Genomic DNA, 72,089 nt, shown 5'->3' on the forward strand with positions numbered 1-72,089 from the left:
ACTGCAGTTTCAACGTTTTAAAGATGTTATTGTTCTAAACTGTTTCATGAAAATGTTTATGTAAAGAGCATGCTATGATGAATTATTGAATGTTTTGCCTTTCATTGAAATGTTGAATGTTTTGCCTTTCATGGCATATCATTGCAGTTATGATGTTATGATAAGAAGAATGATAGAGAATTTACACATGCTTTCCCCAGAAAACATAGATTGCTATAAGTTGCATGATCATGATTCTAAAAGAACATAGACTGCTGGATTAGTAGGATATCTCTACAATCTAGATTCTTAAGGTGATGATGTAGAAGAATGAAAAAGAACTTAGAGCATTTCAGCTTCCACAATGAAACAATGGTTCTTTTGAACTACAAAGAGGAATGAAAAGACATGTACGCGTTGAAGGAAAAACACGGGATGATGATACAAGACGAATTCAAGGCAAACGCTGCATCAAGGGTTTGAGCATAGTCTCTACGTTCAAATGTTCACACGCGATGGAACACCGAATCGACTTTTAGTACACGATAGATTTTAATAAAAGTATGCTTTGCCTATATATATGTATATATTTGTGTACATGTTATACGTGGGGGTTTGGGTTCAATAGGACATAGAACTTTAAATTAAGCTTTTGGTTTGCCAGTACGAACTTGAGTTTTATTATTATGAATAGTTGTCCACGGCTTTCTAAGTTCGGGATGATGTCTCCCGTGTGACTGGAAGGTGATGATGTTGGACCTAGCCAGTCCACATGATCCAAATATCAGTAGACGTATTTTGGGTTGAAAACCCATGTGTTTCAACTTTCGGTTGAAAAGCCAGATGAGTTTTTACTCTAGATCATTTTGTTCGACCTAGTAGTTACTCCTTTCTACCATCTGGTTATTCGTTTGAGTTTCTCAACAAATTTTTCTGCACCACTTTGTTTTGATATCGTTCAAGAATTGAGCCTTACAATTGTTGAGTTGTCCTAGTACCCTCTTGTGATCAATAAGGATTTAGATGTTTTGTTATGATGCTTTCATGATTAAATCAAGAGGAATATGTTATGAATTGAGGTAAGGAATATACTGAGGATCTTTTATCTTTGAAGCACAGAATGCCTCCCAGAAGAGCCCCAAGAAACAATGTGGGAACCGCAAACGAACCCCCACGAAGGGTTGAGGAACTTTTTCTTAAACAGAGCCCGCCAACATTCAACGGGACCGGCAACCCGACTGATGCCGAAATCTGGATTAGAGCAATGGAAAGGATTTTCGACTTTCTTTACTGTTCTGACCAAGAGAGACTCTCTTGTGTTGCATTCCAACTAACTGGGTCGGCAGATTTTTGGTGGGAAACCAAGAAGAGGGCAATGACCCTCGAACAATTGGAAAACCTGACTTGGGAAGACTTCAAGACGGAGATCTACGATAAATACATTCCCAAGAGCTACAGAAAGAAGAAAGAGACGGAGTTTTTCAATCTGAAACAAAACAAGATGTCCGTGATGGAATACGATCGCGCTTTCTGCGACATGTCTCGCTATGCCCCTCATCTGATCGACACTGATGAAAAGATGGCCGAGAAGTTTCGTTCAGGCCTTAGGCATGAGATCAAGATGGCGCTTGCTGGTCATGTTAATCTCACCCACTCTGAGGCACTTAGCAGAGCCCTGGATGTTGAAGCTGCCATGCCTGAAGACCGCCCAACCCAGACTCAAGCTTCGGGAAACAACGATCGTGGGAAGAGAAAATGGGATGGCAACAACAACAATAATAGGGGTTACTACAACAACCAAGATAACAAGAGGCCATGGCAAGGAAACATGATGCCACGAGGGCAATGGCAAGGACGACCAGTCAATCCAGGATCAGCTGGAAACAATCAGGGCCAGCTCAGGGCACCTTTGTGTCCCAAATGCTCCAAGTCACATCACGGCATATGCTTAGCTGGCAGCAATACCTGCTTTAAGTGTGGCCAGAAGGGCCATTTTGCCAGAGACTGCCAAGGAAAACCTCAAGGAGGAATGAGAGGGCCAAATCAGCCGAGCCAAGTACAACCACTCAGGGCTATTCAAGGCCAACAACTACTCTACCCACCACCACAGCAACAACATCGACCTGCGATACGTCCACCGCAAATTCCACAGGCAAGAGCCTATGCCTTGCACAAGAATAAGCAAGGAAACAACCAAGGGAATTTGGCAGGTATGGGCACATTACTCGACACACCTGTTATACTTCTGTTTGACACGGGTGCCTCGCATTCTTTTATTGCAAGTGCATGCATAAAAACTTTAAAGCTCCAACCTGAAAAGACTAATCAGGACTTGAGAATTTCTTCACCAATAGGAGGGACGACAGTAGTAACACATGCTTGCTTGAACCTAGAACTGACCATAGGATCGTTTAAGGTCATAGCGAACAACTTGCACGTCATATCGATGGAGGACGTTGATATAATCCTGGGGATGGACTGGCTAGCGGAGAACTATGCCACGATATTGTGCCAAGAACGGAGAATCGCTTTCAACTTTCCAGGAAGGGACGCTTTGAGTTTCCACGGAATATGCAGGAGAAACAGAGTGCCGATTATTTCAGCTTTACAGGCAAGGAAGATGATGAACAAGAAAGACTGCCAAGCCTTCCTCGTATACCTGAACGGGGGAATTGAGACCGAAAAGACAATGGAAGATGTAGAGATCGTGCGGGATTTTCAAGATGTTTTCCCAGAAAATTTGCCAGGATTACCACCTGACAGACAAGTAGAATTCACCATCGATCTAGAGCCAGGAGCGGCGCCGGTATCAAAAGCACCGTATAGAATGGGCCCGAAGGAATTGGAAGAGTTGAAAATCCAGTTACAAGAGTTGCTGGACCTAGGCTTCATCAGGCCTAGTGTGTCCCCATGGGGAGCGCCGGTGCTGTTTGTCAAGAAGAAAGATGGAACCTTGAGATTGTGCATCGATTATCGAGAGCTGAACAAGCTAACGCTTAAGAACAAGTATCCATTACCCAGAATTGATGATTTATTCGACCAACTCAAGGGCGCGAGTGTTTTCTCCAAAATCGATTTGAAGTCTGGGTATCATCAGTTAAAGGTTAGACATGAAGATATACCCAAAACGGCTTTCCGAACAAGATATGGTCACTACGAGTTCGTAGTTGTACCGTTCGGACTAACAAATGCACCAGCTGTATTCATGGACCTCATGAACAGAGTATTTCATCCTTATTTGGATAAATTCGTCTTGGTGTTTATTGATGATATCCTCATTTACTCCAAGAATGAAGAAAAACACAGGGAACATCTGAGAACTGTTTTGCAAACTCTTAGGGATGAACGCCTTTATGCCAAATTCAACAAATGTGAGTTTTGGCTCAAAGAAGTTACATTTCTGGGACATATTGTATCTTCAGAAGGTATTAAGGTGGACCCCGCCAAAGTGGAAGCAGTACAAGGATGGAAGTCGCCAACTACCCCAAACGAGATCAGAAGTTTCTTGGGATTGGCTGGCTACTATCGAAGATTCATTGAGGGATTTTCCAAGATAGCGAGGCCGATGACGCAATTGCTCCGAAAGGGAATTAAATACACATGGACTAACGAGTGTGAAGAAAGTTTTCAGCTGCTCAAGGAAAAGCTAACTACAGCGCCAGTGCTAACAATTCCGGAACCAGACAAGGAGTATGTGGTCTACACAGATGCATCAAAGAACGGACTAGGATGCGTTTTGATGCAGGAAGGCAAAGTGATTGCATATGCATCGCGGCAACTTAGGCCACACGAATTGAATTATCCGACCCATGATCTTGAACTAGCGGCGGTAGTGCACGCACTAAAAATTTGGAGACATCATCTATATGGTGTCAGGTGTGAGATTTACACCGATCACAAAAGTCTGAAGTACTTCTTCGAGCAAAAAGATCTCAACATGAGACAGCGAAGGTGGCTCGAATTAGTAAAAGATTATGACTGTGGTATAAATTATCACCCGGGGAAGGCCAATGTAGTAGCCGACGCATTGAGCCGCAAGGTCCCATTGAAACTGGGATACATCCTTACAAAGGAAGAAGAGCTCATACGAGATTTTGATAGGATGAAATTAGAGGTGATAAACCCACCTGCTACAATAGCGGGGGTGGTCGCGATTATACCGAATTTGAGGAAATTGGTGGTAGAAGCTCAAAGGAAGGATGATAAATTGGAGAAATTACGAGCTAAGATAAGAGAAGGAAATCTTAAGAACTACCACGAAGAAGCCGATAATGCTATTTTCTTTGAGAGGAGAATATGCATCCCTCATGACGAGGAACTCAAGAACAAGATCATGAGCGAAGCCCATGACACTCCTTATGTCGCCCACCCGGGAAGTGTTGGATTTGTATACTGAAAGCAAGAACGTTTTATGCTTGTATACAATGTTTCCTAAGTTCACTATCTAATCTCCTATCTGATTGTGTTCATGATTGCATATGTATGTTCTTTATCTCTATATAAGTAGATTATATGGTGTGTTGTAGATCACAGAAGACCATATAATTGGAATAACCTTAAGAGATATAATATAATCACAGCCGAAATAACTCTAGGACAAGTTATTGGTTTAGGCTGCAGTATAGATGGAAGTAGTTTGTCTTGGCTACTTGTCTATACTGGTACGTCATTACGTATTGATAGGACCACAGTTTGAGATGTATTCTTCTATCTGACTTAAGTGAAGAATCAAGATCTCGGTGACTTATAAGATCTTAATACTAATAAGTATTCAGATATATATGTTAATTCGTATATCACTTTGACTTACTATGGGTGAAAGTTATATACTAACTCGAGTACTCTGTATCTTGGGTGATAGCGGTTAATATATGATATTTGATTATCTGTATTAGTACCCGTATCCGGTATAGGATAATGACATCCCCTTAAGGAGCTCAATAAGGTTTATTGCGCTAAACCCTGCAGGTTGATTAAGTTCAGGCGCAATAATAAAGTTTGAGTGGTACTGCTTAAGGATTTATAAAGAGATTAATTAATTTAAGCTGTCAGAGCTCTAATTAATTAATGGATGTCAGATATTTTAAATACGGAGATTTAATAAGTCTAAATACAAGCCCCCGACTCATCACCGGCAATAAAGGGGTAAGTCAGTATCGGTTCTCTAGTGGAATGAACTGATATTTATAAATTAATTATGGTCTGGGCTGACCATAGATAAATTAATTTATTTGAGGCCCATCTTTATTCCTTGTATCTGGTCCCTGGACTGGCCCAATGTCTCCTAGCCCTAGAAGGAGAGAAAGACGCCTCCTACACTAATTCTGTGCCCACACGTATTTAATTTTATTTAAATACAGCTGTGAGCTCTCAGGAAAACATACTGATAAAATATTAGGGTTTTGAGAGCTGTGGGGCGCAGGGGAAGAAAAACGTGTGGGACTTATTTCTCTCTTGGGACTTTCATAGATCGTTGTCCATCCAACGGTGAAAGCTGAGCGGGATACAGTCGAGAAGATCAGAGCTGGAGTCAGATTTTCGCAGGAAACCAAGTTCTGGCAGTCTTCGTAAAACGGCCATAACTTCCTCCACAGAACTCCGATTCAGACGAATCAGGCGGCCATGGAAAGCTCTCTCCAAGACGAAGAAGTCGTATTTCTGGGCGAAATACGATTTGAGGACGTTTGAGGCTTCAAACGAAGGCTTGAAGCTGACTGGTCTGTTCAGATGCGAATCTGCGAATTCTTCTAAATTCTTCAGGTATTTCTGAACTCCAACGTGCAGCTGTTAAATTCATAGGAGCATGTTAGGATTAATCGTTGTATGATAAATTAATAATAATCCAAGAAACGATCATCGGGCAAAGCGGAACGTTAATTCAGTTTAATATTCCTTCAATTGGTATCAGAGCCCAGGATTAATTTCTTGTCTCTATTATTAATTTATGTACGATTAATAATATGCGTTGTTTTTACTGCTGCTGTTCTTCGTGGTCTGTTGATTCGTGGGATACGTCGTTTTGACGTTGTAATCGTTTTTCACCACGAGAAAATCCGTGGTTAGATTAGAATTTCAATTGTTTTTGTTTTTCCGTTGTAATCTGTAAAATTGAAAATCGAGACAAAGACGACGACGAATCAACATCGAATGAACGGAGGTTGGAGAGCCGGAGGCAAGGCGGGTTGTACGCCGGGCTGCCGCTGCGTGTCGGGCTGCGCGTCGGGCTGCCGCTGCGTGCCGGGCTGATGCTGTGCGCGCCGGGCTGCGCGCCGGGCTGCACGCTGCTGCACGCCGGGCTGCGCGCCGGGAGGACGCTGCTGCACGCCGGGGCTGGGCGCCGGGAGGCTGCTGCTGCACGCCGGGAGGCTGCTACTGTGCGCCGGGCTGCCGCGCCGGGCTGCTGCTATGCAGTGCGCTGGGCGCTGTGGCGGCGGCGCCTAGGGAACTCCAAACCCTAGGTGGGGGCGGGTTTCAAGAAACCCTAGGGGGCCCAAACCCTTTTTTCAAAGACGGGCCTGATGAAGCTGTTCGGGCCGAGTTTTACGTTTTTGAGCCTTTTCTTTTCTGTTTTAAATGTAATAGATTAGTTTTGGGGTTCCACGAATGGGTCACGAAGAACTTTATTCTTTTAATTCTGTTCTTTGCATGTCGTGGTGTTAATCCTTTATGCTCTTTGCATGCTGTTTTGTCTTTGCTTGTTAATATGTGTTTATTAACTGCGCTTAGACAAGCATGCTAGGTTTATCGTTTTCTTAAGCATGTTTTAGAATTCTGCGAGCATGTTTTACATGTTGCGTTCTAGAAGAGCATGTTTAGGATTATGTGTTTGAGCATGATCAAACCTTTTGAAAGTAAAAAGACTAAGCTGTATTAATAATTTTATAGATGATTAAAAATTATTTAAATTTCCACAAACGGTCTCAAGACAAAGTGTTTGAGAATATGAGTAAACGACCACCCTAACGTGGCTTACTTCATTTTTGATTTCACAAGTTTGTTAAGTTGAGATTTCTATTAAAAATATTTAAATCCATTTAAGTAGTGGGAGTTATGCGGTAAACGACCACCCTAACGTGGCTTACTCGTATGATTTTCATAAGTACTTTAGAGGATGGATTTTAAATAAGATAACTAAGAAATTAAATTGAATGCGGCATGTTCCTAGTGAGTATGTCAAATTCGAGAATTTAATTTCAAAGTTAGATTGTGGTTATTACTAAATAATTTTTATTCTTAAAATTATGTAGACCTCCACATGCGGTCTCAAGACAAAGTGATTGAGAATATGGGTAAACGACCACCCTAACGTGGCTTACTTCATATTTAATTTCATAAGTTTGTTAAGTTGAGATTTCTATTAAAAATATTTAAATCCATTTAAGTAGTGGGAGTTATGCGGTAAACGACCACCCTAACGTGGCTTACTCGTATGATTTTCATAAGTACTTTAGAGGATGGATTTTAAATAAGATAACTAAGAGGTTAAATTGAAAGCGGTATGGTCCTAGTGAGTATGCCAATTTCAAGAATTTAATACTCAAAGTTAAATTGTGGTCGCTGCTTAGATATCATTTCAAGTACAATGTACAACTCCCCAACGGAGTCCCTTCTTGAATATGATATGGTCTAGTTAAAGTCCAACAATTAATTTCCTTTGTCAAAAGGTCAAGTTGACATGGATGGAAATTAAACGACTAGGTAAATAGTCTGGTTGAGGAATTCATGTGTAAACGACCACCCTAACGTGGCTTACTCATGAGATTTCTTGGGCAGTTGGAGGTTTCATTAATATTGTTTTTATCAAAAGGTTACAATATTATTGTTACGAATTATGTGCTTTATGTTCGTTACTTTCAGATATGTCTATGTCTCTTATTATTTATTTATTCTTGCACAAAGTCTTTTAACCGGTCCACATATATATAAAATGGAAACGCAGTTTTGGTTTTCTATCTTTATCACAAACTAACACAATTTTTGTGTTGCTTACTACTCCACGTTCATATGGTCCGAACAATGAGTCCACTGATGAGAAAAAGGAATTACATAAAAGGTGGCATGAGACGAATAATGTGGCTATATGCTATATTATGAGTATTATGACACAAACCTTGTAGCTTCAACATCAGGGCATGGACGATGCTATTAGCATCATGCTGAATCTCAAGAAAGTGTTTGGAGAGTCGGACTGAGCTGCTCATTTAAATTTGATGAGAGTAATCTTGTTATTTTTATGAGTGAGCACAGCTCAGTGCACGAGCATGTCATGCAATTCTTGACGGACTTGACTTGCTCAGTGGGAGTATCGACGGTGAAGCAAAAGTCGATATTATCCTGAACTCTCTTCCCAAGTCTTTTAATTAAGAACTTCCACCTCAACGCTGTTATGAGCAAGAAAGATAATACTTCTTTTAAGTTGTTGAATGCTCTAGTTACGGCTAAGGAAGTTGTGGGAAAGAGATGTGCAAGCACTTGTTATTGCCAAAGGAAAGCCATCTTCTTCGTCGTTTGACGGGAAGAAGAAGGGTCCAAGGGGCAAGAAAGACAAGGGAAATAGTGGGAGTAGTGGTGTGATAAGATCGAGTATTGGAAATTTCTTCTTTCAATACTCAAGGCAAAGGGTTAAGGTACTTCACTTGCTATAGTAACTGAGACATGTCAGCTCGTTTTCTACTCAGTTGTGAGTAGTGGATAACGAGAGAAACTGATAATGATTGTTGCACCTTGCATGGCTTTAAGGTTGTCAAGGAAGCTGAGAAGTGATGAGATGATTGTCTTCATAGGCAACGTGACTAGAGTCGCAGTTGTTGCAATTGAAGACTTGTCTTTAAGTCCTAAAGACATAGTTTAGTTTTTGAGAGTTCCTTATCATGTTCCAAAATTTTGAATAGATGGATCTTATGTCATTTTTGATAGTGGTGTTTCTATCATAAGAAATGACAAAAGTTGTCTATTCTGGTATTTTTTGAACATCTCTCTTTACACTATAACTTGTCTTCAAAATACCTTTATATTGCATTTACATCATCGAACAAAAGAAAGAGAAAAAGTTAAGGCTAATCTCTCATGAGGATCTTTTACACATATATTGACACCCTAGATTAGGTCACATCTATCTTAACAGGATCCAAAGGCTCGTGTCTAAATAGTACATTGGATTCAATCCAAGTTGTACCTTTTGGAACCTGCGAATCCTGTATAGAGGAAAAGATGGAGACCGGGTCATTTATGGCAAAGGGGATAAAGGGCCAATAATATGTTAGGAATGATCTTTTCTGATTCATTGTCAGTGTTTGGGATTCCAACCCAGTTTACTACACCGTGTAATCCCTATATAAGATGGTGTGGTGGAGAGAAGAAATAGGTCACTCTTGGAAAAAATATGTTCAATGATGAGTTATGTATCTTTGCAATTAGTCCTAAAGAATCAGAAGGTGGTTATTAGCAATGACACACGATTCTTAGAAGTGGACTATGGGAGTAATCACTAATCCAAGTCAGATAGTGTACTTCAAGAAATTGAAGACATTAGACAGGCGATTCCATCACCCAAGCCAAGTGTGCAAGAGTTTTGTACCACAAGACACTGCACGCACTGTTGACACACATGTGCCACCACAGATCCATTGTAGTGGGAGGGTTGTGGGACAACCCGATCGATTTATATTCTTGGGAGAATCTTTGGATTCAGTCCCTGGTAGTGAATATAAGAGAATCGACCCAGATATCTACTTGGAATTAGTGGAAGACGAGAATGTAGATTCTTGGCACACCTCAATGGAGCAATCCATTAAGAATATGGGTGTATACTAGAAAATCTTGCTACCAGGAGGCACTCATGCCTTAGGTTGTAAGTGAGTATGCAAGATAATGACAGGCCCGAATGAGCAAGGTCGTAGCTTCCGAAGCTAGACTGGTGGCGAAAGGTTATGCCCAGTGTAAGGGTATAGGTTATGATGATATTTTCGCAAGTACCATGCTCAGAACATTCGGATCATTTTACCCATAGCAGCTCACTTAAACCATCGAGGTTACGTGAGGGAGGGAGAGAAACATCTCGTGTCAATCGCTCTCGTGTCATCGGTGATGTGGTTTATCTTGCATTTTATGTAAACAATATCCTCCTAATTGGCGACAATATGGAGCTATTGTTAAGACATAAAGTAATGGTTATCCGAACAGTCTCATATGAAAGACTAAGGAGGTACAGTATACATCTTTGTGATCAAAGTAATAAGGGATCACTAGAAAAGGATGTTGGGCTTATCTCGAGTGTCTTACATTGATACTGAGAATACTCGTTGTAGTATGAATACCGCCAAGAAAGGATTGCTAACTTTTAGATATGGCGTTCCTTTATCTAAAGACTATGTCTTAAGATGCCTATTAAGGTTGAGGAAATGAAGGCAGTATTCTACGTTTCCGCAGTAGATAGCTTCATGTATGGATTGCTATGTACGAGATCTTATATTTGCTATGCAGTTAGCATGATTGTAAGATATCAGTATAGTCCTAGTTAAGGACACTGAATTGTGGTAAATTATATTCTCAAGTCCCTGACTAGAGAATAAGGATAGTTTACCAGTTAGACAGTTTAGTTCCTTTTTGGATTATATGATTTCGGATTTCCAGGCTGACCGAAACAAAGAATAATTACCTCGAGCTATGTGTTTTTCCTTGGGAGGTAAAACCTTTTGGTTTGACCACTACCTCCAGGATCTAAGGGTAATTCCTAGTTTGCGTGTGAGCATCACCTTCGTGATACCTCAAGTGCAGTTGCGAACTCTAAGGAATCCAAGAACCACAAGGGGTTAAACACATGGAGAGTAAGTACCAAGTTATACGATTATTCGTAAATCGAGGTTTTTGTGCTCAAAGAATAAATTCTCACATATTGGAGAAACCTACTGATCTTTCACAAAAGGCTTATCGCAAATGGTCATTGAAAGATGGGAATGCGATTGATGCCAGATTGATGCCACCCACTTAGGAAACTTTAAGTATAAGTGGGAGAAGTGTTAGGTGATTGGTAAATAGACGCATTGTATACTAAAAGTTTGCTTTAGTATAAGTGGGAGATTGTTGGATTTGTATACTGAAAGCAAGAACGTTTTATGCTTGTATACAATGTTTCCTAAGTTCACTATCTAATCTCCTATCTGATTGTGTTCATGATTGCATATGTATGTTCTTTATCTCTATATAAGTAGATTATATGGTGTGTTGTAGATCACAGAAGACCATATAATTGGAATAACCTTAAGAGATATAATATAATCACAGCCGAAATAACTCTAGGACAAGTTATTGGTTTAGGCTGCAGTATAGATGGAAGTAGTTTGTCTTGGCTACTTGTCTATACTGGTACGTCATTACGTATTGATAGGACCACAGTTTGAGATGTATTCTTCTATCTGACTTAAGTGAAGAATCAAGATCTCGGTGACTTATAAGATCTTAATACTAATAAGTATTCAGATATATATGTTAATTCGTATATCACTTTGACTTACTATGGGTGAAAGTTATATACTAACTCGAGTACTCTGTATCTTGGGTGATAGCGGTTAATATATGATATTTGATTATCTGTATTAGTACCCGTATCCGGTATAGGATAATGACATCCCCTTAAGGAGCTCAATAAGGTTTATTGCGCTAAACCCTGCAGGTTGATTAAGTTCAGGCGCAATAATAAAGTTTGAGTGGTACTGCTTAAGGATTTATAAAGAGATTAATTAATTTAAGCTGTCAGAGCTCTAATTAATTAATGGATGTCAGATATTTTAAATACGGAGATTTAATAAGTCTAAATACAAGCCCCCGACTCATCACCGGCAATAAAGGGGTAAGTCAGTATCGGTTCTCTAGTGGAATGAACTGATATTTATAAATTAATTATGGTCTGGGCTGACCATAGATAAATTAATTTATTTGAGGCCCATCTTTATTCCTTGTATCTGGTCCCTGGACTGGCCCAATGTCTCCTAGCCCTAGAAGGAGAGAAAGACGCCTCCTACACTAATTCTGTACCCACACGTATTTAATTTTATTTAAATACAGCTGTGAGCTCTCAGGAAAACATACTGATAAAATATTAGGGTTTTGAGAGCTGTGGGGCGCAGGGGAAGAAAAACGTGTGGGACTTATTTCTCTCTTGGGACTTTCATAGATCGTTGTCCATCCAACGGTGAAAGCTGAGCGGGATACAGTCGAGAAGATCAGAGCTGGAGTCAGATTTTCGCAGGAAACCAAGTTCTGGCAGTCTTCGTAAAACGGCCATAACTTCCTCCACAGAACTCCGATTCAGACGAATCAGGCGGCCATGGAAAGCTCTCTCCAAGACGAAGAAGTCGTATTTCTGGGCGAAATACGATTTGAGGACGTTTGAGGCTTCAAACGAAGGCTTGAAGCTGACTGGTCTGTTCAGATGCGAATCTGCGAATTCTTCTAAATTCTTCAGGTATTTCTGAACTCCAACGTGCAGCTGTTAAATTCATAGGAGCATGTTAGGATTAATCGTTGTATGATAAATTAATAATAATCCAAGAAACGATCATCGGGCAAAGCGGAACGTTAATTCAGTTTAATATTCCTTCAGGAAGCACTAAGATGTATCAAGATCTAAAAGAGAATTTCTGGTGGGAAGGAATGAAACGAGACGTGGCTTTATTCTAGTTTGCCAGCAAGTAAAGGCTTTACACCAACGACCTTACGGCGAGCTACAACCTTTGGAAATTCCAGAATGGAAGTGGGACGATATTGCAATGGACTTTGTTACAGGATTGCCAAAAACAAGACGAGGTAACACGGCAATATGGGTCATTATTGACAGACTCACGAAGAGCGCACACTTTCTGCCTATCCCTATCACGTATAGATCAGATAAGTTAGCCCAACTCTACATCAAGGAGATCGTGCGTTTACATGGGGTGCCGAAGACAATCACGTCCGACAGAGACTCTAAGTTTACCTCCAGATTATGGATAAGCTTGCAGAAGGAATTGGGAACAAGGTTGAATTTCAGCACAGCTTTCCACCCGCAGACCGACGGTCAGTCCGAAAGGACAATTCAAACGCTAGAAGATATGTTAAGGACTGTTGTGCTAGATAGAGGAGAAGATTGGGAGCGTGTGTTGCCACTAATCGAATTTGCTTACAACAACAGCTATCAAGCAACTATCGCCATGGCACCTTATGAGGTGTTATACGGGAAGAAATGTAGATCGCCGCTTTACTGGGATGAAGTCGGCGAAAGAAGAATCTTGGGGCCAGATACAGTAGGCGAGATGATCGAGATCGTCCGTCAGATTCGACAGCGTATTAAAGAAGCCCAAGATAGACAGAAGTCTTATGCCGACAAACGACGAACCAACTTGCAGTTTGAGTGTGAGGATAAAGTCTTTCTGAAGGTTTCTCCCTCTAAAGGGATTACAAGATTTGGCGTAAAGGGTACGCTTAGACCCCGTTTTATAGGACCCTATGAGATCCTAGAAAGGGTGGGCCCGGTAGCTTACAGGCTGGCGTTGCCGCCAAGCCTTGAGAATGTGCATAATGTGTTTCATGTGTCGCAGTTGAGAAAATATGTTTATGATCCAAAACACGTGATCCAACGGGACGACGTTATCCTAAGCCCAGATATGAGCTATGAAGAGAGACCCGAATCTATTCTAGATCGGAAGGTTCAAGTACTAAGGAATAAGTCGATACCCTTAGTAAAAGTCCTTTGGAAGCACCATGATCAAGAAGAGGCGACATGGGAACTCGAGTCTAGCATGAAGGAGAAATACCCAGAATTATTTCCTGAGGTACAAATTTCGGGACGAAATTTATTTTAAGGGGGATAGTATGTCATATCCCAGTTTTTAATCACTGATTAAGGACTTAATAATTAGGGTTCGGCATCCATTAATAATAAAACTGATTTGATTAATCTGATGTGATTTAATTGTTATATATGTGTTTTGATGTGCTAAATTCTTATTATTATTATTTGAATCCGTTTGAGATTTAAAGGATTATTGAGTAGTCAATAATTATTATTTCGGATTATAACTGACTTAGCAGAGTCATGTTATTTAATTTATATACGATAGAAATAGTATTTCTATTATTTACTTGAAGTCGTAATTAATTTTCGACTTATAAAACGAATTATAAAATATGTAATTTATAGAGAGTTATAACGAAGCTTCGTTATATGGGAACCCGAAATTAGTATTACAAATACAGAATAAGGATTTTATTCATCACATTCATCTAGTACCTACACATACTTTTCATTTCCACATCCATCTTACTCTTAAATAAATTGATGGTGTTGGAAACACTCATCATATGCCAACCATCCCACTAAACACTCATTATTCCACACACTCATCATTCCACTAAACACTCATTATTCCACACACTCATCATTCCACTAAACACTCTTTACACCTTCTTTTGCCGGCCATCTTCTACACCTTTAACATAACATGCAATTAGCTTTTATTTAATCAAAATCAGCAGCCAACATTCCTCCCATTCCTCCTAACATTCTGATCCAAGCTATACGTTCTTATGCTTGAATTATAATTCACTGATTCCAGCTTTCCAAATCAGTTTCCAAGATTTCCCAAAACAAGAAAGAGGTAATAAACGTCCATTAATTCTTCCAATTCTTTCATAGTTTTCAGATCCAAAATTTCATTGTTAAGCTTGGCTGAATAAATTCGCAGATCCAATTTTGGTGAATTCAGAAAGAAGATTTTCCTCATTTCCTACTCATATCAAGGTTACCTCCTATTTCCTCCATACACTTGCTGTAAAATTCGAACCATCAAGAACATCAACACACGCACTCATAATCATTATATTTCTATCTATTACAAGTACAGATCAGTTTTTGTAAATAGAAATGATGAAAGAACAGATTTTTAAAACCCTAACTTGTTCTATATTTTGAATCTGGACTGAAAAATTTGGGGGTTCTTGTGTCTTTGCCTTCTGTGTATGTCCGGGAATGGAGAGTTGGGGGTGAGAGCAGCCGGCGGCTGCTCGCGGCCGGAGGCGGCGCGGCGGCAGCCGCCGCCTTTTTCCTCTTGCTGTTGAAACGAGAGAGAAGGGAAAGGGGGAGAGATTAGATTATAACAAAAAGGGAGAGAGAGAGAAAAAGGGGAGGACGGAGAGAAAATGAGGGAAGAGGAACTTATCTTTCCGGAGGCGGCCTCGGCGGTGGCGATACGACGGCGGGAGCGGCGACGCTCGGCTTTTCACAACGGCCGGAGAAGGCACATGCAGCGACGAAGAGGCCTCTGCCACCCTGTTCCAAGGCTGGGGACGACCAGGCGGCGCCGTGCTTGGCCACGGCGGAGGCGGCAGTGGCACGCGAAGGAGGCGGAGGCGACTGTACCAGCGAGAGAGAGGGAAGAGGAGACCGAGGGAGTGAAAAGAGAGGGGACGAGGCGACGGCGAGGCGGCGCGCCGGAGGCGGCGCCGACCTCAGCCGAGTGAGAGTGAGAGTGAGAGAGGCGAGAGGGAACCGAGGGGGAGAGTGAAGAGAGAGGCTTGTGTGTGTGTATGTATGAATGTATTAGGGTTAGGTTAGGCTTTTGGGGCTCAAGCCCATCTTCTTTCCTTTGGGCCGAATTTTTTTTAATTGTTGGGCCGATTTTATTAGTTTAATCCTGCTGGGCCCATTTCGTTTTAAAAGCTGATGGGTTTTTATTTTAGTTGTGTAGGCTAATTTTATTTAAATGCTTGGGCTATTGTTTTAAATATAGGCCTACGAATTTTGGCCTTATTTCTTAAAAAGAAAAAAAAATGTTTAAATTTTCACTAAATTATTTAGTAAATTTAAATCTCTTGATTTAAATTTTAATATTGGAAGTTGGGATTATTTATTCTAAATGAAGTCCATTCTATTATTTAAATTATGATGGACTTTTAAAGAAATATTTTGGGATTAAGCCCTCATTTATTAATTATTTTCTAAGCTTACGAGTATGGATTTTTTTTTATGGTTAAAATGTTTTATTTCATCTCAATGGATTTTAAAATGTTTTATTATTTATAAATGAATAATGGAATTTCTTATTTATTTACATGATAAAAAAATGTGGAATTGTGTTATAGAATGATTAAGTATATGATTTACTTTATCAAATGAGCTTGGGATTTAATTGAGATATTAAATTGCTAAGCATGTGTTTATAAATGATTTATTTATTTAAGTGATGAAAATGTGCGAAGTATGAGAAAGCATGATTTATAATGATTAAATTTTCAGGGTGATAATATATAGCTTGTTCTTAATTATTGGAGTACTTGACTAAATGACGGGTGAAGAGGGAGGTTATGGATTATGTACATGTTGATGTTCGAACAAATGGGTTCGAACCTATATGATAGTTACATGATAATTGGTTACATTTTATTGATTGAATGAAACGAGATTAATATGGATGCTAGAACCCTAAAACATTAAAAGATACCTTAGGCACGTAGAATTAGACTTTGTCTTATGACAATTTCTTCACGAACTTATCGACTCTTCATCAATGAAGGTCCGGGCGACAGAAAGTGAAGCAGAAGAAGAAACGACTCCACGCCAGCTTTAAGAACAATTGAGGTGGGCATTACTTTTACTATACGTATATAGAGATCCCCTGCGTGTCGTAGGCCTCTTATACGAATATATGCATGAGATGATTTTAACTGTTAATTTCAGTTTATTATTATGCCCAAATGATAAATGACTCTTATGAAATGAAAATGACATGTTTATGAAATGAAATGAAATGTTTATGAAATGATTGACTGCCAAAAATGTTTATGTTTTACGTATGTATCCTATCTGTGTTGGTTCGCCAACTTTAAAGGAAATCCAATTGGGATCCTATGCTAGACAAAGGTCGCTAGCTAGGGTTAACGTGTACACTCATGGAGATCGCGAGTCGCTTGCGACCGGTCTTGGCGTCCGTGGTAAGGAGGCCTCCTTCCCGGCGCGTGACAGAAATGACAGATATGGATCATATAGACTGAAAATGGGATGCATCCACCTTTATGAAAATGAACGAAATGTTTTAGTAAGCGCAGGTCATTTATGAAAACCCCTGTGTGTTACTGTTATGGCAGTTCAATTTATATATGTATGCATGTTGTATTTTCGGCTTATGTCACTGAGTATTTTTATACTCAGCCCTGCATGTATTTCTAAATGTGCAGGTTGAGCAGGCGATGGAATGGATCGGTGTTGAGCGGATTTCCCTTTTGATGTTATGTAATGAAACCTTGAGTATGCATCTCCATATGCATAACTCACACGTTTTTTCGCTGCAAACACTCTGAATTTGTTATCGTATTGTGGAACTTATTACTCCTTCATTTTGTTTAACTTTCATTTGGGGTTTAGTCGTTATGGCTGGCTCGTTTGTTAATTACCCAAGTGGTTATATATATATATATACCACTAGTTTGTTGTTATTAATGTTGGTTATTTAGTAAATCCCTTTTTAATTTCCATTTCTTATTGTTCACCCAAGTCATAACCCCGGTTAACCCGTCATTGGTATAGTGGGCTGTGACAAAATACAAGCCCCCGACTCATCACCGGCAATAAAGGGGAAAGTCAGTATCGGTTCTCTAGTGGAATGAACTGATATTTATAAATTAATTATGGTCTGGGCTGACCATAGATAATTAATTTATTTGAGGCCCATCTTTATTCCTTGTATTTGGTCCCTGGGCTGGCCCAATGTCTCCTAGCCCAAGTAGGGCAGATTTTCGGCCCTCACACTAAAACTGGCGCCCCCTCTCAGTTTCTGTATTATTAAATACAGCTGTCAGCTCTCAGGAAAACATACTGATAAAATTAGGGTTTTGAGAGCAGAGAGAGGCGCAGGAAAACGTGAGGTGATTTCTGTCTTGGGAATTTTCATAGCTCGTTGTCCATCCAACGTTGGGAATTGAGCGGGATACAGTCGAGAAGATCAGAGCTGGAGTCAGATTCTCGCAGGAAACCAAGTTCTGGCAGTCTCCGTAAAACGGCCATAACTTCCTGCACAGAACTCCGATTCAGACGAATTAGGCGGCCACGGAAAGCTCTTTCGAAGACGAAGAAGTCGTATTTCTGGACAAAATACGATTGGAGGTCGTTTGAGGGGTCAAACGGAGCGTTGAAGTTGGCTGACCTGTTCAGCGACAGATTGACGAATTCTTCTGAATTCTTCAGGTATTTCTGAACTCCAACGTGCAGCTGTTAAATTCATAGGAGCATGTTAGGATTAATCGTTGTATGGTAAATTAATAATATTCCAAGAAACGATCATCGGGCAAAGCGGAACGTTAATTCAGTTTAGTATTCCTTCAAAACGTGCTCAACATCATGCGCGAAGAATGCTGACACCGCAATATGCAAAAAATGCAATGAGGAGGTTGTTGAGACAGCACCCAAGTAATGACCTATACAAACACATAAAAAATTAACATACAAATTCTAGGTTTAGAATAACCTTAAATGTCATACACGGAGATTATGATGCAAATATTACAATGTTCGATGAGGTTGCAGCAGTATATGTAGGATGCTTGGTGGATGAGTATATTTCATCAATCAGTCACTTAAGTTTTTTATTTTATTTTTTTCATCAATAGTCGTTTGTCAAAATAACAAGTATCAATTTTCACAGAAATTTAGTCATGATGATAATTTAAATATCTAATTTTACCAGGATCAAAACGATTCTGCATATAGAGGTCTAGCCGTTCAAATTCAATAAAAATACAGTTTATGACTACTATAAAACATGCAAAAGTCGATGATAGGGGAAAGCTAACTCTTATAGAAAGTGCAATCCAAAAGATAGAATATGACCCGATGAAGGCTATAATGAATTCGATGGTACCATCAATTGAAGAATCAGGAAGAAGGAAGAGAATAAATAGTTAAGAAGGCACCCAAGACAAAGCAAAAAAACAGAAAGAAAAAAATAGGCAAGAAGGCCATGACAAATAAAGTGGGAGGAAAAAAAAAACTAAAAAGACCAAGCAAACTGGAGTGGCGGAATTACAAGTGCAGCCTCATGAAGTGCAAGGAAGGGGAAAACGAAAAATCACAAGAAAAATTCTTGAGGATTATATTGACATTACGAGCGATGATGATGAAGATACTGCACGTTGGAAACATTTATCTCTGGATGCAAAAATAAGAGAGAAATTTTCTCCACCCATCAAAGTCAAAGTAGAGAAGATTTGATGTGAATATAGATCACATTTAATAGTATAGACTAACTAGTAGTTGACGTATTTGCTTTTACTTTTTAATATTTTATTTACCAGCAATATTTAACTTTTTTAAAAATTCCATATATAGGTATTTCAAATTTTATTAACAATCATTTTTTCAATGATATTTTGAGTATTGCATTAAATATGATGGTAACTTTTAGCATAATATTATACTATCAAGCATAACACGTGCAACGCTCCTTTGCTAGTATAAATAAAAGTGGCATCACTCCATTAGACTATCTTTATCAACAACCATATCAACTCAATCTTTTAATAAAAAATTATTTCTATTTCTTCCACATACACAACCTATAAATTAACAATTTTTACACTTTATCAATAACCCATATCAACCCAAAAAATTAATCATAATAAAATATGCACAATCAATAAAAATAGGACACGTGTCATATAAATACATAAAATTGCAGAGGTTGGTGGTTTTGGCAGAGGTCTGTCTGCAACCAAATCCATAACCGGTTATTTACTATTCAATATTTTATCTTTTTCTTTAATATTATTTTCTTGTCTTTTAGTGACAATCTTTCACAACCGAGCGTGAATAAAGATGGTCTTATAGCGAAAAATATATAATAATAAGAAAAATTAGCCATGTAGACAAAGATATGAAAATAATAGTCATTTTTACTTTAATATTCTTATACAAAAAAATTGATCATTATACGAATTTTTTTTTGTTGTAAATTCTTATAATATTGTTATTTAAACTGTTACATGAAAATTTTGTATAAATTATGTAAGCATGTAAAAGTATAATAGTAAAAATATTTACTATTTTTATAATTTTATTTGTATGGATAGAATTTTCCTAGAATTCAATATGAGAATTGCTAGAATTGAATATTATTTCTAAAAATGTGAAACGTTAGAATAGAAATTTTATGAACACCCCAAAGTCCCAAATGTTGTTTGTTATATAGTAGTTATTAGTACAACGATACGAGAACTCAATTTTATACATAATAAAATTACAAGAACCTAGTTAAGTAAAAATTGAAAGCATCGACACCAAATATATGTTCATCATTAAAATTCCTCAATTGGCTGCAACTATATTTTTTCATTTATTTGAATAAAAAATTGTATAAAAATTTAAGTTTATCTGCCGCATATTAATGCCAGATTTTGGCACATTTGGTTTTCCCGCCTAATCACACATCTATTAATCCAGTGTGCAATCCTGATTAATTTTATCTGTTGGATCATGTTTATCATCTGCAGTTGCACTGTGAGTGAATAGGAGTATTAAATAAATTGATGTGAGAGAAATTAAATGTGAATTTCTTGGGCAGTAACATGTAATGATGATATTCTTAAAAAAGATTTTAAAATATTATTCACCCATGCACTGATGCTTAATAGTTTGTTCATTTGTTGTACTGATATTGACGTTATTATATATGCGAATAAAAATTTTCAAACTACTAATAAAAAACGTGAGTTTCAATACAGAAAGTAATTGTATGTTGGATTTTTGGTGTAAAATTGTTTCATAAAAATATAAATTAGAATAATGATATTATTAATTGCTAAAATTAATTAAAGCTGTAGTTGGTTAATATATATTAAGCCTAATTAATAGGTTATACGATTCAGTTTACAAGGTTTGTAGAATAGTTTATATATTGTTTTTAAATTTTATAAATTGATTGAAAATATAGTAATAAAAAAGGTTAAATATTTAGTTAACAAAACACAGTACTATTTAACACATGAATTTTGATTTGTCACGTTTTCCACTCAATTTTAATATTTATATTTCTTGATTTTTTTTTTACTTTTTAAGAAATGTTTGTGTTTTATTATCTTAATAACATAAGTCGTATATTGTGAAATTCTTTTGTTTTTTCAGTTCCTATTTTTTGTATTATGTAATATAAATTTTCAATTTGATTTCATTACTTTGTATTGTTTTTCTTTTTTTTTGTCACTTAAATTCATTTATACAATTCTATAGTACTCCTATTATCTACGAGTATTACAAATACGTATGAATAATTGGACCATGCGACTTATTAATAATTGGACCGTGCATCGCACGAGTAAAATACTATGGCGGGTGTGTTCAGCTCTAGCAATGGAAATTTATTCTGGCGAATGTTGTCAGATCTGGCAATGGGAATCTACTCTGGGACGCGGGTTGGGTCGGGCACTTATCAAAGAACTTAAGGCGTTTTACCAAAGCAACACACCTTATGTTTAATCTCCTAATTAATTTTACAGCCGGTCTCCTGTGCGGCGACGTAGATTTCCATTGCCAGAGCTGGCAACACTCGCCAGAATAGATTTCCATTGCCAGATCTGACAACACTCGCCAAAGTAGTTTTCCATTGCCAGCGCTGACAATATTCGCCAGAGTAGTTTTCCATTGCCAGCCCTGACAATATTCACCAGAGTAGCTTTCCATTGCCAGAGCTGACAATAGTCGCCAGAGTAGATTTCCATTGCCAGAGCTGACAATACTCGTGATAGTAGATTTCCATTGCCAAAGCTGACAACAATCGGGTCAGAAGCACGAGTTTGGAGCGGGTCGACCCGTCGCACTCATGTGCGACCGTCGCAAAGGAGAAATTGCGATAACAAAATATATAATAGACATCAACATTTTACAAATCTTGGGCTTTGATGTCAGCGTGATTCTTCAATTATTGTTAAAACAAAATACTATATATTAGATATACAATTTATTGTTAAAACTGAAACTTTTCTTTTTTTATTATTTAAGTAAATAATTTCTATGAGATACAGAGAAAATTACATTGAACTAACTTTTTTTTCCATAAGCCCAATACTTATTTAATGTTTTTAGTCCGATTAATTACTTGCTCTTGGGCCTTCATATTTTTTTGTGGGCCAAATTAAAATAATAATAAAAAATATATATTTTTTGGTCCATATATAGAATTACTTTATATGCACACGGATTTTTTTTATGTATTTTTAGATTTTTAATACATAAGTTACTTATTTAATATGAACTGCATGATATGAAAGTTATTTATTATTTTTATTCCTATTTTTTGTAGTATATAATATACATGATTAATTTTGTATTATGTGCCAATACTATACTTCACAAATACGTATGAATATTCATGTCGTATTCCTAGAAAATGGCCCAACAAATCTACTCTCTCCACCAAATTTTCGCGGCAAAGAAACAAATCGGTGCACACGCTCTCCACCTGCCTAGAAAATGGCACCGATTCATATACACAATGGTTTGAAAATAAGATAAAAGGACCAAGCAACATATACACAATAGTGAGATATTCTTATTCACCGATAAGGTTAATTACAGATTAATTACTTGAATTGATAAAACAAAGTATTTTGATTGTGTTATAGAAATTCTTATATATAATTGTTTAATCAATATACATGTTTTTTATTTCTGTAAAGATATTTATATAATGAAAAAAGAAATTGTTGTTAAGATATTAAAAAAATAATGAAATTTTAATTGGTTTATTGTTTAAATATATATTTTTTTTTATCAATTAACAATCTCGGAGTTAGTTATTTTTGTGAAAAAACCAATGAAATACTTTTAGTTTGATGGTGTAAGATGTCATTCAATTTATGTGCATATTTTTATTTATGTGCGTCATCCTCTTACAAAAAAATAAAAATAAAGTTCAAAACATATTTAAATTTTATAATTTACGTATACATATTCAAGTGGTTGAACAAACTAATTCGAAAACTTATTCCATCAAACTGATTCGAAAATTTAAAGGCAGCCAAGAAATTTGGGAATTTTAAAAAAATTATTCAAATTAGGATCAAGTTCATGCTGAAAATTTTCGAATGGAATTCACCAACAAATATGCAGAAAGAAGCTGAAGAAGTAGATTAAAAAACACTGCGATTGGGGATGGCGATACCTACCGAAAATTTTCAGACGCCTCTAGGGCTTCTTCAGGCCACCGCAGGTGTTAGGGCTTCTTCAGCAGCCACCAACTTTTCACGCGCGATTTGAAGAAGACGAAGAAAGCCGCCGCGATTTCAAGAAGATGAAGATAGCAACGTTTTTTTCAGGAACAAACTTTGAAGAATCTTGTGTCTGAATTTGTCTTACGTAGAGGAGAAGAAGAACGGCTGAAACGCAGTCGTCTAGGGCTTTTTAATTCCACCTAAATTAAATGAGTCCACGTGGATTTGCCATGGTGTAAGTCCGGCAATCCACGTAAGTTTCCGATTCCCAAAAAAAAAAATTGTAGGACATGGATGATATTTTTGTGATAGGTTGGGTACCGTTTTGATATTATCGTTAGGGTGGGACATTTTTGAGAATTCGCTCAAACGATGGGACAGAAAGTGACCTTTTCCCTTATTTTTTTGTGGCTCATTTTTTTATATATCTTATTTTTGTTGTGGCAGATATGAAGAATAAATATATATGACTTTAATTAGGCTCATATATTCAATACAATACTTCTGAATGTAATGTAAATTATCAATTTTGTATTATGTAATGTAAATTATCATTTTTGTTTAAATACTCTGTATTATATTTTACTATACATTACAATATTTCTCTGTAAATTATCAAAAAAAATTTAGACTCCTATAGTACTTCTACTATACATTATAAATACGTAAATTATCGGACCGTGCGAAGCACGGGTATAACTTAATTAATTTGGGCCTTCATATTTTTTTGTGGGCCAAATTAAAATAATAATAAAAAAAATATAATTTTTGGTCCATATATAGAATTACTTTATATGCACACGGATTTTTTTTTATGTATTTTTAATATTTTTAATACATAAGTTACTTATTTAATATGAACTGTATGATATGAAAGTTATTTATTATTTTAATTCCTATTTTTTGTATTATGTAATATACATGATTAATTTTGTATTATGTACCAATACTATACTTCACAAATACGTATGAATATTCATGTCGTGTGAATCACGGGTACGTTACTCTTATTATATATATTACTTTTATTTAAGTGTTAATAGGCAAAAATGCCATTTTCTTATAAATACGTATGAATATTCATGTCGTGTGAAAAATTGGACCGTGCGGAGCACGGGTATAATACTAGTAAGAGTTTAAGTAGCATCTTTTTTATTGCTGCCGCCAATTTGTAAAAAAGAATGGCTCTGTCTTGCCCACAAACCCTCCTCCACGGCCACCGCCGGAATCCCTCGCCAGTGGCGAGAACACTCTTTATTTCCGACATTTCCGCCGCTGCACCGCCGCGGCAACCTCAACTCCACTCCAAGCTAGTTCTAAAACAGCCCCCACTTTCACCCATCTTTATTAAACCCTCCAAACCCCACCACTCCAAATCCGTCAACACCAACGTGAAATCCCTTTTCACCGGAATCGTGGAAGAAATGGGAACAATCAAGCACCTGGGCTTCGATCAACCCGACAGCTTCACTATGAAAATCCAAGCAAAAACCGTTCTTGAAGGCGTGCACTTGGGTGACAGCATCGCCGTCAACGGCACCTGCCTAACGGTGACGGAGTACGACACCGTTTTGGGAGAATTCTCGGTGGGATTGGCGCCGGAGACGCTGCGGAAGACTTCACTGGGCGAATTGGAGAGTGGGTCTTTGGTCAATTTGGAGAGTGGGTCTTTGGTCAATTTGGAGAGGGCGTTGAGCCCTAGCACCAGAATGGGGGGACATTTCGTGCAGGGGCACGTCGATGGGACCGGAGAAATCGCCGAATTGAGGGCGGAGGGGGACTCGCTGTGGGTGAAGGTGAAAGTTGGGAGGGAGATTTTGAGGTACATTGTGCCTAAGGGGTTTATTGCTGTGGATGGAACGAGTTTGACTGTGGTGGATGTGTTTGATGATGAAGGGTGCTTCAATTTCATGTTGGTGGCTTACACACAGCAGAAAGTTGTGATCGCTTTGAAGAAAGTTGGGCAGAAGGTGAATTTGGAGGTTGATATTTTGGGGAAGTATGTGGAGAGGCTTCTCAGCAGCGGCTTCGTGGATTCGTTCAAATCGTCATGAAGTAAAGCTTCTTTCATTAGTGTTTTGTGTGCTATGCCTTGTTTTTGGAATATTTGCTTATGATCCATTGCTGTGTTTGTTGTGTTTCTTGATGAATGAATATGGTGGTTCTAGTGTCTTGGTAGAAAAACTAGAGAAACGGAACTATTTGTTGCTTGTTCATATGGAAACCTAGATAATCTTAGGTTGCAAGCTCACAATTACTACAAAATTGTGGTTGCACCTGAATGCAGCATATGAATAGCATTGTCGTTTTGCTTGATTTGGTTATCGTTGTTCCATTTTTTTTTTTTTTTGATCAATTAAAAATCTATTAAAATACTGGGGCGGTACCAGGAGTACCAAAAACATCATACAAGTGGTGCGTACTCGTTAGAGCACCACAAGGTAAAAGGAACATTGGACTCGACCACATGGAAGATTTTGTTCCAGCTCCAAAGCCTCCCTTTGACCTCATTAACAAGATTGGACACCTCCCAATTCTTGTTCTCAAACCTACTCTCATTCCTATACTTCCAGATCAGCCAAACAGTCCCGATCCAAAGAGCTTTAAGGAAGTTCTTGTTTCTCTTACCTCTTCCTCCTCCAATGAAAGACATGAAATGATGTTCGACTTTTTGTGGTTTAGCCGTTTTCATTCCGATCCATTGATTGATTTTGTCCCACACGCGGTCAACTTTCGGGCAATGGAGAAAAGAATGTTCAGTTGTTTCCTCCCTCCACACACACGCATTGCACCACTGTTCTTCGGCTGGGATGAGGACATTCCTTTTGAGAAGGTTTTCGCATGTTGGCAGCCTGTTACAAATGCTTCTCCAAGCTGTCACTCTGGCTTTGTTAGGGGCCGGTGCCGTCCACAGTTGTGCGCTAGCTTCAATGTGTCTCCCAAAATGATCACCTTCCGCCTTTGCACACTCCTCATAGGCCGCTTTAGTCGAGAATTTTCCCCCCGCTGCGTCCTTCCAGCTCCAGCCGTCCTTGAGGTCTGGGCAAGGAGAAAGCGCCCCAATGACTGACCGCAAATTTTCCTCCATCTCTTTCTCCCTCTCCCTCAGCTCCCTTCGCCACTTGAGATCCCACACCCACCCTTCCTCCGTCCATTTATTAAAAGGCATGTGATCAGCTCCCTTCCTCCCAATGACTGACCACAGTTATCGTTGTTCCATTTATTAAAAGGCATGCATGTGATTGGCCTTTGCCGTTTGTTGGTCCAAGTAGATTGGTGATAATTCGGAAAACATGATGGAATTGATGAGTGATTTCTCTCTGGCTTAGCTCTGCTTGAGTTTATAGCTTCTAAATCCTAAAAGAAAGATAGAAACTTTTCCTACCACGCAACTGAAACTTTGCTGAGGAGGCCTAAGTTGGCGACTGCTAGAACAACATTAAGAAATTATTCCTTTTGTTGCTATTGCTTGACTAGATGAGTTTTAAACTTATGAGTAGTGCTTAGAAAGTTCGCTAGGTGCCACTCTGGGTGTGTTAAGTGGCTAGTTGTTACGCAAGAATTGTATACGGGATGCTCCAGCCTTCGTTAATCTAGTAGTTCTGTCTTGACTTTGTAGTTTTTATATGAGAAGTCGATCATTTAGTAGAATGCATCTGTGTCGTGAACCAAATTCAGGATCTGGCTTAATCTCTCAAATATACTTAATTTCAAACTCTATGGTCACTGCATACTCAATCTGTGAGAATCTGAGAAACTGAACTGCTTAATCACAAGCACTCTATGATATTCTTCCCCGAACAAACTCTCTTAATAAATACTCCCTCTGTCCCATTAAAAGTGACTCATTTTCTTTTGGTACGGAGATTAAGGATAAGGTGTATATTGAATAAAAGTGGTAGGACCCACACCTTTTCAAGAATTAATTATTACTTTTATAGAATGGAAAACGAACCACTTTTTACGGGATGGAGGGAGTATCTCGTTTTTGAAGGGTGTTGATGAAATCTCTTCATCCCTCGTGTTACGAAGAATAGAAAGGAGAAATAGCTTAAACGTTCTATGTCACAAGGAATGTATTCGATTCTTTGATAATTTCTCTTTTAGATAAATATATATATCTTGATGTTCTTACAAAGTGACCATTCTGCATTTTTTGCGCTATGGAATCTGCACATTTTTTTTCAAATTTCGAGGGCTTCTATACGAGGTAGGATTAGTAGCCATCATGTTTGATACTAAAATCGTCTTAAAACAGCCGGGAAGTGGGAGAGTGAGCTAGAACAGCTGAGAGGCTAGTTGGTTCTTGAACATTTTAGATGTAGTTCAATAACCTAGTTTAGTTGTTTCCCACTGCTTAACTCCTCATAGAATTTCGACAAATGAGGATTGGAACACTGAATGTGATACCAAGATCCTTGAAGCTCTTCTCGTTAACAGCCTTAGGCGTGCACAGTTTCTTCAAGTCGTGCATACCTCAATTGCAGCGTTCTGTTTTCTTGAGAAGCTTCGACTATTTTAGTTTTCTGGGCCGCTGTTTCCTGCTCGAATTCGTCTTTGTTGGTCTTGATTCTCTCTACTTGATTCTAGTTTAATTGCAGAAGTCATTTGTATAATTTCCAGCAATAATCTGTTTTTACATACATGGCATATCTGATTTGCAACAAAATAGGAAAAAGAAATTATGTGGCAGGATTTGTGTTTGATACTATGAAATCAATTACAGGAGCTCATATCGTGGTTCGTGTTCAAGTTCGTGGTTTGTGTTTGTGTTTGTGTTCGTGGTTGAGAGGAAGCTCTTTCCACTAACAGATATAGAGTTAATTTCGTTCAGCTCTGAACTATATTTATTGTACCAGTTCAAAATAATATTTATGTTTTTCCTTTTTTTTTCTTTTACTGGGAAAAACAATTTCATATACTAATGTAGTAAATTAGTGTATGATGTAACCGTGTAGCCACAATGATCAATGAAATATCGGATTTGTTATACTTATCATGTTTAACTTGTTCATGATACGGGAAGTTCATATACTGTATACCCTCTCCACTTACGAAAATAGGTTTTAATTTTCTATTTTCGTACATCCACAAAATGTATTAATATTTTTTCATCATTCGTGAACTCACTACTTTTTAATTTTTGGCTCTTTTTCTCTCACTAACTCTCTCTACTTAAAAAAAAAAAAGTTGTGTGGCTTTTTCGCTCACTAACTCTCTCTGTTTTTTTAAATTTCTAAATAAATAACTAACTCTTATTAAAACTTGTGTCATCCTTCTTTAGGACCTATTTTCGTATTCTCTTTGGAGAAAGTAAAAAAAAAACTCCTACAGTCAACATAAAAAAAAGTGGCATCACTCTATTATAGCGAAAAATATATAATAATAAGAAAAAATAGTCGTGTAGACAAAGATATGAAAATAATAGTCAGTTTTACTTTAATATTATTATACAAAAAAATTGATCATTATACGAAATTTTTTGTGTAAATTCTTATAACATTGTTATTTAAACTGTTACATGAAAATTTTGTATAAATTATGTAAGTAAAAATATTTACTATCTTTATAATTTTATTTATATGGATAGAATTTTCCTAGAATCCAATATGAAAAATGCTAGAATTGATTATTATCTCTAAAAATAAATTTAGAAACAAACGTAAGCTCAATTTAAAAAGGAAAAAGAAGAAGAAGAAGAAGAAGAAGAAGAATTAGAAGAAGAAGCACGTAATAACTAATACACAAGGTGACAACCAGTTGTAGATAGCATGCCCAATAGATGAGCCAGGAAAATATGAGCTCAGATTATTTTAGTATGCATGGAATGATTCACTTTAAAAAACATTCTGTGTTATACTGTTTAAGGCATGAATTATCTTTTTCAGGAAATGATTTTTAAAATGTTTTTAAATGGCTCAACCCACTGAGTACACTAGTACTCAGCCCTGCAATTGTTTTCAAAACCTTTTGCAGATTGAGCAGCTGGTGGTGACGTGCGAGGCTGGGGAAGGGTTGTTGCTATGGATTTTGAAGAAATGCTATGTTTACTTCCGCTGAAATAAATTCACTTAGTGAATATTATCTTATGCCTAACTATGTTAATACTTTTATTCATATTTTTAATATGAATTTCACTCTCCATCACTTTCTTAGCGATTGTTTTCCGCATCTATCATATGCTTAGTATGAGACGTTGTCTTGGTCTCAGACCTTCGAACTTTCGATCCTGATAGGGAGAATAATTATGTTATAATGTCGTACTTGTTTTCATTTAAATACGGCATAATGCCCAACCCTCAGGGCACATTACCTATTTAAATTCAAGTAAAGCTTAGTAGTCCTGTCACATAGCCCATTTCTTTTTCTCCCGGGAAATTAGGGTTGTTATTTGTAACAACCCTAATTTCCCGCACTTTCTACATCACTCTCTTAGCGATTGTTTTCCGCATCTATCATATGCTTAGTATGAGACGTTGTCTTGGTCTCAGACCTTCGAACTTTCGATCCTGATAGGGAGAATTATTATGTTATAATGTCGTACTTGTTTTCATTTAAATACGGCATAATGCCCAACCTTCAGGGCACATTACCTATTTAATTCAAGTAAAGCTTAGTAGTCCTGTCACATAGCCCATTTCTTTTTCTCCCGGGAAATTGGGGTTGTTACACACAAATTCTCCTGTGCACCCGGGTGCACGGTGCATCTGGGTGTACAGTGTCATTTCGATAACATGATAATATAATTTAATGTTAGTGTCATTTCAATATAGTGTTAGTGTCATTTCGCGACAATGTTATTTATATAACATAATAGTGTCATTTATAAAACAAAATAGTGTTAGTGTCTTTCAAAATAGTGTTAATATTAATGTAATTTAATGTAAATATTAGTGTCATTTTGCACCCGGGTGCACGGTGCACCCGGGTGTATAGGAAACCACCTCTAACTAATGAGAAAGAATAGGAAAACACGTAAAAAATGAGAAAGAAAAACACGTAAAAAGGAAACAAACGTAAGGTCAATAAAAGCACACTAATAATTTGTGGCCAAATCAGTTCAACAATTTTAGTTCTATTTTACTCCCTTCGTCCCATGAAGCAAGACCAAGTTTTCTTTTTGGTCTGTTCCACGAAGCAAGACAAGTTTCTAAAAGTAACAAAAGATTTACTCTTTATTCACATTTTCACCTACCACACTTAACACACAAAATATCAATTTCTTAATTCTCATGACGAAAAAAACTTGGTCTTACTTTATGGGACAGAGGGAGTAAAAGCTAGTGCTTAAAAATCAATTAAGTAACTATAATGTCAAAAGATGTGGTCTACCTTCAATGTAAACATATATGTCTTTTTTCTTTAGGAAAGGAAACTTGTATTAAATAGCATAAGAAAAGCAATATATCTAGAACCCAATGAGAAAAATCGGTTTTCCAAATCAATACATTATCAGATCAATATATGTCTTGGCTATACTTTCACTCTAAGCTACTAAGCCTATCTCCATCATTAAATATGAATCACATTTGATAACACCGACAATTAAAAAAGTTTAATCACTTTCACACATGCAGTATTTCTTTTAATATAACATGTCTAAGTTTGTTTGCTTAATATGACATTTAAAAATTATTTATTGTTTATTGAAAAATTAACATAGACGTAATTAATTATAACTGCACACGATATTGTAATTGAGGGTTTGATTTTTATGTAATCAATTTGTAAAATTATTGACGTCAACGACAATTTTTATTATATTAAAATCAAATTAAAATTATTAAAAAAATGTTACCATGGACTAAAAATAAAAAATAAATTATTTGAAAATGGGCGGAGAAAATTAAATTTTTGTCTTTAGGAACAAATTTATATAGATGAAATTATAATTTTATTCATAAAAAGTCTAAATAAAATAGTACAAAATACAACTTAAATATAATAATAAAAAATAAATTATATGGACGACCGTCGAATCGATCCCAATATGTATCTTTGCCCCTGCTCACATAAGGTATGTATCATACCATTCCTCTTATTTATCAATGACAATATTATTGTTTCACCTATTTATTTTAGTTAATAGTTTCACATTATATTATGATCTAAATTATAATAATCATGCCTATGCAGGGTTAACTTATAGTATTATACAGACGTTAACCTATATTTCAAGTTTTTAAGTCATGGCCAATAAATTCTTTTAACATTGTCACATGCATGTTTACACTTCGCATCTCTTCTTTTTTTTTTTTTTTTTTTTTGCTTATTATCAATGGGAATTAATTCCACATAAAATGTGTTCATAAACAAAAAAGCTCATCAGTTCTCTTTTTGTCCTTTTTGGTTATTTTGCATCTGCCCTTTATTGGCAACTTTTATTCATAGTAAAAAAACTCAATCGCAATGTCATGTACAGTTCTAATTTCCTCTAAGTTTATTTTTTAATAAACAATAAATAACTTTTTTAAATGTCATATTCAGCAAACAAACTTTGAAATGTTAATTATATTAAAAGAACAAATTACTGCATGTGTGAAAGTGATTAAACTTTTTTAATTGTCGATAATTTAAAATAAAATGTGATTCATATTTAATGATGGAGATAGGTTTACTGTGAATCATGTTATCCACGATAACTAACTATATATGCTTACGTTGAAGGTAGACCACATCTTTTGACATTATAGTTAATTGATTTTTAAGCACTAATATTTAAATTAGATAACTAAAGTGTTAAAGTGATTTGGCCACAAATTATTAGTTAATATAAATTGTTTCAGAGATATTCCACGAATTATTCTCTATTAGTGCTTTTATTGACCTTACGTGTTTTTCTTTTTACTTTTTTAATTATATAACGGTTGTTTCTTATTCTTTGTTTTTTTATATTGACTTTTTGGTGTTTGTGTTTCCGCTTTTTCTTTCTCTGTGTGTATTATTTAATCTATTAACAATCATATCTATAAGAATGATCTCATCTCGATTTGCACTTCTTTAAACGGCAAATAATTATGTGGCTCGAAAAAAAATATATACCAACTTCACGTGTCATGAATAAGTTAAACATGATTAAATAAAAATGAGGATTCATTGCCCGAAATAATACATTTACCTGAATTGTACAGCGTCGCAATTATCATAAATTTATTTTTGCAATTACAGTATCCTCAATTTTTTAATAAAGTAATGTTGTTTCATTGGTAATAAAATCATGTCGCTTTAGGGTTAAATTAAACTCAGGATGTTGTAGTTGTAAAAAGTTTTAAAAAATGATGCTTTAGTTGCAACTTTATAAAAATGAAATGATCTTCTGTGAGACCGAATGTATAGATGAGATCGATTTTGACCCGATTTTATCAAGGGGCACGGGCGCAGTGGCAGATCCAGGATTTTTAAATTGGGGGTACAAAAATATAATCTCATAAACATAAATATAAAAGATACTTTAATGTTAAAAATATTATATCTTAAAACATTGTTCAAAGATAGTAAGATGCAAAAGAAAATTAAATAACTATATATCTAGTTTATCTTCCGATGAGTCTTCATTTCTTCAAAGCGTTTGATGACCTCATCATCGGAAACTTGTAGAAACATATCTTTCTCAGCAGTGGCAGATCCAGGATTTTTAAATTGGGGGTACAAAAATATAATCTCATAAACATAAATATAAAAGATACTTTAATGTTAAAAATATTATATCTTAAAACATTGTTCAAAGATAGTAAGATGCAAAAGAAAATTAAATAATTATATATCTAGTTTATCTTCCGACGAGTCTTCATTTCTTCAAAGCGTTTGATGACCTCATCATCGGAAACTTGTAGAAACATATCTTTCTCAATGAAAGTGACAAAACAATCATTTAATACTTGATCCCCCATGCTATTTCGCAACTTATTCTTGACATAAGTCATTCCAGAAAACACTCTCTCCACACTTGCAGTGGCAACCGGAAGAATCAACACCAACTTAATTAGCAAAAACACTAGAGGATAAGTCATATGTCTCTTTGTTTCAACAAACTTCATAGAAAGAGAACTAATATCCTCCAAATTTTTAAACTTATCATCTCTCCTCATATCTTCCATGAATATATCAAGTTGACATTCAAGAGTTGACAAATCAATGCTTGAAAATTTAGAGGGATAAAAAGTTGCAAGTTTGAGTACCTTTTCCTTGTCATAAGAAGAGAAGCCATCTTTAGGATTTAATGAAGCCATGCATATGAGCAACTCCATATTGACCTCATCAAATCGGTTGTCAAGTTCTTGAAGTAGTAAATCAATTACCTCTATAAACACATCAACCCGAAAATGATGAAGATATGAAACTTGTTGAGCAAACCGCTTTGATCTTCCTTGAGGGATATAACAAGCCTCCATATCCGGAACAACAATCTCATTATTATTGCAAAATGAGATTACCTTATTCAAGTGAGTCTCCCATCCATTGTCTCTCATTTTCTGTAATGTCACTTTGGTCAAAGTGACAAGTCTCATAGCCCTAATAATATCTTGATCTCTTCTTTGCAAAGCAAGACACAAATCATTAGTGTACCCAAATATAGTAGTCATTAGATGTGCCAAAAACACAAAATTAAATGACTCTAGTGAGTACAAAATGCCTTGAGCTTTTACCTTATCATCCGAGTTAGAGCCATTCTTCCCAATCATCACAAGAACTTTAACAATTGTAGAAAACAAGTTCATGACATTCAAAAGACTTTTGTAATGAGAACTCAAACGAGTTTCTCCGGGCCTCTTCAAACCAAGTTCTTGATTTAATCCCGATCATGTTTCAAGTTCACCAATTTCCAAAGCTTGAGCAACTTTTTGTGCTTGAAATTCTCGAATCATTTCTCTTCTCTTACAAGAAACACCAATCACATTCAACAAGATCGCAAATGTATCAAAAAGCCAAACACACTCATTGTTCTTTTTGGCAATGGCTACAAGAGTTAGTTGAAGTTGATGAGCAAAGCAATGGATATAGTAAGCACTTGGAGTATCTCCCCTAATCAAAGTCTTGAGGCCATTTATCTCACCTTTCATGTTACTAGCCCCATCATATCCTTGCCCTCGAATCTTGGATGGACTCAATGAATGTTCAACAAGTAGGGACATAATTGCACTTCTAAGAGACAAAGCCGTGGTATCACCAACATGAACAAGTCCAAGAAATCGTTCCACCACCTTTCCCATTTTTTCTTCAACATAACGCAAACAAAGAGCTAGTTGTTCCTTTTGGGACACATCACTAGACTCATCGGCCAATATAGCAAAGTAGCCATCACCTAGCTCCTTCACAATTCGCTTGGTTGTTTCTTTAGCACAACAATTGATAATATCTTTTTGAATAATTGGAGATATCAATTGACAATTGCCGGGAGCATTTTCAAAAGTGACCTTTGAGATGACTTCATTATGTGTGTTCAACCATTTCAAAATTTCCCCTATTAAGGGATTCTTCATTTTCTCTATGCCCACGAAATGCCATCCCTTGTCCCAATAGAAAATGCAAACAAGAAATTGAAGCTTTCAAGCGAATTTCATACTCTCTTTGAATCACATCAGTGGCATTTTCAAAAGAAATAAGAATTGATTTTTTCTTCCCATCTCTTAAGTTTGCATATTTCTCATAAGCAAGATTGTGAGCACTTTTAACACCACCAACATGTTTCAGAAATCTTTCCGGTTTATTCCATGACTTAAATCCTCCATTAACAAATGCATCTCCCCCAGCATTAAGCCCAACTTCATTCTTGAACAAATAGCAAACAAAACAAAATGCGGCATCTTTCTCAATACTATATTCAAGCCAATCCCATTTTTCAAACCAAGAAACACTAAATCGACGCAAACCTCCAAGGTCTTTGCGAGGAAAATCATGAGTTTTTGGTTGGCAAGGTTTTTTCAGAATATATGCTCTCCTAACCGCATCTCGTTCATTTGGAGGATAATCCATTATGCTAATTCTTTTTCCCAGGTCATGAGGAAGAAGCTCAACATCATAAATCAATTCCTTATCCTCTAATGTCACACTAGTACTACTTGAACCACCCAAATTTATAACATTTTCTTGAGCTTGAGGTAACTTATCTGTTGGAGAAGAAGACTCACTCTCTTGAGATTTCATTTTCTTGAACATAAATTGCCGAAGATCGGGTTGTTTTGTCATTCCTTTTGATTTTTTTGATTTAGGAGTTTCACTTGCCATTCCTACATGCAAATTCAATACACAAATATAAGAGTTCTATAAAAATTAAAGTCTAAAGTTATTCACAAACATAAACAAGTTTGCATATCAAATAAGTAGAAATATAATTTATAAATAAATTAGTTATTTTATGAAATAGATTATGTGCATTATATAATATCTTTAATTTAAACAAAAAATATATAATAATACTTTAGAATTGAATAAATGAATCGAATTGTAAACGAAAAATTAAAAAACGCGATAAATTTAAAATCAATAAAATATTTTTCTTACCTCCAAAATCCTCCAAAACTCCTAATATTTCTTTTAGAACAGTTTGTTGTGTAGTCAATAATGCGTGGAATATGCCAATATTTCGTCTCTCTCTGATTTTAACTCTTTTTTATTCCTTTAGAATCGACTCTCACTTTGTGGCTTTCAAAAAAAATTGTATTTGTGTGTATGTGTTTCTCACATACAGCCGCTGGCCGCCGCTTCTTTGTAATTTTTTTTAATCTGTAGCTCTCAATTCTCAAAATTTGTACACACTTTTTAAAGAGAGCCGCCCTTTTTGACTTTCAATGGGCCCAAGCCCATTAATATTAATATTTACATGAAAGAAATCGGTTGGATTGTTTGGGGGGGGACAAAATACTTAAAACAATTCTTGATACATAATACTACTAGTAAATTTTTTTTTTGGGGGGTACAGCTGTACCCCCATCGCCCCTTATAGATCCGCCTCTGCACGGGCGTAGAGTTGTGAAAACAACGGAGGGCGTGGGCCCTGCGGAGAACGCAGGCAGAGGGTGTGGGGCGCGACCTGGGCAGAACAGCGGCGCCGAGGGCGTCGTGGGTGGCTGGTGTAGAGCAGCGGGGGTGCGAGCACGGAGCTAAGGGTGCAGGTGTTGCGGCGGCGGTATACTTATTTTGGTCAAGTAATTATTGTAACAAAAAGTAATTATTGATATAAAGAAAGGTATGTTTCAAAAACATTACTTTTCTTCATGTATAATTACTTTGAATTATCCGGCTCAGCGACCCGCGACCCGTGCCCAAATCTACCCCGATTCACGCCCAGATCTATCCAGACCCGCGCTCAAACCCGCTCCCCAGCCCTGACCTGCCCGTCTCACCTAACACTCAGTCTGACAGGAGAATTTGTGGATAAAAATATTTTAAGAATCACATAATTAGATAAATGTTATCGACAACGAATCCAAAAGTAAAATCAATTAATGAATGTTTGGTTTCATTTTTATTTTGGGTTAATGACCGTAAAATACACGAAGTTTGATCATTTTCATTTTTTGCACATGACTTTTACTTAACTCAGAATACATGAAATTTTAATTTTAGTTGAAATGTACACATAATGTTGATCATCACCCAGATCGAGTATGACGTATATCCCAGAACTGCCAGCATGGATGCATCAGCGGTATACTAAAATGATGTTGTATTTAATTAAAATGGTCAATGCTCGTAAAATACACGAAGTTTGACCATTTTCGCCTTTTAATTTGCACATGACCTTAGCTTCATAATACATGAAATTTTAATTTGGTTGAAATGTGCACATGGTCATTCCTCCGATCGTTGAAATTTTAGTGAGCATCGATCAATTTTACAAGATATGGTTATCTGCAGATAAGGAGATCGTCATATCACGACGTGATTAGATTGAGGTTGATTCAAAAGTATTTACACATAATATCAACAACGCCAAAATTGGGTCTCTGAATCAGAGTTGCCGCCCTCAGCCACGCCCCGACAAAGGTTCCACCACTAATACCTATTATGTTTGAGATTGCAGCCTCCTCGATTCCTTCACTTTCTGCTCCATTGGTTACAAGGTCTAAATCCACGAATTCCAAATTCAGACCCATGCATGATGTTGACTTAAATTTGGTTGGATTTTATACGTGAGGGCGATTCAAATCCCCTTAATTTTACGCTGAATTTTATCTCTGTAATGATCGTAGATCGTTAGAACATCAAAGAATTTTGATAATGAGAAGTTAATGATGGATGATGATGTTGCATATCCCCTCAAATAGAACCTTAATGTCATCATGATCATACTTTCCCTAAAAATGAAACAACAACGTGCTACAAGAATAGGGAAGCATTTATACATGTGAAAAACGATAATGTTTAGTATATCGTCGATACGTCCATGCTAGCAGTTCTCGGACACACATCAAACTCAATTTGGATGATGGTCAACATTATGTGCACATTTCAACTAAAATCGATCGATGCTAACTAAACTTTCAACGATGGACCGTGTGCACTTTTCACCTAAATTAAACTACAGTATTTTATAAGACTAAATTGAAATGTCATGTACAAAAAGTGAAAATAGTCAAACTCCGTGTATTTTATTGCTATTAACCCTAATTAAAAAATGTCACACGTAGTTTCATGATATTAATAAAAATTCATATCATATGCCGATCAAAATTAATTTAGTAGAAGGCATGAATGTGTGCACATTTCAACTAAATTAAATTTTATGTGTTCTAAAGTTAAATTGAAAGTCATGTACAAATTTATATATATATATATATATATATATATATATATATATATATATATATATATATATATATATATATAAAAAGTCATGTACAAAAAAATGAAGATGGTCAAACTTTGTGTATTATTTTACGGTCTATAACTTTTTAATTTTTTAACACCGAATAATTCTTTTTCATTTTCATAAATAGATATTATTTATTTTGTATCATCATAAAATTCTTACTCGAAAACCACTCCGAACCTTGGTTGGATTCCAAGCTTCCTTTCTTTTGGTATGGAAAATGGTCCCAAATCAATCAATATCCGATTCTTACTTTTGACCGACCCAAAAAGCATAATACTCCCCGTCCACCAAAGATATGTCACTTTACTTTTGGCACAGATTTTAATAAATTATAAGTGAAGATAGTAGTGGAGTAAGGGTCTCACTTTAAATTTGAGTGGAATGATGTGGACCCTACTACTAAAAATGAATGTGTCATATTTTTTGTGGACGGACGAAAAAGGAAATTATGGCATATCTTTGATGGACGGAGGGGGAGTAGTTATTATTATTATTGTTGTTATTTATTATTACTAGCACGCGCCCACTCGTGCGATGCACGATCAATATCGAAACTGAACGATATTTTAAATAAATAAATATGCATATTAAATCTATACTATAATTTAAATATAAATATAAATCTAAATAAAAAAATTTAATTATCCACGATATAATTTCAATAAAAAACACGAATTTGAAAATATATAAATTTTCAATTTTGTATTTTCAATTACCAATTAATTGATTTTTATTGATAATTAAAAGAAATTATAAAAGAGAAAGGAGAGATAAAAGATGAGAGAGAAAAAAAATAATTTTGTAACTTTAATTGATAATAACTTATTCGTTTTAAATTTATTTTTTATAATTTTTATATCAAATTAAAGATCTTTTCGTTATCTTTAATTTAACATCCATGTTGAATATCTTTTTATTAATTAAAATTGACGATTTTTATAAAAGAATCAAAATAAAAAAAGAAAAATGAGGAGAGAGAAATTTTGGTGGGAAAAAATAAATACTGCTCTTTTATATAATATATAGATTAGCCGCAATATGAGTGATTCTCATTATCCCTTATCTTAAATAGATCCCATTATTAATTTGAAACATGCCTTTTGCAATTGTCAAACTTATTAGCAAAAAAGGGAACACAAAAACATGAGCACTGGCCATTGCAGCCAAAAAGTAGTCCAAAGATTCCAAAGATCATGGTTCATAGCATCGTGCAGTGGGACTTAGGTGCTCCTTGATGCTTAAAGCTTCAATTCCATCTTCAATTCTTCATTAATCTTTCGAATCGAAAAAGTCAAGAATATATATCTGAGTACAATTGTAGTAAGTCTAATTATACTGTGGCATGTAAATTATAGGGTCCTGGCCAAAAAATTACACAAATTTTTAAAAAAAGTTGCAATTTTTATATTACTTTCAATTAAATTGAAAAATACATAAATTTATATTTTAATTACAATTTTTACCTAAATTTGATTTCGAGTGAAATTTGGCAGTCGAAAGTTCACCTGATGTTGATCTAGCTTTTGATAATGAAAAGTATTTAGAAGCTCGGATGTCTAAAAAAGTAAAAATTAATATATTTGACTTAATTTCAATTGCCAACTAAGCTCTTATTTCGCTGAAAGTCAAACTTAAGTAAAAATTACAACTAATATATAAATTTATGTATTTTTTGGTTTAATTAAAAGTTCAGGTGAAATTTGCAATTTTTTTCAAAGTTCATATATTTTTTTGGCCATAACTGATCACAATTTTCTTAGCGACAAAAACTGCAAATAACACAATGTAATTGTAGCAAATAAACAACAATCAAGTATTGTATCCACATAGACTGATAATCAAAACCACTCAAAGTAATTCTAATAAATTTCTAACAATATTCAGGCAAACACAACTAAGATGAATAAATAAAAACTAAAATAAAAACAAAGCAAATAAAACAGGATAATAACTCAAATAATAAAAGACTAATAAAATAAATAAATAAAAAGAAATAACTCAGACAAATAAAATACTGATCCTAGGGATTTAAATTAATTAATCAAATCCACATAATCTACATGTTAATCCTAATTACTAGTTTAATCTAGTTATGATGAGAGATCACAAATATAATTAAACGCTCTCGCTAGAGCATCATATGACATTAGATTAATAAATTCTCTATCTCCGCTAGTTTTCAAGAAAATCTATCAACTTCCAACATCTCAAAGAATAGCTTCCTATGATCCACCTATCTCCGTCAGGTCTCAAGGTTAAAATCATACCATACATTCTTGAATCCGCTAAATAGTTATCTCCGCTAAGTCTTAAACTGAATAGCTACACGTGCAAATTATTGACCAGATAATCCACAAGAAATCAAGTATCAGGAATTATGAATCAAAAACTGGATGGCAAAAAGGTATCAATAAATCAATCACATAAATCTAATCGCCTATTTACAAACCCTAGAATCAGAAAAAGAAAACTAGCTAGACATCAGGAAATAAATCAAAAAAATAAATAATAATAAAAAAAAAAGCAATAGAAATAAATGAAATTGATAAATCTGGGAAAGAATGACAGCTTGAATCTTCAAGTCTTGAATCTTGCAGGAAAAGAAATCAAATCTATTAAAGCAATAAAATTCAAAGTCTAAAACTAAAAAAATAAAAAGAAGAAGAAGAGAGGTATATAGATGTGTCTAATAGGTCATGAAAATGACCTATGTATAGGCACATGGGATAAATACAGTACAAAACTTGAAAATACTGATAAAATCACAAAATCCGGAAAATTCGGAAATTCCCGTCGGTCACTATTCACTGCTATGAATGACTTTCTTGTTTCGGCCATATCTTCGTCGTCCAAACTCCGATTTGCGATCCGTTTACGCACACGAACTCATATTGAGATGGTCTACAACTTCGATTAAGAACATTTGTCCAAATTCAAACTCAAAATTTCTGTAAAAATCATCAAACTACGAGCAAGTATTATATTTTACAAGATAAAATTTATTCAGCATAAAACAACTATCCAACATTCAATTTTCTATAAAATTGACATCACAAGAACATTAAAAACTATGAAAATATGAGTATTATGAATAACCCTAAATTAGTATAAGAAAATATGATAATTAGTGCATCATATCCCACAAATGAACTTCATTTCTATTCAATAATTGCAGATTAAACTGAAGACTAAAGAAATTAACCGTTTTAAAATGTGTAATGAATTTGGACCTGACACGATATGAGAATTATATATAATCCAAAATCCCAACCTCAGAAACATATAAAGTTACAATCACAAATCACAATTCCATTCCCCATTTGGGGATTTATGATCATATGGATGGCTAAGTCATGTTGTTACAATATATATATTTTTTAACAACTATTTAATGAGTCCTATTTCTTTAATCTTCTTGTCAACTCACATATCTATTTGAAAGCAATTTTGTGACTTAGATCTTTTACATAAAAGTCAATCCAACTAGGGAAGTACTTTTTATATCCTTTTTAAACCGAAAGCATCCTATAATTATGACTTACCAATGTACAAAACTTTGAAGCCTTTTTCGAAGTCTTGTCATTTTCCCAAGAATTCAGCTCAACTTGGCCAAACCTAAATAATAATTTGATGCTGGTATGATGATAATTAGAAACGCGTAAGCTCCTTGGTGGCTATTGTCTGTGTGACAGGTCAATTATGAAAAAAAGAAAAAGAAAAAAAAAAGAACAAAATAGTATTCCATGTGTCCTATATGTGCAATTTATTATTTTGGTACATTTTTTAAAATATTTATGTTTTATTTTTGGACATCTCCACTCACAACACACTCACTTTATCTTCATTAAAAATCGTATCACCAAAAGTATTGCATGATTTTAGAAGTAGGACACATATAATAAAATGCAAAGTGGAGGAAAAATTAATAACCGTAAATAATTACGTAAACACACTAAACAAGTGGGACACATACTTTTACCTTAATTTTGTTCTTCTTAATCTCCGTTTCGAAAAGGCACGTGCCATGAATAACGGGACAGAGGGAGTAATATATAATAGCAAAACACAATATACACCATCTTAATTCTAGATCATATGTGGCATTTCCTTATAATTTTATTCTTATTTTTGTAATTTTCATAATTCATGTGTTCATTAATTTTTTAAATTTAAGTTACTTATTTTCTCATTCAATGATGACTTAAAGAATTAGAATCAATCAATCTATCAATACTTGATCCGTCAATTAAATATTTACCACATTTTGGATGACACGAGTTTTAATAAAATGTGAGGGAAGTTGTTAGTGGAGTAAGGGTCTTACTTTAAATATGAATGGAGATGTGTGGATATTACTACTATAAAATATAAATGAAAGTGACAATTTTTTTTGTGGCACGCTTCCCGATAAACTTCCCAGGGAGTCAACCATTCTAGAATTGTTCCAAGCCAAGCACGCTTAACCTTAGAGTTTATTCCATATGGTTATCAGAAAAGAAGATGTATCTTGTTAGTATGAGTAGCACCTATCCAATCATTTAAGCTCTCCTTGAATATGCAGTCTCATACATGCATATTCACATAACACAAATACTTCTGTGCAATCGGTTGCACCGTGCAATTGGTTTCTAGAATGACACTACTTCATTTGGGAAATGACACTTGAACATTTCCGAATGACACTACTTCAACATACAAATGACACCACTTGAAGAAGTTCCTCTGCTGAACCAAGCTCTCCAGAAGGTCAAATTATTGACTTAACAGATAAACAAGCTCCATCGCCACGACCTGAAGATTCAGAGGTTGATGATGCAATAAAAGTGGCTGTTAACATTGGGGAAATTACTGCTGAGGGATTCATTCCAAACTTCCAAGTCCCTTCCGCTTATGAGGTACAGGTCGTTCCAGCCGAAGAAGCCACTGCTCAAGAAATTTCTGAAACACCAGTGATCACTGCTTCAATTGAAGAAATTCCTCCTCCACCAGTGAGTGTTGCAACGACTGAGCAGACAGTTGATCTCCCAGTTGATCAATCCAAATCAACTGATGAAACAACTGAACACGCTAAGGATGCCACCCCTATGATGTCTCCTGTTTCTTCTGCCAAAAAGCCTACTGAGGGCACCTCCTCTGAAACTCTAGTCCAACCAGGAGAGACAACTGAAGCCACACCTACACCAATGCCTTCTGATTCCCCCAAAGATACTTCATCGAATAAAGCTACTGACTTGACTGATGAAAAACCAACTGAAGCTCCTACTGAACCTCCAGTTCACTCAACGGGAACTAAATCTGCTCTGTCATTCCTCCAGTGCAGCCAATGGAAGAAATTGAAATACCAAGGCGTCCATATTTTATCTATGATTACGATGAAGAAACGGATGCACGCCTCACTGCATGGAAGTACAGGACACCTAAAGGTTTTCTTCGAACTTCCAAAAGATGTTGAAGAGCAGAACAAGGTGCTGCTAACGTTAGTATTTGACCAACAAAATGAAATAGATAAACTCAAGCATGCACTGGAGCGCAGAGATATCCTTGCAGCCAAATATATTAAAAGACTCAAGGAAGTTGAGAATACCTTCATGGGTGACATGATCAACCACTCACTTCAGTTAGCCAGCCTACAAGTCCAAATCACTATTCTCAACGGTATTGTTATGGATAATGGTGCTAGAACTCTACCTATGTCAGCCATTGTTCCTAGCATCCAACAGATAATTGAAGTCATTAAAGACCAATTGAAGCTGGCAGAACTTCAAGTCAAACAACTGCAGATAGATGCTCAACTCAATCTCGACAAACTTCGCACTAAGCTCATGCAATAATTCATGACTGAAGTTGATGTAAAGATGCTGATTACACAAGAGCTCCGACCCATAAATATGCGGATTGCACAACTTGAAGTTGAACTTCATACAGTCTGTGACTCTCACAACTCCTCACTCATCCAGAAGATGTTCAATGATATTCAAGATCTTCAAATTCGCATGGATGATGCTGACAGAAAGGAGGCAGAGTTTTGGGGTCCAGAACAGTCAATTGGATTAGTCGGGGCTGCTCTAGAGTTACCTCTTGCTCCATCCATGTCCAGGGAACACAGGAAGAGGTTCAGAACTGAAGAACAAGAGACAAGAGATCATGTTCCACGAGCAAAGAAGGCACTAAAACTAGCTGATCCCTCACCACCTCCTCCCACCTTCATACTCTGAGAACGACAAATGCTGGAGTTTTACATCAAAGAAGGTCTTCTTGTATCCTATCTGGAGAAGTGTGATCGAATTGATAAATGGGTACCTGAGGATAGGGCTGGCAAATCGTGCGGGTTAGGTCGTTATCGGGTCGACCTGATATCGATCCAACCTGATAAGGCTAAACCCGAACCCGACCTGATAAGGAAATGCTCAAACCCAACCAGAACCCGACCTGATACACCTAAATCCGAACCCGACACAAATCCGATATCAACACGATTTGAACCGGGTTGACACGACACGATAGCGACACGATCTGATAACGATCTGATAACAACACGATTTGAATCGGGTTGACACGATAAAATAACGACACGATCCGATTACGACCTGATAAAAACACGAATTTGATTTGATTCATTCACAACAACAATAATAATAATAATAATAATAACAAAAATACAAGATTCGTCACATATGCTCAACATATCCAATCGACATAGGAGGAATTTAGAATGAAGCACAAAAGTATAATAAAAGAAACAATAGTTAAAAAATGGAAGATATTGAAATCCTAAACTAAACTAAAGTGAAGATAAACTTGGGTGTGCGGCGGAAGTTGGAAGAATGGAAGATATTGAAACCCTAAACTGAAGTGAAGATAAAAAATTAGAAATAAAAAATTAAAAAATTAAAATAAATATTTAATAAAAATAATAATATCACTATCGGGTTACCTGAATCCGACCCGAACCCAACCCAACCCGACCTGAAATTATCAGGTCCTTATCAGGCCGGCCCGATAAGGACCCAAACCTTATCGTGCGTGTTACTAACCCATTAATTTCGTGCAATTTCGTGTCGTGTTTTCGTATCGTGTCGAAAATTGCCAGCCCTACCTGAGGATATGAACAACTGGTGGGAGTGACTGAAAGAGATTTATACCAAGTGGATAGTCTTTGCCAATCTTCAACGAGATCCTGAATTCCAAAGACGTGCCTGGGTATATTTTCTGAACAACTGGACAAAAAAGGAGTTGGTAAACAGATTGCTAGAAGCTAAAGAAAGATCAAGGAAGATGGCTATCCCATGCCCTCTAAGATCATACGTGACTCCTCCAAAGTATAAGAGCAACGTCGACAAAGATATCGTCAGAAAGGAGGTTGCAGCTCTACGCAGAATCTGAGAACTCACGAAAAAGAAACATCCTGAGGATTACGAGGGCATCAAGAGAGCAGTCTATGACATCTACCTACTGAAGCTTTAGCTGGTTACTTAGGAGTTTAAACTTTTCTTATTTTATTTCAACAGATGTCCACTTTGTACCAAAAACTGATATCTCATCACTTATCTTGAAATGAGCATAATGTTCTTGTGATCTCTCCAACTGATAACTCATCAGTTATTCTTAGATATTATGACCATAATATCTTCAATTTTTGAAGATTTATCCACCAAAGAGAAGAGTTACAATTAAGGGGGAATCAAAGCCTTTTGTCCACCACTACGAGGTATCGACTGACTGTGATGTCCAGTCGATCAGTAAGTATTCGTGTGTTCAACTGTTTTAAAATTTTTGATAAGTTATCTGATCAACTGATATGTCAGTCATCATTATCAGCTTTCATTTGTTATTTGTGACTGACGACTGATTTAAATGTTTTACTATACTCTCGAGTCACCTATTTTGGCATTGTTGAAAAAATTAGAAGAAATTCCTTAGCCAAAATAGCTTTTACCATTGATTTGATCACTTGCCTCTATAGTAAATCTTATAAATTCCACTGATTTGACAAGGAATAATGATTATATTCTTCCTACTTTTGAGGCACACGTCACTCCTGCAGTGACGGCGGATGTGAATCATGCATTAAAAATGTTTTAAGGCAAAAGAACCGAACCATTTTCTTCTCCTCTTTTTCTTGTATTTAAAGGCCTTAACCTTGTAGCTTTTCTTCATCACAACTAATCATCTTTCACAGTCACAGACTTTTCTGTGAGAAAAATTTTCTCCTTGCAGAAATTTCTTGTTCCAGCTATGGGAAAACCAATGACAAAGACTGCATGTGGTAGGAAAATGGTGCTAGCTGCTCTGATTCACACAGGGCCATTCAACTGGAATGAAACATATTTTCAAACTCCAGCCGATAAGCAAAGCCAAGCTCATTTCCTCTCCCACTTGCATCCAAGGAATCGGGTGTCTTCCATCGTAATGCACAACATTAAGAAGCTAACATGCTTCTGGAAGAGAGAACTTGAAGTAACTAAAACTAAAAGTTGCTTCAAGTGGTCTTCAAACTCACCTCCAACATCAGCGACGACGAGTGCATCCTCGTTGTATGCTAGGACCCATCGCCGCACATGGTCTTCTCAACATAGACCTGATGCAGGCGAATCGACAGTGTCAATCCTCACGACTACCACTGATTCGATCTTTCCTTCTCACACCCTTCCCACGGGCGAAGAAGTCGAAGGCAATTGGTCCTAAGACTTCTTCACGTCCGTATGTAGAGCCACAATTTGCTCTATTTCTTTCATCTAAGGCTCTGCATACTCACTCCCAAATACCCCCTTCATCTCTCAACCATCTCCCTCATCATCTCCCTCAGCCTCTTTCTCCTCCCTCTGTGAACGCCAATCGACTCAACCTCCTATCGAATCTTCTCACAGGCTTCTTACAGCCAGAGAAATGGAGTTAAGTATCGACTGATCACGCTTTCCAGCATCAGTCATCTACCCTTTCGATGATGCCAAAAAGGAATAAATAGAAAAAAGGTAATGAAAAAAACCTTTAGAGACTGAAGCTGGTGAAGCGGTAGGATCACCAGAAGACCAGGAGGAAGACCAACCAAAAGACCTCGAGTCCATGGAGAGCAACTGCGAGAGCGAGCACAGGAACAAGAAGATGAAGATGGAGATCAACACCAAACAAGCAGACTGATTGAGAGCAAGAGCACAAACCTAAGTTTGTGTTTGTCCTTATGTGTTTAGCTTTTCTATATCTGCCTTGTGCAATGTATGCTCTTTTCAAATTGATATCTAATCAATTTTTCAAAGATTATATAACAAAAGAAATTGCTCTATCAACCTGATGACAACAACTCTTTGTCCAGGCTTTGTTTTTAAATTTCTCAAGTCATTTGCATGATGCCTGTTGTTGAGTTGTGTGTTTGTTTGAGTTGTAATTTGTTCAATTGCTTAAGTTGCTTTTGACTGCAGGTTATAGGATTATGATGTTCAGGAGAAACTGATATAACTCCCTAAGAAACTTGTTTTAGTCTCTTTGCCTTCATAACCTTTGTAAGGTTTTGACATCATCAAAAAGGGGAAAATTATTGGAAAATAAAAGAAATATCCTATTTTAGTTTTGATGATCCCAAAACCCCCCTAGATTTACTTTCTCTAGACTAGACTTCTTGCTTGAACTCAACTGTTAGAGTTCAATCTCTTAGCTAGAATAAAGATAACTGATGGCTGAAGTTTCTCGATGACGAAGATCGAGGAAACTGAAGACTGAAGACTTTGAAGATCAAAGCTCAACTGAAGACTGAACAACTAAGGAAGATACTGGTGATATAAAGGACTACTTAACTGAATTCAACGACTGGTCAAGCAAAGGACAAAAGCACAACTAACTCTTGAAGATATATCAGTCGACCTTCTTCATCGGACTGAAGTTCAGACATCCGCATTAAATGCTCCTGCAACAGCATTAAATGCATCAGACATGAAGATAGCCCTTTCCAGTACACCAACTTTCATTTTTGGTGCTAAAGTTCAGACGCACCATGCTCCTAGGACAAAGAGGACTTAAACTCTTAACCAATTAGGAGCCGAGCAGATTGAAGCCTCAGCCCGAAGCACGAAATGTCTCACAACGGAAGAAATCCTGAAGACCATCTCTCCAACGTATATATTCAGGACTTCACCTATAAATAGAGCTTGAGGAACACCTTCAATCGGTGGGGGACCGATTCGAAGACATACGCTGAAGCTCCTGTCAAATTTACGAGCCAACTTTTCATAGATAGAATTTCGAATCGAAGAAGATAGTAATTAATTATTGTAAAATCAGTCTATCTGATTATCTAAACTCTCTTAGTGAACTAGGCATTTCTTGTTTTATCTTTAGCCTAGAATAGATTACTCGAGATCTTGTTCTCAGTAGTCTTAGTTGGAATAGTCCAAACCCCTTTTCAAAACGAGAGAAAAGAGTGTTTGAGTGGTTGTTTAGTACCAGGTAAACTAAACAGTTAGGTTCTTTGGCACCCGGTAAGCCAATAATGGTTGTTTAGTACCAGGAAAACTGAACAGATAGTTTCTTTGGCACCCGGTAAGCCAATAATGGTTGTTTAGTACCAGAAAAACTAAATAGATCGGTTCCTTGGCACCTAGTAAGCCAAGAGAGAAATCCAACTCAGTTTGGGTTGGTGGGTTTGCTGTGCACCTTGAAGCATTAGCCCAGAGTGTTTGTCAAACTAATCATCTGAACCACGTAAAAATCCTTGTGCTCTTTATCTGCTTTCAGTTATTCCTTTATCTGTGCTAAACTGTTTTCAACTGAACTGGCTTAACTGAAAAGTGTAACTAAGGATTTTATAAGTGACAAGCATTTTCTAAAGGCTATTCGCATTAAGTTTAAATTCCTCTGCTGAGTTATTAATCCAACTGATAGTCAGAGAGATCAATAACTATACTTTGTTTTACAAACTATAGACTGAAGCCTTACGTGGATATCAGTTAAGCCCAGTGCTCGACTGATGTCAAATTACTGAAGTCTTTTTAGTATCAGTCTACAACCTATTTCCAACTGAAATTTGGTTAAGTTTGTTTTGTTTTGCGAAAAATAGCCTACATGTGTATTCCCCCCCCCTCTCCATACACCTGTCCAGTCAACCCTCCGGGACCCCAACATCTACAATATCTCTAAACCACACACGAATTCCTGAAATCAATACAAAGTTCCCAAAATTCTACACCATTCTCGCATTTTTAATACTTTTCGTTAGAACCGTTATTTTTTGGCACAACAAGCTATTATTAATGTACGAATTTTGGACTATCAACAAGTGTAAAAATTACTTTTTAACTAGGTTTAAGACATGCACAAGTATATAGTTCTAAAAGGATCAAAACATTAATTGACATACCTAAGGGAATTAATTATCCAAATTCGTAAATATAATTTTATTTGGATTTTTAATAGGTAATTATGTAAAATCGATGTTGAATTTTAAAATAAAGAAATGGATCAAAACATCAATCATGACAAGGTGCATTTTCTCATTTTGTTATATGTTCAAATTATTGTTGAGAGGGATGATCAGTTATTGTACCATTTTATTTATAAATTTAAACGTGTTCAAATATATATTACTATGTGAGTTTGAAATAAGAATGTGCAGAATAATCACTTTTTAGTTGGGTTTGAAACATGTACAAGTATATATATTTTATATATGATATAATTACATGTTAGAAGCACCACCTTTAAGTCATATACTTATATGCTTCTCTTACATTATCTATTCTTATTTTTTCTAAAGTATTCATTTTGTGCATTTTTAATTTATGCATTCTAATTCCCTTCAAAAAAAAAAAAAAATATGCATTGTAATTTTTATTTTTTTATGTTCTCAAGATTTCCTTAATTAAAAAGAGTACGAAATTTTCTTAATTTTTTTCATTCGTATTTTGGTTTAAAAAATTGGAATCGCACGTTTTTTCTGGAGACTTATTGGCTAAACCTAAATAAAAACATACTTACATGGTTTGGTAATTATTTGATATAAATATACATTTGAGATGAAAATGAATAGTAAATCACTTTTTAATTGTATTGGGGTGAAGTACAAGTATAACTTGATGGTGTGTTTAGGAATAGGATATTTGAATTTGAAAATTGTATGAAACATAGATTTGCCGAGGAGGTGGTCTCCTGTGCACCCAGGTGCAAAATGACACTAACACTTACACTAAATGACACTAACACTAACACTATCTTGAGATGACAGTAACATTATTTTGTTTTACAAATGACACTATCATGTTATATAAATAACACTGTCGCGAAATGACACTAGCACTATATTGAAATGACACTAACATTAAATGACACTATCATGTTATCGAAATGTCACTGTACACCCGGGTGCACAAAGAATTTGTGTTTGCCGAGAATGAAATCTATAGGATTTTAGGAAACACTGATATAATATTTGAGTCGAAATTTTCAGTTAACTTTCATTTAAAATTTTAACATCATTATATCATCACAATTTACAATTACAAAGCACTAACCTAATTTTCTATTAAAATTTATTTATATTCTAACACTTTTTGCAATTCATTATCAAACACTAAAATAAAATATTAAATTTATTTTTTATATTCACACTTATAACTTATAATGTAAAGTAATTTCCTGTTGAATTAGAGTGTTAACTGCTGTTGGGGATGAATCCGACAATTACGGAAGCGACGTCGGTCACGTCTGGATCGACGGGCACTAGCAACCTGTGACCACAAATAACGTTAGAGCCCTCCGAAGAGCACCGGTGGGGGTGTCGATGGAAGGGCCTCCGACGCTCAAGTCAGTGAATGAATATGAATATTTACTGTAAATAACACAACTGAAATGAATAAATGATCAAGGGAAAACAATAATAAATGGAATATCCGGGAGATCGGAGTGTCCCGGAAGTTGAATCAAAGCTGACGAGCGATGTTGAATAAGGGGCGACCAACGTCTAAACTAGCGGGGCTAGTCAAACAATCGGCACCTTTGAAAGTTGAGAGCGTGGAGACAGAACGGTAAAGCAGGGGGGGCGGAGATAGCGAGAATGCGTGATCGTAAGTATCAGTAGGAATGTCAATGACGGCGTGCCTTGATTGTGTTAGTGAAGTAGTATATATAGGTCATGAAGCTGCGTAGGGGTGACTAGGGTTAGGGTTTGTTGGGATATTCCTTGAAACCCTAACGGTTCCGACTTCTTCGGAATCCACCTGCTATAACCTTCGTTTGACCTAGTCACCCATGTTGACTAGGTTTTCGTAAGTTTATAATCCAGTTTGTATACTTTCGTGTTGAAATGTTTACTATGGCGCTGCTGCCAGAGCAGAGGGATCGCGCCTCTGCCAGAGCAGAGAAATCATGCCGCTGCCAGAGCAGAGGGATCGCGCCTCTGCTAGAGCAGAGAGATCATGCCGCTGCCAGAGCAGAGGGATCGCGCCTCTGCCAGAGCAGAGAGATCGCTCTGGGCAGAGTCAGAGTTGCCAAGGCAAATTCGAGCTGGGCAGTCGAGCGCTACCGGGCAAGGCTGGGCTGGTCAGTCGGATTTTATCCACTACAGTTTGTCCCCTACTCCATAGTTGGAATTTTTTCAACTAGGGAGTGCAATTTAACTTGTATAGGGTGCGCATAGTGAGCAGGGCGTTGCCCTTTTCTTTGATTCCCGGCAGTTCGCGTGAAACGGGTGAGCCGGAAAAATATGGAATTAAATGGTCGGGGTGACATAACACGGGGCGTCCTAGACCTGCGGCACTTTCAAAGGCCCAAAATGTATCTAATGGCGTTGGATGTTACGGTGGTGATGAGTCATAAATGAATAGATATAGAATCAATCGGTGATTTGTTGTTGAACCGCGAATTGTCGATGGCTATTTATAAACCCATGCTGGGGGTAAAATAGTAAATTCGTTGCTAAAACATGCGCCTCGTGTGGTTGAGGGCATAAGAGTAAATTTGTCCCTAGGCGGGAGATTTCCCCGCTCTTTCGGTGATCTCTCCAGCGAAGGCCATTTCTCTGACAAAAGCCATTTCTCTGGCGAGAGCCATTCTTAAGAGCCGTTTCTCTGGCGAAGGCCATTTCTCTGGCAAGAGCCATTTCTCTGGCGAATGCCATTTCTCTGGCGAGGGCCATTTCTCTGGCAAGAGCCATTTCTCTAGCGATGCCAAAAAAAAAATTCAGTTTGGGAGAGGCGCGCTTTGCGCTGATGGACACGACGGGTCTTTATCTCAGGTTTTGCGTGAAACGGGCTTGTGCCTTGTATATGTAAGTTCTTCCCCCCATTTAGACTTAGTTGTTGAAACTTAAGTCTAAATTCAGGACGTTCGGGGTGGGACGGGCTTGTGTCTTTTACATTTAAAGTTTTTCCCCTCATTTAGACTTAGTTGTTTAAACTTAAGGCTAAATGCAATATATGCGGGGTGATATGGGCTTGCGCCTTTTACATTTAAAGTTTTTCCCCCCATTTAGACTTAGTCGTTTAAACTTAAGGCTAAATGCAATATATGCGGGGTGATATGGGCTTGCGCCTTTTACATTTAAAGTTTTTCCCCCCTGGGTGTGGAGGGGGAGGTGACATAACAAGAGCCATTCCTCTGGCGAGTGTTATTTCTCTGGCGAGAGCCGCTTCTCTGGCCAAGGCTATTTTTCTGGCGATGGCCATTTCTTTGGCGAGAGCCATTTTTCTGGCGAGAGCCACTTCTCTGGCGAGGTGTGGAGGGGGAAGGGGGCTGCGCTCCTTAGAGCTGCCTACATACCCAATTAAGGGATCAAGCCCGAATGTAGTTCTGACCTGCATAGAAATGTCAGTAATTGTAGTGGATGATATGGGTCTCGGAAGACCTTATTGAAATAAAGTGAAATTTGTAGAGTTTAGGGTCAAGCGTGGTACTGCTTGAGATGTAGGGCGTTCCAACTGTTGTTGATTTCACGCCCGTCTGTTGCTTGTAGCATATAGGCTCCATGTCCGATCACCGTGGTGACCAAGTAGGGTCCTTCCCAGTTCGGGGCTAGCTTGCCAGCCCCTGCTTCCTTGGTATTCTGGAATACCTTGCGAAGTACCCAATCGCCCGGTTTGAAGGTTCGTGTGCGAGTGTTCTTGTTGTAGTGTCGAGCAATACTTTGTTGATATGAGGCTATTCTTATGTTTGCCTTATTCCTCTTCTCGTCGAGCAGGTCGAGCTCGTGGCACATGGCTTCATGGTTGTCGTGGTCTGTGGTAAACTCATACCTAGCAGTATGCACTTCGCTCTCTGTGGGGATGACTGCTTCCATTCCATAAGCGAGGGAGAAGGGGGTTTCTCCCGTCGAGGTTCTTGTGGTTGTCCGATAAGACCATAGGACGCCGGGTAGTTCATCCGCCCATTTTCCCTTCGCCTTCTCCAATCGTTTCTTGAGTGTGTTCATGATGGTCTTGTTGGATGATTCGGCTTGCCCGTTGGCTTGGGGGTATCTTGGCGTTGAGAATCTTAGCTTGATGTTCCAAAACCTACAAAAATCTTGAAAGTCTGTGCTTATAAATTGGGACCCGTTGTCCGTGATGATCTCCTTGGGCACCCCATACCTGCATATAACATACTTCCAGATAAAACCTTTTACCTCTTTATCCCTAACCTGGGGAAAAGAATCTGCCTCGATCCACTTGGTGAAGTAGTCCGTCACGGCTAACATGTAGACTTTTTGCCCAGGGGCAATGGGTAGTTTGCCTACGATGTCCATCCCCCATTTCATGAAGGGTCATGGAGAAGTGATAGCTTTTAGTGGCTCTGGGGGTAAGTGGGAGACTTGGGCAAATCGTTGGCACTTATCACATCTCTTGACATAGTCTGCTGAATCGGCTTTCATGGTGGGCCAATAATATCCACTAGTCAGGGCTCGATGGGTGAGGCTTCTTCCACCCGAATGGTTGCCGCATTCCCCGTCATGTAGCTCGGAAAGGACATACCTTGCCTCTGCATGGTTAATACATCTCAAGTATGGACCATTGTAAGAGCGTTTATACAATTTACCTCGAATAATAGAGAATCGGGCTGCTTGGGCTTTGAGTCAGCGGGCTACATTTCTGTCATCTGGAAGTGTGTCTTGCACTAAGTAATCCATTATTGGGGTCATCCAGGTTGGTTCGGCTGACACTTCATGGACTTGTTCCTCCTTATCCTTTTGAGTCGCTGGCCATTGGAGGCAGGTTATCTGAATGACCTTTGGTTGTGTGGTCTGGATGGATGACCCTAAGTTGGTCAATGCGTCGGCATGGCTATTGTCCCCTCGTGGAACTTGGCTCAAGGTGAACTCCTCAAAGCTCAACTGTAACTCTTTTGTTTTGCTCAGATAGGCTATCATTTTGGCGTCCTTGGCTTGATAGGATCCTTGCATTTGATTGACCACAAGCTGGGAGTCGCTGAAGACATTGATTCGTTTGACCTTCATTTCCTTGGCCAATTCAAGTCCAGCCAGCATTGCCTCATACTCCGCCTCGTTGTTGGTTGCCTTGAATTGACACCGAATTGATTGTTCGACCATGTCGCCCTGAGGTGAAATAAGGACCAAGCCAAGTCCACTTCCCCTCATATTGCTGCACCCGTCAACATATAGTTTCCACGTTCCAGTTTGATCGGGCTCTTCCGTCAGATAGCATAACTCTTTATCGGCCTGTATAATAAGGTTAGGTGCAAAGTCAACAACAAAATCGGCTAATACCTGAGATTTAAGTGCGGTCCGTGGTTTGTATGTGATGTCGTATTCACTCAACTCCACTGCCCACTTTGTCAATCGACCGGATAGTTCCGGCTTATGGAGTATGGCCTTTAAGGGGTACGTAGTGGCGACTACGATCGGATGGCATTGGAAGTACGGACGTAACTTTCTGGCTGCATGGACCAGTGCGAGGGCCAGCTTCTCTAGCTGGCTGTATCGGGTCTCTGCATCAAGTAGTGACTTGCTCACGTAGTAGATTGGTGACTGCTTTCCCTCTTCCTCTCTGACCAACACGGCGCTGACGGCTGTATCAGAGACGGCCAGATACACCTACAAAGTCTCGTGATTCTTTAGTTTTGCGAGTAATGGCGGGCTAGTCAAGTACTGCTTGAGCTGCTTTAGGGCTTCCTCACATTCCTCAGTCCACTCGAATGTTTTTTACTTCCTCAGAGTGTTGAAGAAGAGGTGGCATTTTTCAGACGATCTTGAAATAAAGCGGCTTAAAGCGGCTATCCTCCCCGCTAGTTTTTGGACGTCTTTCACGCAGGTGGGGGAAGGAATTCTCTGGATCGACTCGATTTGAGCCGGGTTTGCCTCTATTCCCCGCTGGGTGACCATATAACCTAGGAACTTTCCTGCATTGACACCAAAAGAACATTTAGTAGGATTTAGCTTCATATTGTATTTTCTAAGAATCTCAAATGTCTCCCTCAAATGATCAATGTGGTCCCTCGCGCGGATGGACTTGACCAGCATGTCATCGATGTAGACTTCCATTGTTTGGCCCAGCAAGCTTGCAAACATCCGATTGACCAGGCGTTGGTACGTTGCACCGGCATTCTTCAATCCGAATGGCATATACTTGTAGCAAAATAACGCTACGCTGGTCATGAAGGCCGTCTTCTCCTCATCATCAGGGTGCATCCGGATTTGATGGTATCCCGAGTATGTGTCCATGAAACTCATCAATTCATGGCCTGCTGTCGCGTCTACTAGCATGTCGATATGTGGAAGTGGGAACGAGTCTTTCGGGCATGCCTTATTGAGGTCCGTGAAGTCGATGCAGACCCGCCATTTGTCATTCTTTTTCTTGACTACCACCACGTTTGCGAGCCATTCGGGAGTGGACCTCCCGAATCAGCCCATTCTTGAGGAGCTTCGTGACTTCATCATTCACTACTTGGTTCCTCTCTGGTGCAAACTTTCTACGTTTTTGCTTCCTCGGTGGGTAGCCCGGGGTGACCTGTAACCTGTGAACAATGATACTAGGGTTAATCCCTGTCATGTCCTCATGGGACCAAGCGAAACAATCGTAATAATCAGATAGGAAATTGATAAGCTTCTCTCTGAGCTCTGGTTCGAGTTGCGCTCCAATCCGGACTTTGTGGTCTGGAAAGCTCGCATTAATTTGAACTTCATCTATCTCCACCATCTCCTCCTCGATCAGGCTGCGTGGTCTCTTCGTTTGTGCAGCTCGATTAAAATGCCCCGTCTGGTGACTCATGAAATGAGGGCACTGCAGGTTTTGATTTCTCTGCTCTGCAGACTCTGACTTCTCTGCTCTGCAGATTTCAACTTCTCTGCTCTGCAGACTTCGACTTCTCTGCTCTGCAGATTTCGACTTCTCTGCTCTGCAGACTTTGATTTCTCTGCTCTGCAGACTTCGACTTCTCTGCTCTGCAGATTTCGACTTCTTTGCTCTGCAGATTTTGATTTCTCTGCTCTGCAGACTTCGACTTCTTTGCAGCTCCGTGTGTTGACTCATGTCTTGAGTGCGCTGTAGGGTATGATTTGGGTGTTCCTCTTTATTTGCCTTTGAATGGGACGGAGCTTCTTGCTGTAATTGCTATAAGGACAGGCTTTTTGCTTTCATAGTGGTTTGGTAGCACGCCCTGGAGTCCTTCTGTTCTCCCTTGATCTCCTTAACTCCCCACTTGGTTGGGAATCGTATGACTTGATGATAGGTGGTTGGTACTGCTTCCATTCTGTGGATCCATGGACGGCCTAGGATGACGTTGTATGCCGACGGGGCGTCTACCATGAGAAACCTAGTGGAAAGGTTGACTCCATCTGCGTAGACGGGAAGATCGATCTCCCTTACAGTAGTCGTACTCTCGCCACTGAAGCCAACGAGTACGGCCGCTTTCTTGATTAGTTTGGACTCGTCCAAACCCATCTCCCTGTATGCACTGCAAAACAGAATATTGGCAGAGCTACCATTGTCTATTAGCACACGCTTTGTTAAACAGTTAGCAATATAAATGGAAATAACTAAAGCATCATGATGGGGGTGTAGAAGCTTGTCTGATTCGGATGTTGCAAAGCTGATAGTTAGGGTTGGATCCGTTGGTCCGGCTTTGCCGGAAGGCGGAGCCCCTGATTTGCTTGATCTAGCCTATCTGGCGTGTCTCTTGGCGGCTGAATGGGTGATTCCGATGACTTCGAAGCCTCCGGATATCACGTTCACAGTTCTCTCATGGTGTGGCGGGTCTGGTGGGCTGTCGTCTCTGTGTTTCTCTTGTCTATCCCTTCCTTGTTGTAGGATAAGCTTGCCCTTTTCGATTAGGTAATCGGTGAGGTGGCCTTGATTTAGTAGGTGGGCCACTTCCAATCTGAGGGCGATGCAATCCTCTGTCCGATGCCCATGGTCTGCATGGAACTCACACCACTTGGACCTGTCCCTCTGGTCGGCTGGGGCCCTCATCCTCTCTGGCCATTTGACCTTGTTGCCCAGATTCCTCAGTGCTTCAACTGCTTCGGCGGGGGAGATGGATAGGGCATATTCTGGAATCTTTGCTTTCTCGCGGGGGCGTGTGTCGGGTGCCCTATCGTACTCATCCCTTCCTCCGCTTTGTCGATAAGGCGAATACGGTTCAGCACGTCTGTCACGACCCGACCTCCTGTCCACCCGGTGGTCTCTTTCGGGTCTACTAGGTGGGAAGGCCCTCTGCATGTTGTATTGGTCTTCCTCCCACTTAATCTGTGCCCACGCCTGAATCAACACGTCCTCCATGGTCTTGCACGGATACTTGGTGAGAGTTTTATAAAGATCCGAGCCGGGCAATAGTCCCTTGCGAAAAGCGGTGACAGCGGTTTGCTCGCTACAGTTGGTGATTGACACCTTCTCCTTGTTGAAACGTCCAATGTAGTCTCGAAGTGGTTCTCCATGCCTTTGGACAATGGCGTACAAGTCCTCCGAGATCTTCTCCAATTTCCTGCTACTTGCATACTGTTGGACAAAAATATCAGTTAGTTGGGCAAAAGAGCTAATAGAGTTATTTGGGAGATTCGTATACCACTGGAGGGCCGGTCCTATTAGACTAGAACCGAACCCTTTACACATGCATGCCTCCCTCATGTCACGAGGGATAGCCACGGTGAACATTCTCTGGCGGTATTGAGCTATGTGGTTGTCTGGATCGGATGCGCCGTCGAACATCTTCATATGTGGAAAGTTAAACTTTCTGGGCATTTCCACCAAGGCTATCTCATCCACGAACAGAGAGTCAGCGTAGCAACTCTCTGCACTCTTCTTGATCAGGGCCGGGACTCCTGGGATTCGTTGGATGATGGCTTCCATGTCTGCCAATCTTCTGGCCAGGACGGGGTCCATACTCTGTTGGATGCCCCGTATGCCGTGTCGGCCCTACTCGACCAGAGGTGGTTGATCGTGAGTTTCGCCATTCTGGCCCACTGGGCCTGCTCGCCTTGGCCCATCCGGTTGGCCCGTTGGGGCGTCACGCAGGAAGTCATCTTCAGGGGCGATTCCGGTCCGACCCGTCAAGGTTGACTGACCTATTCCCCCGGTCAGCAGGTTGGCCTGGGTGAGGGCCCCTGTTGCGTTTGTCCCTATTGTTCCGGGCGTCCGATCTAGGGTGCGTGTTTCACCTGCATTCACAAGAAGGGTATCCGGGTTAGCATGGGTAGTCTCCGATCTATTGTTCCTTACCGATGATGAAGGGTCATCTGGGTTGATCTCAGTTCCATGGGGTGTGAGCGGGACATCATCTATGTCCACCATGGAGTTGACGGGAACTCGGAATCGGTTATTACGGAGTGTTTGGATTTGAGGAGGTGTCTGGATCTGGGTGAAAGCATTCAACCGAGCGAGTAGTTCCGCATTCTGTTTTTCCAGTAAGAGCCTACTCTCTCGTTCTTGCGTAATTTGGTCGGCCAAAGCGGAGATCCGGGCATTCACCTCCACTTGGGCAAGCAACTCCGATTGGGTTGAACCCAGTTGATCTGTGATGTTGTTCGGATTGTGAGCGTCGTTCGGAGCACTCATGGTGTAGCTTTTGATTGCTAGGGCCCCACGGTGGGTGCCAAATTGTTGGGGATGAATTCGACAATTACGGAAGCGACGTCGGTCACGTCTGGATCGACGGGCACTAGCAACCTGAGACCACAAATAACGTTAGAGCCCTCCGAAGAGCACCGGTGGGGGTGTCGATGGAAGGGCCTCCGACGCTCAAGTCAGTGAATGAATATGAATATTTACTGTAAATAACACAACTGAAATGAATAAATGATCAAGGGAAAACAATAATAAATGGAATATCCGGGAGATCGGAGTGTCCCGGAAGTTGAATCAAAGCTGACGAGCGATGTTGAATAAAGGGCAACCAACGTCTAAACTAGCGGGGCTAGTCAAACAATCGGCACCTTTGAAAGTTGAGAGCGTGGAGACAGAACGGTAAAGCAGGGGGGGCCGGAGATAGCGAGAATGCGTGATCGTAAGTATCAGTAGGAATGTCAATGACGGCGTGCCTTGATTGTGTTAGTGAAGTAGTATATATAGGTCATGAAGCTGCGTAGGGGTGACTAGGGTTAGGGTTTGTTGGGATATTCCTTGAAACCCTAACGGTTCCGACTTCTTCGGAATCCACCTGCTATAACCTTCGTTTGACCTAGTCACCCATGTTGACTAGGTTTTCGTAAGTTTATAATCCAGTTTGTATACTTTCGTGTTGAAATGTTTACTATGGCGCTGCTGCCAGAGCAGAGGGATCGCGCCTCTGCCAGAGCAGAGAGATCATGCCGCTGCCAGAGCAGAGGGATCGCGCCTCTGCCAGAGCAGAGAGATCATGCCGCTGCCAGAGCAGAGGAATCGCGCCTCTGCCAGAGCAGAGAGATCGCTCTGGGCAGAGTCAGAGTTGCCAAGACAGATTCGAGCTGGGCAGTCGAGCGCTGCCGGGCAGGGCTGGGCTGGTCAGTCGGATTTTATCCACTACAACTGCCATTAAATTATAAAAATGATAATGTATGTGAAGGAATATTTGTACTGACCTTTAATTGTTAAAAGTCAAAAGGACATTGATTAACATTATTAATGAAGTGAAGGGAACTAAAATTTGAATTTTGAAGGGTGATATATGTAATAATGATGTATATCTTTCACTACAATAATACATGGCATACACCGTCGAAATCACCAACGGTACATATGTCGTCGGTAATCATCGATAGAACTTTGTCGGAGCATTGACAGACCGTTTTACGAGTGGGCGAAGTTTTGGCATTGTCTACCGAGGGATTTACTGACATATCACTGTTGAACGTTTCTTCGGAGGATAGAATCCATCAGTAATTATTATAATTAAGGCTGTTCGTGGTTGAATTACATGCACTACACAACTCAGAGGCTGAGATTAATCATCATATGGAAACTCAATTTGCATCGTGGTTCATGCATATGTAAGATCTGACTTATATATATTATTCATCTAATATCTACACATCTACATAATTAGATTCTAATTTATCTCGTAATATAAGTGTTATATTCTGCAAACCACGTCGTTAATGAGTTTCTAATTGCTCTCGCAAAAGGCCCCTTAGTTTTATTGGACTTAACATGGTTTTTAAGTAAATGGATATAAATTCCACACGATGATGCATGAGACTAATCAAGCTAGTACGAATAGTGGAGTGTGCATAAAAGGTGATTGTTGTGGTTCAGATAACAATAGTGAACTCGACTATTACGGGCAGTTGTTAGAGGTATGCGATCTTGAGTATCCTGGTCTACCACTAAAGCCGAAAACACTTTAGTGTGATTAGTTTGATCTATCACGACGTGGGACATCTGTGCATCCTCAATTCAAATTAGTTTCAATAAATCATACACATTGGTATGGTGGTTATGAACCATTTGTGCTAGCAGACCAAGCTATATATTAAAGTATATTATTGTACATACCCAAGTTTGAGAAGTGATAGGAAGGATTGGTGGAAAGTTAGTAAGATCAAAGTTAGGTCAAAAATTGAAGTTCTGAACGCAGAGGAAGAGAGATTGCAGTGAACTAATCTTTTCCAAAAGATGATTTAATGACTTCAACAAATGCAGACATAGATGATGATACCACAATAATGCATCTTTGTAGTGGTTTAATAGATATTGACGATGACGACGGGGAAGATGAAGAAGACACATATTTAACTGATGGAAGAAAATAGAAACTTGGATGGTGGTTTTAGTTTCAGGTTTATACGTGGAAAGTTTTTTTTTTGAAGTCTCATGTGTGATCATCTTTACCTTTTTAAATATAATTGTTGATTGTTACTCACTTGATTATTAATCTTATACATATGGTCAGAGGAAGTAGTGAAGACCATCGTATTCACACCACCTCTTCAGGAGGACGTGGTGATAGTGGTAAAGGACATCATGATGGTAAAGGGCGATCATCATCGTCTCGGGCATCATCACGAAGGTCTGATGGGAGCATCAGTGCTTCAGTTGCCCATTTGAATTTGACTGGGGGTAGTGGATCCTCTCCAGCACCATCAGGAGGTATTGTGCTCAGCAACCACTCGAGCACAAGACGGACTACACTAACTATCAGCTGTGAATATAGATCTTCTGAGCCACATGATCAGGCGGACATGGCGAAGATATACGTCGAGGCTGTAGGCGGGTTGGATAAGAAGAAGAGAATGTTTGGTGTTGGTGGCTTGGCATCGAGCTTTAGGAGTGATGGTTTGAGTGGATCATCTCAATTTCACTCCACAGCTTATGATCAACGTTTGGTGGGCTGAATAATGAGTTGCACTAAGAGTGAGAGGAGCACAGGCAGGAATTTGAGCTAATGAAAGAGTCTAAGCGTATGAAAGCTTGCGTACTTGCTTAGCATGAGTTTCTTGTAAAGCTCAGTGCACGGTCTGGACTTCCCCATCACCACCATCGCCTCTTTGATTTTAGTGGATGAATGTAATAGACGATGGTACTTTTAAACTTTGTATTTTATTTGTGTGTTGAAACTTTATAAGTACTTGTGAGTTGAAACTTTGTAAAATGCTTGTTATGTTTATTTATTGAATTTTAGTCTAGATTGAAGTATCTATTAAAATATGAATTGTTGAATTTTGAGTGCGTATTTGGTTGTAATTGTACAGGTAGTCGATAACTAGGGATATAAAAAAATAAAAAAGAATATTTTTTATGAAAAATATCGACCGATAAATTTTGTCGGTACTATAGTGCCATCGGCGAATATTGACAAATTTTCTGTCGATGAGCCCCTTGCCGACGCCGTCATCAAACTTCTTTCCCAACGGAAATGCCTACAGTAGGTACCGTCTGAAATTTGCAGTGGTTAAGTCAAGGAGAAATGAAGGGACACTATTTATATTGGAGGAGTTTTATATGAGATTGTGCTCGCTCTATAAGATAGATCAAAATTTGGATTCAAATTTAAATTTTAATAACATATTTGTAATTTGATACAATATGAGATGAAATATGATTATGGATCTGAACCTTAATCTATCTCACGGTGAGAGGGTCTCACGCAAATTTTTACATTCACAATTTTACTTTTTTAATAGAGTTCTAATACAATTTTTTATTATCAATGCTACTTTTACTCTTTTTTTGAAATTACAAGAGATATCTGAATATAATCAATTATGCAACTCGCACGCAGGTGGGACCTCACCACTACTTAAACGGTGGAAAAACATCACCGCACGTAGGAGAGAAACGCCCTGCGTGCGGGACCTCAACACCAAATAATACAATACCGCATGCAGGTGAGAATACAACACCACCTAAAATGAGAAAACATTACCGCACAAAAGCTCTTAAGAAAGAAAAGTTTGGAGTTGGTTAAAATAATTAGTAGTGCGATTATTAAGGCGAATGAATAAATTTTATGAAAAAATTTATCAACTATACTATTTAAACTGAAAAAACTTATATTCTTTATTGTGTAATGTTAGGGTAACGTGTTAGCTAACTTTATTTGTTGAGCAACTTCGTATCATTCATTTTAACCTTATGCAATTAAAGTATAATATGACTTTTATGGTACATGTATATACCATAACTACCTAAATTGGTTTAATTTTATTTTTACTGATTTTCAAATTGAACATTTAGGTAAATGTCTCCTTGGGCATCGTGCCGTCTAGCTAAGAACAAACCATCATCGTATAAAATATTTTTCCTCCAAAAGAAAACATATCTTTTTGTTTTTTTGGAGATAGGGATTTGATATTCGTCAATTGAGAGTGTACGTGTTTGGAATGAATCTACATTTGCATGATAACAAACAAAGTTATCAAAAACGACAAAATCATATTAAAAAATAAATAAATAGTGCGACATGCATATATCATATCTTGGGTTACTAAAAGTTTGCAAATTGGAATATTCATTCCCAATTCTTGAAACAGTGTCCATGTACAAAGTATTTTCCAAAATGAATTAATATCAAGACTATTCCAAATCCTCTCTCTAAAAAAAAGAAAAAAAGAGACTATTCTAAATCCAATTCCTCTATCCATTGTTTTATGTTTTATAAATGGATAAATCTAAACTAAAAGCTGAAGTTTGTTTGTTCATTTTAAAATCTTCTTTCCAACTTTCTATTACGTGTTAAACACTATGTCTAACGTTAGTCATTTTATATTGCTCCTAACAACTTGTAAAACATACATCATCTATCACAACCATAAATTTTCTCTTCATACACACCACAAAAATATTTTAACTCACCACACTAGCCATTCAGAACGACTCTGACCACATACATAATTAAACAATATACTCAAGCATACCCCCGCCCATATATATATCCACTTGAAAATAGTAATCAAATATGATGGAAATGAGAATGAATTTAGAATATGATCATATATTCAAATTATAATTGATATTTATTTGAAAAGACAAAAAATTCATTTGAGTTTAAATTATAAAGGGGACAAAAACTTCACCATATTAATTGAATTCGACTATTTATGTATTATAAGCAGTTTATTCGTATATTCATATTGGCTTATTCGTTGTTCTTATTTTTCACGAAAAATAATTATTAGTATCATATATATATATATATATATATCCAGTAAAATTTCTATTTTTCGTAATATCGTGAGACTAATAAATAAGGCAATTTATAGTGTTTAATAAGACAATATATAGTGCTAAATAACGATATTAAAAAAAATAGTAAAATTTTCGCTCCCTCCAAGATTAAAATCCAAGTAAAATTTTCCCCCTTTAGATAAATATTAGCCATAGAATACATTAAATCAACACTTACAAATCAATTTAAGATCTTACCACATATAAGGGATCTCACCATATAACGTTATGCATATTTATGTTTTCCTTTATACATATTCGTGTTCAACTATATTCATAGTACTATGAGACACCGTGAGGTGACTCTCTCAGTTGGTCACTTGACGGATCATACTTTCACACATGAGTCACATACTGATACTTTCTCATGCATATTTTTATCTAACATTATTTATATTTGTATTTACCTTTATGCATATTTGTATTCAATTATATGCATAATTATAATATTGACGATGGTCACGAGAAAAAAAATGATTTTTTGGTATTAAAAAAAATTTGAAAATTTGATTCCTATGTTACCCCTGTATGTATTTTGCATGAGAAGCCCGTGTCACTCTCCTAGTGCACAACATACATACATCGGGTGGTATATATTTTGGAACTTATAATAGTATATACAATTATAAGGGGTGGATCTACATGTCAATTATATATATATATATATATATATATATATATATATAGGGGAGGGCTATAATAAAAACACATTTTATTGTATAAAATAGGAACCGTTTTCAGCCCTTAGATCATCAAGATCGGCTGATTCATCACCTTGTTGGTTGAAGTCATGGTCCTGAGTTCGAATCCCATAGGTAGCAAAAAAATTATTTTTCGCAATTCATACCTTTATACAGTGAATTCATACGTGATCTACATAAAAATCATACATTTTTGCTAGTTTGTAGTTTGTAATATATATATATATATATATATATATATATATATATATATCTATGGGAGGGCTACAGTGAAAACACTTCTTAAAATATAAATATAAACGTTTTTTAATGTACGAATTTTATCCAACAGGGTTACGCATTCATTCAACATGGTTACGAATTGTGAAAAATAAATTTTTGCTACCTTTGGGATTCGAACTCAGGACCACGAATTCATCCAACAAGGTTATGAATCAACCGTAGATCTTGATGATCTAAGGGCTGAAAATTGTTTATATTTTATATTTTAAGAAGTGTTTTTATTTTAGCCCTCCCCTATATATATATATAGGGGCGCGCTCCAATGAGACCCCCTATTTTTCGTGAAACACTAAGACAATGAAAAAGACACATAATACTAATGAACAAAACGTTTTCCTAACGAACAAGATGTATATACTGATGAAAAATAAAATTTAAAAAATTGTTAATGAATAAGACATATATACTGATGAACAAGACAATATATACTGATGAACAATGCAGTATACACTAATGAATAACAAAATTTAAAATATTATGCTCCCTCCAGGATTCGAACCCTGCGAAAAAAATTCTCCCTCCAGATACAATATCAACCATATGATTGATAAAATAAACGCACCAGGTCGTGCCCTAAATCTCACTAAAATTAGGGGGTCTCATTGGAGCGGCCCCCTATATATATATATATATATATATATATATATATATATATAGGGTTGGTTTCTACAAGAAAATGAGCTTATACAAGAAATTAAGAAACACTGAACATGTCAGTAATGTGGTTGAACATACCAATAATTTTATTGAACATTTGGGATTTTTGGGGTTCGAAACCTAGATGCGTTCAACGCAATTACCGATATGTTCATCAAAAATTTGAATGTGAAATTTAATCTTAATTATTGACCGTTCAATATATCATAACAATGGTTGAGATTGTTTCTCATTTCTTTGCAAATATTTATTTCCTATTGAATTTCCTCCTACATATATATGTATATATATATATATATATATAGGGGAACGTTCCAATGAGATCCCCTAGATGTGGTGAGATCTTAGATTAACGTATCTTATGGTAGATATTTATTTGGAGGAAGAAAAATTTTACCTTGATTCGAATCTTGAAAGTAACGAAAATTTTACTAATATTTTTAATATCATTATTCAACATTATATACTGTATTATTCAACACTATATATTACTCCCTCCGTCCCACTATAAGTGAGACTCTTTCTATTTTGAGTGTCCCACCATAAGTGAGACTCTTTCATTTTTGGGTAAAAGTTTTACCCTTTAAACACATTTTTCACTTTTTCACCTACACATAAAATACATATTTCTTAATTTTCGTGCCCAAAAAAATGGTCTCACTTACATATTTCTTACGATCTCACGAAAAATAGCAATATCATTGGAACCTACCCTATTATATATATGGAGGAGTTTCAAATGAGAACTCTTACATAAAATGAAAATAGAGAATCATTATTATTCCTTCAATCGTAAATACATATGGTGGATGCATCTTTTTGATTAATGAATATTGTATCTGAATTCGAATTTTGAAGAAAGTGAAAATTTTATTTTCTTCGAATACAATTAAATTTAACAGTAAATACATTAATTTTATAGAAAATATATTATTTTCATGTTCTCACAAATAATATGATTTTAACACTAAAATAAACCACACACTCATATATATATAAAACTTAATTGAACAAAAAAAAATTATTTTATGGAACACTTTTCTATAACTTATAAACTCTCTTCTAAAAAAATAGTACTACCTTATAATTAAACTGAATCAAACATCCCTAGCTTTTATTTATGAGCATTGCAGAAATAGTGTTTTGAAGGGTTTAGAAATACTCCCTCCGTCCCACGAAGCATGATACAAATTTTTTTTTTGTCCTACGAAGCATGACACGTTTTTAAAAATGGCAAAAATTTACACTTTATTCATATTTTCACTTTTTCACCTATCACACTTAACACACGAAATACCAATTTCTTAATTCTCGTGCCGAAAAAAAAAGTGTGTTATCGTTCATGGGAGGAGGGAGTAGTGTTTAATAAGTGGGGATTGGCAAAGTGTCATTGTAACTGTCACTGTAACCGCTTCGTCACTCCACCAGTCCACGTGGCCTGGACGACTGGAAAGGTAACATGTGAAACCCAGTGGTTGTGTCGTGGGCACATCTGCGCCATACGCGTGGTCGAATACTATTGGTGGTGACCCCAAAATATCCGCCTATCAATCTCACAGCTCCGTCCACATTTCCAGAAGGAATGGTAATCAACGCCCGGATGCGGAAAACCATGTTTTAAATTCTCACACCATATTTACCATTCTACGCCTGCCACTAATAGAACTTATTCCCATTTAAGAGTCCCTTCACCACAGAAGGGATCCTCTGTCGCAAAAATATGTACTATTGTGTATCACTCTAAATTTTTTTATTTTATAATTATTTTTTATAAAAATAAAAGTTATTATTATATTATGAAGTCTAATCAATATTTATCACTAAAAAATTAAGATTTAAAAAATTATATGTCCTAATTTTGAATTAATGAACCGAAATAATCTATTACTCCCTCTGTCCGCTAATTCAAGGTCTACTTGTCTTTTTGGTCCGTCCACCAATTCAAGGCATATCTATTTTTAGTAAGTAGTTATTCATATTTTAATCACAAAAGTACACTTTCTCCACTCAATTCATGTTTTTTTACTTTGACTTTAATAAAATGTGGGTCCCTTTCTCCACTCAACTAATAAAAATATATTTTTTCTTAAAATTCGGGTTTCCTCTCCTAGGTAGGGATGTCAATCGGGCCAGCCCATCGGGTTTTCGGGCTAGCCCTATCGGGTTCCGGGTTAGTCGGGTGCGGGCTAATCGGGTTGGAAATTTTTTCGGGTTGAAAATCTTCAACCCTAACCCTAAACTTTCGGGTTTCGGGCTAGCCCATCGGGCTAATCAAGTTAAAGGCGTAAAAATAAAATTATCATTTGTATTTTATTATTCCTAATGATCTAATGTATAATGTATAAAATATACATAGATATTAAAGATATAAATTATATAGCAAAGCATGAAATGCAAAAATATAAGATATTCAAGATTAAATAAACAAAATTATATTAAAATGAGGTAATAAAATTTAACATGTATCAATGCACTAGAATCAATCTGGATTATTACTGAATAATTAGTGGATTTGCCATGCACGTCCCATTGACAGAAAAAAAAAATGATATCACTTTAAAATGAGATACTAATAATTAATTTCTAACTAGTGAGATACTAATAATCAATTTCTACAAAAAATCCGTAATTAATTTCACTTTTTTTAATGAGATTGCACACACACACACACATATATTCTAACTAATTAATTTCACTTTTTTTAATGAGGCTACATATATATATTTAAGCAAATACCATAGATCTAAATATAGCAGAAGTTGTAACTGGATGCATCAGTCACAATTTCGTCAGCCCATCGGGCCAGCCCATCGGGTTTTCGGGCTAGCCCTATCGGGTTCCGGGTTAGTCGGGTGCGGGCTAATCGGGCTGGAGGTTTTTTCGGGTTGCGATTTTTCAACCCTAACCCTCTAATTTTATCGGATTATTCGGGTCGGCCCACGGGTTTCGGGCTGCATTGACATCCCTACTCCTAGGCCTTGAATTAGTGGACGGAGGGAGTATTAATTTAAATAAATATAAAAAATAATTATAAACCCTAATTGGATGAATGAATCCTTGTTAATTATTTTTATATTATATTAAAGTATAATAAATTAAAATTGAATAACAAATAATTAAAAATAGTAAAGAAATTAAGAGGAGTACACAGTGGTACACATTACATTTGGGACAGAAGATCCCATTTGCCTTCTCCACTTTCTCAAAAAAAAAAAAAAAAATCCCTCCTCTACAGCGAGGAGCTCTTAAATCAAGCTATATAAAATTATTTTCATTCACTTTAAAATAAATATTGTTTGTCTCATAAAAATGTACATAATATACGACGACATGAGTTTTAAGAAATTTTGTAAATTGTATTGTGAATGGAGAAAGAATCTCATATAAATTGTGATGTTTCGTGGGATAATTAAAACTATAAATATTATAGTATGCATGTTTTTATGGGACAGATGGATTATACTTCAAGATTAAAATAAATATTGAATTTTATGATAAAAAAATTCATTAAATTTGAAATTTAATATCACATTAATTTAAAACAAAAATTACAATAATTGAAAAAAAAAACTAAAAAAATCGGCTAAAAATAGCCATTGCAAATTTAAAAAACTGAAAAATTATTTTATTTTATTTATAATCTTGCTTCTCGTCTTGGCGTGGTGGCTGCGTCTCATGTTTCTGACAATCAATTCGGCTTTATTAGCGGGCGTAATATTCATGATTGCATCATGCTCAGCTCGGAAGGTTTCAACTGTATGAAACGCACGGACAGGGGACGTAATATGGCTTGTAAAGTTGACATCCGAAAAGCCTTTGATACTATTCGATGGGATTTTATCTTGCAAGTTTTGCGAGCTAATCACTATCATGAGAAATTCATTTACTGGATTTCTATTATTTTCAGCTCGGCGAGGCTTTCTATTCTCTACAATGGTCAGCTGCGGGGATATTTTGCTTGTTCTCGCGGAGTGCGTCAGGGAAATCCCCTTTCTCCGATTCTCTTTGGAATTGCGGAGGATATCTTGAGTCGGCTTTTTAAAGGCTGCGTTGATTCTGGGCATCTTGAACCTATGTGCTATAGTCGAACTTTTCAGTTCCCTACTCACTTGTTCTATGCGGATGACGTTATGATCTTTTGTAAAGCTACGGTTCGGAATGCTAGAAAAATTCATCAGATCTTTTCTTACTATGACTCTATATCGGGTCAGCAGTGTAGTCTGGAGAAGTCTTGCATTTACTTTGGTTCGGGAGTTCTCAATGACAGGAAAAATGCTATTCATTGTGAGCTCAGTTTCACTACCGGGAACCTCCCTTTCAATTACTTGGGAGTTCCAATTTTTGTTGGGCGTCCGAGAGCTTTTTTCTTTCAGGCAATTCATGATAGGATTGTCCAGAAGTTTGCTCGATGGAAAGGTCGTCATCTTTCTATGGCTGGGAGGCTTTGTTTAGTCAAGTCGGTTATTCAGAGTTCGATTGTTCACTCCATGATGGTTTACAAATGGCCAAAATCGTTACTGCACTCCCTTGACAGGAAATGTCGTAATTTCGTTTGGTCGGGAAATATTGATAAACGGCCCAACTGTGCTGTTAGTTGGGGTAGAGTCTGCTCCCCCTTGAAAGAAGGCGGCCTCGGCATTAGATCTTTTACGTTAATGAACAAATCTTATTTGATGAAGCTGGCTTGGAAGTTAATTCAGGGAACTGTTTGGGCGCATTCAATTCTGAGATCGAGATATCTAAACAATTTTGGGGTTGCAAAGGATTCGGTGTCGAACTCTTCTGTTTGGATTGGGATGAAAGAAGAAGTCAATCAGTTGGTAGATGATTCTTATGTTTGTATTGACCGTGGTGAGCATACTTACTTTTGGCGAGATGATTGGCTTGGGTACAAGCTTGTGGATAAACTTAAAATTCCGATATATATGCATGATTTTCTGAGCTTCTCGGTTAGTGATTATTTTTATGATGGTGTTTGGCATTTCACTACATCCTTTGTTTCTCGTTATCCTGATATTGTGGATGATATTCTGCGTATTCCGATGGGCGGCCAGAGGGATACGAGATATTGGAAACAGTCGGTTAAGGGTGAGGTTTCGGCCTCTTTGGCCTTTTCTAATATTTGCCATCGTTTTCCTGCTGTTAGCTGGGGCAAATGGATCTGGGAGGACTTTATTCCGATGAGGAGATCTATTCTCTGTTGGCGTGTCCTCCATGGGCGCTTGCCTACTATTGATGTTCTGATCCGGCAAGGTTTAATTGCGCCCAATGCTTGTTCTTTGTGTCTCCGAGATAGTGAGACGATTTCGCATGTGCTTTGGGAGTGCTCGTGTGTTCGCCCTCTTTGGACTGATTTTTTAGGTTGGTTTGGTAAAGAGAATCTCTTGGGGTGCATGGATATTCATTCCTTCTTAGTTCTGGCTTGGAATCTCTCTTGGAGTTCCCAAATTGGTTCTTTTTGGAAGGCGGGAATTATCACTCTGATGTGGCGTATCTGGTCGGGACGCAATGCGCTTATTTTTGAGGATTTGTGCTTTGATAGACGTGCGGTTTTGGCCTTTGTCAAGGCTTACTTTATGGAGATTGATGGGGTTTTCCGGAAGTTGGGTAATATTTCTAATTCTTGGGCTGACTATTCGATCACTCGTGCGATTGGGGTGAGGAGCCGTGCTGCTCCTCCCCCCTCTATGGTGGAGGTTCACTGGTGGCCTCCCGTTGGTCAATGGATTAAAGTTAATACAGATGGCTCGGCGGCGGGAGCTCCTGGAGTTATTGCTGCGGGTGGGGTTTTTCGAGACAAGTGGTCTCATGTCCGAGGTTGTTTTCATTTTAAAGGCGGCAAAGGCTTTGCTTTCGAGGCGGAATTGTTGGCTGTGATCTATGCTATTCACATTGCTCATACCCGAGGCTGGCGGCATTTGTGGGTTGAGGCTGACTCTATGTATGTGGTTCACCTTTTGTACTCTCGCTCGAGTGATGTTCCTTGGAGATTTAGGGCGTTTTGGCAGCATACTCTTCGCCTGCTTCGGGATTTTTCTTTGATGGTCTCGCATATTTACCGTGAGGGTAATCAACCGGCAGATATTATGGCCAATGATGATCGGCAGGAAGGCTGGTGGCCTTTTGCGATTGAGGAGATTCGGATTGCGGTTGCAAGGGATATGTCGACGCATAGTCATATCCGTATGGTTATATAAGCAGGTTCGTTGGTTCCCTTGGGCTTTGGTTGGGTTGTTTTCTTTTGTTGTTGGTCTCCTGTTTTCTTTCTTGGTTCTTCTTCTTCCGGTTTTCTTGAGCCGAGCTTCTTAGGGGTGATGGTTAGGCCGGAACTCCTGAAGTTGTCTCTTCCCGCTCCTGAACCGGATGTGAGTCTTTCAC

The 72,089-nt window shown here is 37.5% G+C and overlaps 5 protein-coding genes and 1 long non-coding RNA gene across 7 annotated transcripts; 2 read left to right on the forward strand and 4 right to left on the reverse strand.

Annotated features, from left to right (window-relative positions):
* The first annotated feature begins 14,463 nt into the window (after window positions 1-14,463).
* LOC131012866 (uncharacterized) lies at window positions 14,464-17,449 on the forward strand. The gene is made up of 2 exons (XR_009097492.1): window positions 14,464-14,755; window positions 17,188-17,449. It is a non-coding gene; the product is annotated as an uncharacterized LOC131012866 (long non-coding RNA).
* Window positions 17,450-24,337: 6,888 nt separating this feature from the next.
* LOC131012867 (riboflavin synthase-like) lies at window positions 24,338-28,200 on the forward strand. 2 transcript variants are annotated; one of them, XM_057940855.1, is made up of 2 exons: window positions 24,338-25,263; window positions 27,935-28,200. In XM_057940855.1, exon 1 carries the CDS (start codon window positions 24,390-24,392, stop codon window positions 25,260-25,262), a length of 873 nt encoding a protein of 290 aa, XP_057796838.1. In that variant the 5' UTR covers window positions 24,338-24,389; the 3' UTR covers window position 25,263; window positions 27,935-28,200. The 2 variants fall into 2 exon arrangements, 1 of the variants encoding a protein (XP_057796838.1); XR_009097493.1 differs by having other exon boundaries at window positions 24,344-25,528; window positions 26,414-28,200.
* Window positions 28,201-32,972: 4,772 nt separating this feature from the next.
* On the reverse strand, window positions 32,973-33,926 carry LOC131007912 (uncharacterized). The gene has a single exon (XM_057934824.1). The coding sequence runs from the start codon at window positions 33,924-33,926 to the stop codon at window positions 32,973-32,975; it is 954 nt and encodes a 317-aa protein (XP_057790807.1).
* Window positions 33,927-34,007: 81 nt separating this feature from the next.
* LOC131007913 (uncharacterized) lies at window positions 34,008-35,433 on the reverse strand. Its single transcript, XM_057934825.1, has 2 exons — window positions 34,654-35,433; window positions 34,008-34,517 (listed from the first exon to the last, which is right to left on the reverse strand). Exons 1-2 carry the CDS (start codon window positions 35,431-35,433, stop codon window positions 34,008-34,010), a joined length of 1,290 nt encoding a protein of 429 aa, XP_057790808.1.
* An 18,442-nt stretch (window positions 35,434-53,875) lies between these two features.
* LOC131007914 (uncharacterized) lies at window positions 53,876-55,700 on the reverse strand. Its single transcript, XM_057934826.1, has 3 exons — window positions 55,245-55,700; window positions 54,066-55,031; window positions 53,876-53,959 (listed from the first exon to the last, which is right to left on the reverse strand). Exons 1-3 carry the CDS (start codon window positions 55,698-55,700, stop codon window positions 53,876-53,878), a joined length of 1,506 nt encoding a protein of 501 aa, XP_057790809.1.
* Window positions 55,701-57,096: 1,396 nt separating this feature from the next.
* LOC131007915 (uncharacterized) lies at window positions 57,097-58,314 on the reverse strand. Its single transcript, XM_057934827.1, has one exon. It carries the CDS (start codon window positions 58,312-58,314, stop codon window positions 57,097-57,099), a length of 1,218 nt encoding a protein of 405 aa, XP_057790810.1.
* Window positions 58,315-72,089: the final 13,775 nt, after the last annotated feature.

This window comes from Salvia miltiorrhiza, chromosome 2, assembly GCF_028751815.1.
Source record: "Salvia miltiorrhiza cultivar Shanhuang (shh) chromosome 2, IMPLAD_Smil_shh, whole genome shotgun sequence".
NCBI classification, from domain to species: Eukaryota; Viridiplantae; Streptophyta; class Magnoliopsida; order Lamiales; family Lamiaceae; genus Salvia; species Salvia miltiorrhiza.

Coding starts and splice junctions, on each gene's coding strand:
- LOC131012867 (XM_057940855.1), top strand. CDS start 24,390: ATGGCTCTGTCTTGCCCACAAACCCTCCTCCACGGCCACCGCCGGAAT.
- LOC131007912 (XM_057934824.1), bottom strand. CDS start 33,926: ATGAACTTGTTTTCTACAATTGTTAAAGTTCTTGTGATGATTGGGAAG.
- LOC131007913 (XM_057934825.1), bottom strand. CDS start 35,433: ATGGCAAGTGAAACTCCTAAATCAAAAAAATCAAAAGGAATGACAAAA. Junction 34,518..34,653: donor ATAGGGGAAATTTTGAAATG/GTTGAACACACA, acceptor CGAATTGTGAAG/GAGCTAGGTGATGGCTACTT.
- LOC131007914 (XM_057934826.1), bottom strand. CDS start 55,700: ATGCTAGTAGACGCGACAGCAGGCCATGAATTGATGAGTTTCATGGAC. Junction 55,032..55,244: donor GAATTCCTTCCCCCACCTGC/GTGAAAGACGTC, acceptor GAGACTTTGTAG/GTGTATCTGGCCGTCTCTGA. Junction 53,960..54,065: donor CACTTCCAGATGACAGAAAT/GTAGCCCGCTGA, acceptor TTAACCATGCAG/AGGCAAGGTATGTCCTTTCC.
- LOC131007915 (XM_057934827.1), bottom strand. CDS start 58,314: ATGGACCCCGTCCTGGCCAGAAGATTGGCAGACATGGAAGCCATCATC.